The sequence below is a fragment of the Protopterus annectens genome, chromosome 1.part2 (assembly GCF_019279795.1).
Source record: "Protopterus annectens isolate FY-2018-M chromosome 1.part2, PAN1.0, whole genome shotgun sequence".
NCBI classification, from domain to species: Eukaryota; Metazoa; Chordata; order Ceratodontiformes; family Protopteridae; genus Protopterus; species Protopterus annectens.
In genome coordinates, this window is record NC_056727.1 from 435050858 (window position 1) to 435122946 (window position 72089).

Below are 72089 nucleotides of genomic sequence, written 5' to 3' on the forward strand. Positions count from 1 at the left end.
AATACCCCATATATATATATATATATATATATATATATATATATATATATAGAGAGAGAGAGGATATAAAAAGTGTACACACCCCTTTTAAATGCCAGGTTTTTGTGATATAAAAAATGAGACCACAATAAATAATTTCAAAACGTTTCTCATCTTTAATGTGACCTATAACCTATACAATTCAATTGAAAAACAAACAAATCTGTTAGGGGAAAAATATAAAACATAAAAAACATGTAATAAGCTGGTTGCATAAGTGTGCTCACCCTTAAACTAACACTTTGTTGAAGCACCTTTTAATTTTGATTTTCCATCTTGATAGTATTTAGATATATATATAGAAATAGATATAGATAGACATAAATGCACACACACACATATGCTCTGTCTCAGCTTTTTGCTAGCTTTGCCTATATAAAAAGAGCCCAACTAAACTAAATCCATTCACACAATCAGGGGCCACCATACAGTGACATTGTTAGTGGGGTTATCTGTGACACATTCTCGTTTGTAGGCTTTACTATTGTCAATAAATGGCATGGTTTTAGAGTAATCTATTTGGGTTTTTGCAGTTTATGGCACCAGTTCTAAGAAAGAATGTAACAGTCTGAAAGTCAAACTTCACAAAGGAGGCTGCGATGTTCGGTGAAATACAAGAAGAGGATATTTGAGTAAGGACAAAGGCAAGAAGATTAACACCTATGGTGGGAAGGATGGCAATTTGCTCTAGACAAGTAGCATTTACACAGTTAAGAGATAGGAAGAGATCTATCTCCAGTCTAAAAACATATTTCCATCTTATGGAAGGAGCTAGAACAAATTGTGATCCCATTCTGGGAGTTTTAGGACTTGATATACTAGTTATGTGTTACTGGAAAACATGTACTTTAGATTATAATTAAGGAAGTAAGCAGAACCAGGATTGACAGTAAACTCATACAGCAGGTAAACACATTACAAGAACATTAAATGACATAACATGATAGCATAAGATGTTGATGAAAACGGCAATCACACTTTTCTTACTTTAATAAGCAGATACTATGTAGATATAAATGCAGATATGCCACCTTCCAGAAACTCTGAAATGTTTCAATGCATAATGATTATTCAATACTTCACACAACAGATTTTAAAAGATCACTTTCCTTAGAATATGTAAGAGATAACGTAAAAGAGACAGGCTTAGCTTAATTAAACAGAAGGTCACCCTACAAAATTAGGTAACACTTGGTATGCTTTATACCCATATAACCTGCAAGGGGAATATCATGGGCTATGGCTAGAAGTGCCAGATAGTAGGCTCTGGGCACTACCAACAGTTGCATTATCTTACCCTGTAGCCCTCCCTCAGGGGTCCACTCTCTGTACAGTAACCCTTTGTCCCAGTATACAGATCCCCCTTCCCTTGAGAATCAGGTGCCTCACTAGCTACATCCCTAAGGGCTTGTAATGTAGGGTCTAAGAGCTGAGCCTGTCTCATCTTTTTCTTTGTAACCCTTCCCAGCTCCCCTTCTACAGGAAGTTTCTTATTCTCTGTCAGCAGTGCCTCACTCACCTCTACTCAACTCTGCCCTTGCAATCACTCTGTCCAAAGGAACATCAGTACCAGGAATGCCCACAAGCAGCTGTGGCTCACCTTCAGTCTCACTGCTACAGGGTAGCTCCTTCTCTGAAGTAACCACCCTACCAGTCCTGGCTTCAAGTCTGCAGTCTGTGTGGGTTCCCCCAGGCTACCAGACCCACATGCTTGTCTCCAAGTCAGACTGCATGTAACTGCATGCACACAAGGTACTGTATTATCAAAACTGTCAGTGAAATATGTCTTTATGTATATGTCTAATGCTTATTAGAAGCTAAAATAATTAACACGTTTTCATTCTATTTTATATGCAGCTTAATTCTGTGTGAAATTATAAGATGCTTTTTGAAACTGCAGTATGCTTTCTGAAAACTGCAAGATGCCCCCTGACCTAATAATTGCTAGCACAGCAAAATTCATGTTTATGCCTTTTGGAAATGTACTGAGAAGCAGGTGATTATCTGCTAGGTCAGGAAGTAATAAAATGAAACAATGCTATATTCTATCTATAATGTTATGATTTTGAACAATCAGCTCTGTTTGTGTTATGAGAACATGCACAGCTGTGGAAGAATAAGAGATACAAGACAAAGGACTGCTTGAAGAATCTGTACTTGCTTTGTGCTCGAATTAGCTGTAGTACCTTGAATAGAAACATAACATAGGGGGAAACTGTATCTAACCGGTGGTCACCAAGGCCACGTTGTTTTTCTTAGGAACTTTTTCATAAAATTGATAGTGCAAGCAGAAAATTATGGATAAACAACTACTATGTAATGATGATGTAAAAACTTGTGATCTGCTACGTCAGCTTGGTAGGCAATGTCTTGTTAGAAAGTGTATAAAGATGAATTCACTTCCTGATTTTAGTTAGACAAACTCTGTATCAGCACGTTTTTGTCTCCTTGCTGCAAGATTAAAGTGCCTTAACCTGAACCTACCGTGTATTGATCATTTTTAAAGTATATTTTTCCTTTGACAGATTGGTCCTTCGGACCGGAAACATCTCTTGCTCTAGCTCAGGTCAGATGGGCCCGGTGGCATGAAACCGTACAGGGAAGAAGCCACATTGGTTCTTCTGCTTTGAAAAGACCTCCGACTGAATTATCGTTCAAAAGAGGCCAGCCACTGTTTCTGATCTGCGATTGGAGGACGAGTCAACAGTTCCGGTGAGATCAATCACGGAGGCTCAGGTAAGGAGGAATTTACCTTTTTTCTGTTTTAGATCGGGGACTTGTTACAGTATTTTGTTTTTGTCAGGGAGATCTGTAAAGTGCAGATCAAGGACAAAAAAGATTGCTGTCTTGTCATAGATCAAGGAAACAGAATAGGTAGACAGTTATTCTAGATAAACTGTGAAGAAGTGTAAATCGTGGTACCACATGATAAAAAAGGTTACATAACAATTTCTAACTTAGCTAAGACAACATGGGAAATAAGTGCACAAAAAGTTCCCGAGATCCGCCCTTAACTGAAGACGCGAAATATATGCAATTACAGCGTGCCGACAATGTTAGGTACTATACAAAATGGGTTAATAAATACAAATTTGATGGTCATTTAGATAAACCTTCACTTATCAAACTTGTCAAACAACTTAAAACAGACGCAAAAGGTCAGATAAAAAAGCAACGTCAATTAGGAGTTCCTCAGGCACACAGGTGGCTTGAGGAAGCAAACCGTAGGGAACAAAAGAATAAAAATTCAAAAGCAATGTTTTTAGATAAAGAAGACAATAACTTGGTAATAGCAACAGCCCCTCCAGCCCCTCCGCTTCCCTTACCAGAATATGAAGCGAGTGCACAAGCTGATCCACCTCCGCTATATCCAGCTGTTCCTGCAAAACCAAAACCGTTTGTCAGAGATCCTATCGAGACTAGGTCTCGAACACAGTCTCAAACACACAACTTAAGAAGGGATATTGAATTGTATGAAATAAATAAACATTCACAAGCTATGAGTGAAGAAGAGATATGTCCACTCATAGAAGTACCAAATCCACAGGCATGACAGGCAGGACAGGACCCAACTCTTCTAGTATATAGACCGTGGACACCGGAAGACATCCGGAAAGCCACAGAGGGAATTCCCCATCTGAAAGTTAATTTTAGAAAATTCTTAGAAGACTTACAGGGCATGAGGTTAAGTTACCATTTAAATGGAGAGGAAGTAGAGAAAGTAGTCAGACAAATTGTGGGTCCAGATTGGCACATGATCAGTGGCAACTGGAATCCCCGTGACGCAGAACATAGGCCACTCCCACATAGTAACGCAGAACTGGATAACAGAGTGAAAGGTCTGACAGACCGAATCTCTGAGAAATGGAAGCCTAGGGCTGACTGGACTAGCATTAATCAATGCATACAACAAGAAGGTGAAACTGCTGATAGATATTATGCCAGATTATTAGTGTGTTTTAATAACCATTGTGGAATGCAGGTACCTGAAGACCAAACACATGATTCCCCATATGAGCAGCAGCTAAAGAATGCATTTTTGAAAGGCAGTATTGCACCCATTAGCAGCTTTATTACAAAGCACATGGTAGATCATCGTACAAGTAGATTACAGTCATTACTTGAATATGCAAGACATGCCGAAAGGCATTTTAATAGCAAAAAGAAAAGAAAACTCAAGTATTTGTAGTAGAAGACGGATCAGAATTCTTTGTAGTACAGACCGGGAAGAAGGGTAAGAAAAATGCCCAGGGAAACAAACAATCTGATAAACGATCAGAGGACTTTGAAGAGAGAAAGAAAAGGGGTGAATGTTTTAAATGCAGGAAAAAGGGACATTTAACAAGGGATTGCAGGCAAAATAAAAAGGTAAGCACAGAAGACAAGGAGGGTGAGGACTGACTATATGATAGTCAAGAATCACTGGAAAGGAATAAACAAGAAAAGACAAGTGCAAATGTGATAGAAGGGGTAGAGGATGTGATAGAAGAAATAGAGGATGTGCATGAAATCACAGATAATGAAGAAAATGAAATTTTAGACTTGGCATTATTGAGCCTAGAGCTCTACTTAGCAGACACAAAACTGAAAGTTACACTTCTGGTAGAGGGGAGGGAAGTTAAATTCCTGTGTGACTCAGGGGCTTCACGGACCCTGATACATCCTTCCAAACTACCAGAAAATTCAGAATCACTTGACTACATATTAGTGAAAGCAGCTAATGGACAGCTGTATCGGGAGCCACTCTCCCACAATATAGCAATAACTGACCCTGTTTCAGGGATAACCCAGAAAAGCAAAATTGTTGTTTCTGCAAAATGCCCAGTAAATCTTTTGGGCAGAGACCTAATGCAGATATTTGGCATAGCAGTAGTTCCAACTATGCAGGGTATGGAAGCACAGCGACAAATGGATACTTTTGTAGTGCGACCGGAGGGCGAAACATTTTATTGGTACAGCCAGGACTTGGTTACGACTGGTCCAGGGGCAGCAACCGAAGAACTGATGAACGTAGCCATCAGTAAATCCCCCTCCCTTGACACAGATAAACAGCATTTGTTGTATTGCACTCTATATTACTGTAGCAAACCAGGACCTGATAAAGGATATGAGCAAGAACTGTTTAGAAACCATGCTAACAGAATAGTATTACGAAATCTGTACTGGGACACAGAAGGAAACAGTGAAGTAAGCTGTTCATTGCCCCAGGAATTCCCAGCACTTTACAAATCTAATCGATTAGCACATGTGAGTTTGAGTAAAGATAGAAACGTGAAGTGGGCAGACCTAGGAGAAAATGTCACAAGGTGGGAAAAACAGAGATAGAACTTTCAGAACAGGGAGTACAAAATCAGAAGTTGAATTGGATAACACAGACACATCCAGCTGTACACTTGCAGGCAAGTGAGGACAGCTGAGTAGCACTCTTACTAGAAGAAGAGGAAAAAGCCTTACGAGATATACCAGAGACTCTCTGGTCAACAGGGAAATCAGATGTAGGACTTATTCGTACAGCAGGACCAGTCACTATCACGCCAAAGTCAGCATTTAGACCTCAAAAGAGACAGTATCCCTTGAGAAAGGATGCAGAAGTAGGAATCAAACCTATAATAGCAGCCTTACTTAAGGAAGGAGTATTGATAGAATCCCCCGATTCACCATGTAATACACCTTTATTTCCTGTTAGGAAAGCAAATGGAGAATGGCATATGGTCCAAGATTTACAAGCTGTAAATGATGCAGTTATACCCAGGGCACCTACGGTGCCAGATCCACACACCTTATTAAATTATTTAAAACCGCAACAAAAGTATTTTTCTGTGGTAGATATTAGTAATGCATTTTTCTCAATACCGATACACCCTGACAGCCAACATTGGTTTGCATTTACATTTCAGGGAAAAAGGTATACATATACGCGACTACCACAAGGATATTGTGAGAGTCCAACAATATTCGCACAGGAAATGGCAAGTAACCTGATGGGATTTATCCCACCAAAAGACAGCCAGATTTTACTTTATGTAGACGACATTCTGCTGGCAGCCCCCACCCAGCAAGAATGCAGAGAAGATACCATAGCATTACTACAATTTTTAGCTACTCAAGGACACAAGGTAAACAAAAACAAACTGCAACTTTGGAAAAAACAGGTCAAATACCTGGGATATGTAATATCCAAAGAGGGCAGAATATTAGATGAAGACAGAAAAACAGCAATATTACAAGCACCTAAACCAACTACCAAGAAGGAAATGATGTCCTTCCTAGGTACTACTAATTTTTGTCGGAGTTGGATTCCAAACTATGCCTTGGAATCTGCTCCACTGGCCAACTTGATATTCAAAAAGCCCATGGCAGCACAAGATTTATTACAGTGGACACCAGAAGCAGAATCAGCTTTCTGCAAATTGAAACAACTGATAGCATCCTCATTAGTTTTAGGATTACCGAACTATCATAAACGATTTTTCCAAACTGTAGATTGTAAGCAGGGTTATATGACATCAGTATTAACACAGCAGCATGGGGACAAACAACGCCCCATAGCTTACTATTCATCACAGCTAGACCCAGTGGCGCGATCCCTGCCCCACTGTGTACAAGCAGTAGTCGCAGCTGCAATGGCAGTGCAGGCTTCAGCCTCAGTAGTGTTATTCCACCCTCTCACATTGAGAGTGCCTCATGCAGTCATGATTATTTTACTACAAGAAAAAGTAGAATATCTTTCTCCTGCTAGACATCTTTCCTGTATGACTATACTGTTGAGCCAACCTCACATGACAATTGAATGATGCACAACTTTGAATCCGTCAACCTTGCTCCCAACCCCTGCAGATGGCAAACCACACTGCTGCCTGCAGGAGATTGAGCAAAAGACACTACCTAGAAAAGATCTCACAGATGTTCCCTTGGATGATGCCGAGGTGACATACTATGTGGACGGCTCGTGTAGGAGGGGTCCTACAAGACAGAATCTAGTGGGGTATGCAGTAGTTTATTATACTTAGATTTTAGAAGCAAAGTCTTTACCACACAACTTATCTGCACAAGCAGCAGAATTGATTGCTTTAACAAGGGCATGTACCTTGGCAAAGGGTAAACGAGTGAACATTTTTACTGACAGCCAGTATGCTTTTTTTACTGTACATGTTTTTGCGCAGCAGTGGAAAAATAGAGGAATGATAACATCTACTGGTAAACCAATTAATCATGCGCCATTTATTTTAGATTTGTTAGACTCTATTCAGTTACCTCAGAAAGTAGCTATTTGCAAATGCGTAGCTCATACCAAACAACAGGATAGGATTTCGAAAGGTAATGCGAGGGCTGATATAGCTGCAAAGCAAGCAGCTTCAGCTTCAGAAGTATTGCTTTTGAGTGAGGAATTACAACCATCTGAGATTTTAGACTTAGAAATGTTAAAAACAATGCAGACACTTACTACAAATGTAGAAAAACAAAAATGGATAAAATGAGGAGCAATTCTTGAAAAAGGGCTGTACATCTCCAAAGAGAGGAAACCGATTTTAATATCTAACTTGTTTAGATATGCAGCTTTGTTGAGCCATGGGCAGTGCCATGTCTCAACAGGGGGGATGGTACAGTTAGTGAATCAAGTGTTTACAATGTATGGATTTACAAACTACGCAAAAAATTTTTGTGCAGCATGCCATGTTTGTAACAAGCATCATGCACAAGGGGCATTGAAGCCTAAGCAAGGGAGTTTCCCTACACCACCATATCCGTTCCATACTATCTGTATGGATTTTATAGAGTTGAACAAATTTGAAAATAAGAAGTACTGCCTTGTCATTATAGATATGTTTTCCAAATGGGTGGAAGCTTTTCCAACTAAAAATCCAGATGCAGCTACTGTTGCAAAAGTCCTCGTTAAAGAAATTATTTCTAGAGTTGGCATACCGGAAAAGATTTATAGTGAGAATGGCACACACTTTGTAAATCAAACTATACAACAATTGAGCCGTTACTTTGGGATTTCTCTGAAAAACCATTGTGCATACCACCCCCAATCTGCAGGATTAGTAGAGAGGCAAAATGGAGTTTTGAAAAATAAGCTTAGGAAATCGATTAGTGAGACACAAAAGAACTGGGTGCACTGTCTACCTCTGACACTGTTGAGAGTGAGAACTGTTCCAAATGTAAAAGGGTTAACTCCTTTTGAAATTTTGTTTGGGAGGGCATATTATACACCTCAGTGGAAACCTCTCATGCCTGCAGACCAGGAGGCTGACAGTTCACTTGCAGAGTATATGAGGCGATTTTTGAATAACAAACTTTTACAGTTAAATTCTGTTTCAGATAAAGAACAAACCAGACCATCAGAACCAGCAATAGTTCCAGGCACGTGGGTCTGGGTGAAAGTCGTGAAGAAAAAGAATTGGAGTTCTCCGAAGTGGGAAGGACTGTACCAGCCAGGTAATACTGTCAACACCCACTGCAGTCAAGATCGCAGAGCGAGCATCCTGGATTCATCTGACACACCGTAAATTGGTTAAGAACTTTGAACTTGACAAAAACCTTGTTACTGTTGTACAACGAGAACAAAATGACCAGGTATAGAGTAAACAGGGATGCAGAACAACCTCAGAAGATTTGCATGATTATTCTGATAGCTATACTGATAACAATGATCTTTTTGCTGTGGCCTTTCCTTTTCCCAGCCACATGAGTTGAACTGAACAAACGTGATGCATTACTCATAGACTGGCATCCAAACTTTAACACTTACCAAGCAATTAAATATGTGTATGCTGAGACTTTTAATGTTTCGAACTGCTGGATTTGCACAGCTATACCAACAGCATACGGGGGACTATTGATGACTGCTGTCCCCCTAGGGGTCAATGAGACCTGAAAAAACTTGATTTTTGATACTACACCTGTGAAATCACAAGACAAAATAGCATTGTACCTACCTGTTACACAAAAAGGGATTGTATGTTTTTATAAAAATGACACTATTCAGGTGGGTTGGAGCAATTGCAATGTGACTGTTGCTTATAAATGTTCTATTAAGGCTAATAAGGCAGAGACTATCTGTGATACAAACTATGATTCATATTTTGAAAAAATGAAGAGAACGGTTAGTGAAATACAGCATAATCCTGTTCTTTTGAAGCAACTTTTTATTATTGACAAAAAAATGTTTCATGCAGGGCGAGCATATATCAATACTAAAATAGAGAATTGTTATTTTATTTGTGGGAAAAAAGCATATAAATGGCTACCTGAGAATTGGTCCGGCAGTTGTTTTTTGGGTTACCTGGTTCCGGCCATATGACACACTGCAGCTTTGCCTCAGGGAAAAATTCGAAACATCAGAGAGGTTAGCAGTAAACCTAGAAGTCCAATTAAGAGACCCAAGAATCCAGTGGGACGAATCGAAGCAGGGTGGAGAAACCATAACTCCGTGAAAAACAAAGATAAACTGACACATATGGACTTGAGTGATACCATTATATCGTGGGCAGGCATAGCCCCTGCATATGGCACAGTGAAATCGATTTGGGAGCTGAGAAAACTGTCCAAACTTCTCAAAGTTATGAGCAATGCAACTTTTTCCGCTCTCAAATTAGTGACTGATGAACTAAATGCTATGAGAACTGTGGTACTTCAAAACCGCATGGATCTTGACTTCACCCTAGCGGCGAGAGGTGGTACGTGCACTTTAATCAAAGAAGAATGCTGTTTGTATATTCCTGACAACCAGCACGAGATAAACGACCATCTTGAGGTGATCCAGCAAGTGTCGACCATGACCAAACCAGGCCCAAACCCACTGATGGACTTTTTCCAGAATTTGTTTGGGGGGTGGGGTTCCATCCTAATGAACATCCTGATTGCCATTTGTGTGGGATTACTCCTATTAGGAGCATGCATTTGTTGTGGTATTCCCTGCATGAAAAAGTTCATCAAAGATTTTATAGATATGTCGGTTTCTGAGACTTTGTATCAAAGTACTGAAATTGAAGAGTTGTTGAAAACTGAAATGCTTCCATAAGTCTAAACTACATGACTCTCTTAACTGCAAATCCAGAATGGAAGAGGTTAGGAGAAGAAGTAAACTGTTTATGCTTTTGAAATTAGAATAAAAAGTATTAACAGGGGGGAAATGTCAGAGAAATATGTATTTATGTATATGTCTAATGCTTATTAGAAGCTAAAAGAATTAACATGTTTTCATTCTATTTTATATGCAGCTTAATTTCGTGTGAAATTATAAGATGCTTTTTGAAACTGCAGTATGCTTTCTGAAAACTGCAAGATGCCCCCTGACCTAGTAATTGCTAGCACAGCAAAATTCATGTTTATGCCTTTTGGAAATGTACTGAGAAGCAGGTGAGTATCTGCTAGGTCAGGAAGTAATAAAATGAAACAATGCTATATTCTATAATGTTATGATTTTGAACAATCAGCTCTGTTCTTGTTATGAGAACATGCACAGCTGCGGAAGAATAAGAGATACATAAGACGAAGGACTGCTTGAAGAATCTGTACTTGCTTTGTGCTCGAATTAGCTGTAGTACCTTGAATAGAAACATAACATAGGGGGAAACTGTATCTAACCGGTGGTCACCAAGGCCACGTTGTTTTTCATAGGAACTTTTTCATAAAATTGATAGTGCAAGCAGAAGATTATGGATAAACAACTACTATGTAATGATGATGTAAAAACTTGTGATCTGCTACGTCAGCTTGGTAGGCAATGTCTTGTTAGAAAGTGTATAAAGATGAATTCACTTCCTGATTTTAGTTAGACAAACTCTGTATTAGCACGTTTTTGTCTCCTTGCTGTAAGATTAAAGTGCCTTAACCTGAACCTACCGTGTATTGATCATTTTTAAAGTATATTTTTCCTTTGACAAAAAACATTCCCTATCAGGACATCTGCAGGGATATCCTCAAACACACCCACTTGTTTGCTTCCTTTTCCATCCTCCCAGTCAAGGTGAACCCCAGCCAAAGGTATTTGGAATGGGGTCCCTCCTAGAGTTCTGACTGCAGTAGACTGCCTAAGCAACTAGTGCTCCTCTTTAACTATTGCAGGCTTCACAATGGTTAGGTCAGAGGTTCTGTCTCTCTTAGCAGTGGCCTGTTTCCCCTCTACTAAGATAGGATATAACCTCTTGTGGTCATTTGGTACCCTTGTTTTGTCTAGACAACGTACTGCTAGCATTCTGTCATTTTCACTTACTGGCATTCTATCATTCTCACTTACTGGCTGCGCCATCTTTTGTTACCCACATTGCCTCCATGGACATCTATATGCTACATGGCCTTGCTGGTTGCATTTATAACATTTAAGCCTTGGTCCTGGCCATGTACCTGAACTAGTGACTTTAAGGACCTTAACAGATGGGGGACTCTGGTGAGGCAGTCTAGGCAGTCTACAATGGGTTCCCTTAGACCAATGATCAGCACTGTGTATCCCTTTCCTGTGCAGTGATGGCCTGCTTGCTAGGTATACCTTTTTCCCCAACTCATCTGCTGTGTTATATACTCCATCCACTAACCAGATTCTCAGGTCTTCAGGCAAAGTGATAAGGGCTTATTCTCTCACCAAAAGGTCTGCCAGCCCTTCAAAAGTGGTGACCTCACACCCACTCACCCATCTATGAAAATAAGTGCTTAACTCAGCAATATATTTACACGCACTTTCATCTGCCTTGCATCTATGCTCATGAAACTTTTTTCTGTAAGCTTCAGTTGTTAACTTAAAACACTCTAACAAACAATTTTTAACTTTATTATAATTTAAGCAACCAGTATCAGAACATTTAGATATAGCAGTTACAGCTCTACCATGTTGTAAGGTGGTCAGGAACTGTACCCAGAGCCCTTGGTCAACATTATAAAGTTTACATACCCTTTAAAACATATGAATAAAACTGTCAAAAGTATCACCCTCTGTAAATTGTGGAAGACGTTTACTGACCTTTGTTGCTTCTGGGATTTGGTTATTCCCTTACTCATTACCTCCACGACCCTAGTGAAAAGTCAGCATCTCCTTTTCATGTTGCCACTACCTCTCATCTTCATCAGCTTCCAGACATATTAGTCTCTCTGCTGATTCTATTTCCAAATGTTGGGCCTCCAGTTCAAGTCTCTTTAACTCCAGACAAATTTTTAAATCCTCTGTGGAAAAATTGAACTGTCCATTTTCTGAGAACTGTACATCCCCAAGGCCAGTCTATTGTCCTCCTGTTTACTGCTCTGTGATACAGCTGTGACTAATGCTGCAATCATCTATGCTTTAGTTAGGCTGGGATGCCCTAGTCCTTTGGCTTGGCACATCTCAACCAACTGGCTCCTTCTCACCTTGCCATTTTCCTCTGTTGACATCTTTGCCTGCTCTCCCTAACTAACTAAGTTAACAAAAAAATAAAACTATTGTGATATGAAACTCTGAATGTTCACTTTGTGGCTGATTGAGAGTACAAATATCTTCTTTAGTGACCACTGTTTACAGGCTACAAGAATTCATTATCCACATAGGGGAAAACAGCCCTTTCAAAAGCCAAAAACACAGCATCACTGGGAACAGATGGTGTCCCAGGTTGCGTCTTGCATGAACTACAGAACAAACTAACCCCCCACCTAAACATGCTATTCAACCTCAGCCTCTCCACAAGTTACGTGCCCATAGAATGGCACACAGCAACGGTTATTCCTCTCCACAAAGGAGGGACCACAACTGACCCTGGCAACTATTGCCCCATAAGCCTAACTAGCTTGGTCTGCAAGGCTATAGAGCGCATCATCATGGAACTCATTAACAAAGACATTGGGAACCTCCAAACACTTGACCCAACCCAGTTCGGCTTTGTTAAGGGCAGATCATGCCTACTAAACCTGGTTGACTTCTTCGGGACAGTCACCAAGGCCATAGATGAGGGAAAGGTGGTTCACACAGCCTACCTTGACCTTGCCAAGGCTTTAAACACCATTCCCCACTCTGGTATTACAGAAAAACTCACTAGCCTGAACATAAACCCCTACGTCACAAGATGGGTTGCCAACTGGCTTAGACAAAACTCACATGGTAAGAATAGGGGGCTTCAAGTCTGTCTCTAAACCAATCACAAGTGGTGTCCCACAAGGCTCTGTCCTGGGACCCCTACTGTTTGGCATATACTTCTCAAAAGTACAGGCAAACACAGGAGGACTATGGCTAACCATGTTTGCTGATGACTGCAAACTGGGAGCCATAACTGACTCTCCGGCTGACATGGACATCCTCCAAAAGGGCCTTACTGAGACGGACACCTGGTGCCAAAGTCATGGCCTCAAGCTAAATGCCAAAAAATGCATAGTCATCCCTTTTGAGAAAAACAAAACACCCATGAATTACCACATAGGTGGCAGCCCCCTTAATACAGAAGAGGTAATAAGAGATCTGGGGACCCAGGTAGATAGTAATCTCTCCTTTGACAATCATATTGCCAAAGTAGTTAGGAAATCCTTCTATGTGGCCCATCTAATTACTAAAGGGTTTGCATCTAGAAATAAAGAGGTTATAGTGCCCCTCTACTCGTCACTCATTAGACGCATCATAGAGTACAATGCCCCATTTGGGATGTACCTCACAAGACATTTCCAACAGCTGGACAGACCACAAAAGTACTTCACCAAGAGGATTACTGGTCTCAAACATATGACCTATGCAGCCCGACTGAAAAAACTCCGACTGTACTCAGTGGCATATCGCTTACTCAGAGGTGATCTCTGCCTGACTTACAAAGCCATGTCCAACTCAGAATTGATGGACATGCTCCACCTAAAGAAATCCAAGTCACTGCGAGCCACACACTCTAGTGAGCTAAACCTCACCACAACAATAAATAGAGCATACTGGAGGGATAGATTCCTGTCAAAGTGACTCCCCATGCTTTGGAACAAAATTCCAAATTACATCAGGCAAAGCCCCTCACTAACACTCTTCAAGAGAAACCTTGACGAGTGGATGGGTAACAGAAAATACACCCCTGGGATCACCTCATTGGCTCTGCTTGACAGAGGATCAGTCAATTAATCAATGAGGCAGCGAAAGCCAACACACTCTGGCGAGGCTTATAAATACCCTCTGACAGATAGTCTAGTACCTACCTATGAACACTACTAAATCCTAATATGTGGATATCCCACCACTGCCAGCCAATATATGTAACATCTCACCACTGGCAACAGTAATCAAGGACCCTCAATCCGCACCACTTGCACCAGTGTAGGATGTACTTTGGGAGGATGACAAGTTACACACTCAGTATTTCAAAATGCAGCTCTCTGCATCAAGTGCAATTTCCCTTAAGAGCACATAGAGACCACAGTCAATACGGGATTGATTTCTCCCTCTTTCTCCAGATCACCAGTAAGACTCCCCACAGCCACTGGCACAGCTATACAGCTGAGATCTCAGCTGAGTGGGCAAGCCAAGACCTCCAGCACCCTCTCTGTCCAACCAGTGCTTTGTGTCCCTGCCCAAGTAGCTGACACACACACACACACACACACACACACACACACACACACACACACACACACACACACACACACACACACACTTTAAGGTTTGATTTATAAACATACACACACACCTGGGAAAGGCTGGCACAAGTTTTGTAGCTATGCCCTGTCTGTTCAGACTACAAGGTAGTTATCACTGCCACCAGCCAATTCTTTATCAACTACTTTAAAGATCTTAACAAATGGTATCCAATCTTACTGTGTAATGTTACTGTTGATACAAATGGTAGTTTTACCAAGAGCAAGGCTGTTAGGAGTGTCATACACAGTCTCAGCAAATAAAGATACCAGTGCTCTCAGAACCTAAATATGTCTCACAAATATTAGTCACAATGAAAGGTTTGAATACATGTAATAATAATAAAAGAACAAGAAAATGCTCAATATATAATCACAGTTACATCAGAGTTCAAAATCACAGGAAATATTTAAAAGAACATTGCAGGACAGTCTCAAAAAAATAAAGAAAACATCTAAACTATACTGCATTATATTCCTGACTGAATTTAAGAGAATTACTATACCCTAGTAACTTACTTCAGAGCAATAAGGCAGATGTGGTGAATGGGTCTTCCAGCTGATATTGCCAGGTCAAACACAACATACAGAACACTCAGTCTCTCTCAGAGAGTTCTTAAATTAATATCTCAAATATTACTGCTGGGATAGCTTACAGAATGACATCACTTCTTGTCATCTGACTCTATCCCAGGTGAAAAACAACTATTGGTTCAGCTGGTAGCATTTAGCATCTACCTGTGAAAATAAATACACAAGGCTCTTTCTCAGCTCTTTGCAGATCCTGTACGTTATAAAACAATAAATCACTTCCTAGACAATAGTGAAAGCCTCTAGTTGTAGACATTGTGTTTGTTACTGCACTGAAACTGAAAGATAACATCCTTTTATTACATGGCCATAAAGTAATCCAATTTCAGTTATTTTTCTGAAGTTAACCTCTTGTGTTCCAGTTTCCATTGTTAAAATATATACATTTAAACAGTTACAATAGTGTATGTAAATGTCTGTCCTTTTCCAGTAAGGTACACTGTGGTTACATTTTTAAGCTCAGTACTATTACAAACCCTTTTCAACACACACTTCTGTACCAGCAGTTTGATATACACATAACATACAGTTCTAATACATTTGTTACACAAGCATATGAATCATGTTGATATTCACAAATGACATATAATTATTTACAAAATTCCAGATAGCTGGGCTGGCAGTATCCTTTTGTGACAATACCTGCCAGGTACCTATTATTCTGTTGTGCCTCTTTTCTGTGTGTGTGTGTGTGTGTGTGTGTGTGTGTGTGTGTGCGCACTTGTGTGTTTGTGTGTGCGTGCATGTGTTTGCCCATGTACATGTATGAGTCTCATAGCATTTATTTATTGAAAGGAAAAATACTTTAATTATATATTCATAAAATGTATAGTAATCCAACTGAAACCAAATACTAAAGAGCAGGTTAGTCAGCAAATGATAAACTGGGTGATGACATGTAATAAACATAGTCTACTATTTTTCCAAATATAGCTTGCCCATTTGCATTTGCTAATTTATTCACTAGGTAAGGCCACTCTGGTTACAGTTGTCCCATTCAAAGGCAACCTAGGAACGCAATCTCTTTGTGACATGCTCAGATTCATGTAACAGGCAAGCAAAGGTAGAAATCTATACCCTGGGCACAGGAAGAAACTCATTAACAGCACAGAACTTTAGTCCCCTGCACCGACTGCCAGACCAAGTGATATGCTTTCCATGGTTACTTTTCCACAACACCCTTGAACTTAATGTGAATTGTAATGATCATATTCCAATTACCTTTATGACATAGACTATTTGTAGCAGAGTATTCATGGTTCAGTTATAGTACTGCATTAAAAGCAGTTACAAATGTACACTTGGACAACCACAGACTTTAATATTACCTAAATATTTACAGTGGAGGTCACAGAAGAGTTAACACATATTTTTTTCTGGACATATACTTGAGCCCTACAGAAGAGTATGAAGAGAGCTGTAGACAGTGTGGCAAACTGCTGAAGCAGCATCTGCTAGTAGATGACAAGCTATTAACCAGATTTTAACATAAATGCTATTTAATTTGTTCCCAGAATATAAAGCCTGAAATTGTCTTTCATTTAAATATCCATATTTGTCAGTGTTGTGTACATGACTGTTTAGGATCTACAAAGGATGCAGTCTGGCTAGAAACAAATCAGAGTACTGTGGTATTAAACCCTAGTTCTATTCTTACTTCCCATTTCTCCTTGCACATCACTTTGTTGTGTATGCCTGGTCTTAGTTCAACAGGGAAGATCCGACAGATACAAATTCTGGCTTTAAATGCAAACCACAAGCATTGACATGATTAAAGGGATTCCACAGAGTCCTTCAGCATGAAAGCTTTGCCTGCTGGCAGAATGACCAGGTCACACAAGTCATCTAAATCTGATTTCTGATTACAACTCAGTGATTTATTTTATCATAACAGAACAACATCCAGATGTAATATTTGTGTGCACTACTTCATGAAGGGGATGCATCCTATGCGTTTTAACCATTTTAATGAATGCAGTTTGAGCAGAGATGACATCCTCTCCAGGGATTCCCCTGAAAGCAATCAATGAACTGATACTTTTTAAATTTACTAAAGCAAAGAAAATGTTTGACCACACCTAGAACAGAAAGCAAACCTTTTTTAAACAAAGTCATTTGTTTTTAAACTATATTACTACTCTGTTTATGGCTCATTTCTGTTGTCTTCCCCCTTCTTATTGTCATGCAGTTAGAATTTAGCAATAACTCACATTTGAATGTGAAAGAGATAGGATTTACCCATGATTGGCATTGTTCAGTTATTTGGGATAGTAAAACCAAATGTTGGTAAACTTGCATTACTCAATCCCAGAGGTGAATTATTGGTGTTTAGTAAGGACATTCCTTATTTTTTTAAATAATCACATTGTATAAAATAACTTCCTTTCTGTTCTTCATCCCCTTGCACAATGTACTGTCCAGAGACTCCTTGCAGATACTCATACACTAACCTTTGTAGAAGATGGCAATTGCCTAGTACTTCTGCATTAGTGCAGTTGGTATCATTTAGATTTCCATAAGTAACATTACAAATGACTTGTGCAAACATTTAAGTGTTTGTGTGAGGATGCTCACAGATTATCCACAGTTTGTGATTCACCTGACTTTTTTATATTTATTTTATTAAGATTTCAATTTTTACTTTAGGAAAATTGGTTATACAGTGAAACATTGAGTTTTAGAATACTGTTAAGCTGTAAGGCCGAAACTAATGCAAACATTGAAGGGTTAAAAAAATCTCACATCAACCATCTGCAGATGAGCCAAGAAATCATTGTGTGTGTTAGAAGGGGAGAATTTAGCTGCTAGATGGTTGCTATTTTATTTTTTCATTAATTGATGATGACACTATAGTGAATGTATTTTTTTTTTTACTTACAGTTGCAGTTTTGTAACTGGGCTTGTTCCTTTGCACAATAGTTTGTTTACAGCAAGCAGGTAGAAGGGAATAAACAATCACTATTTATATTTCTGAATGCAAATTAGTTTCTGTTGTGTAATATAGAACATCCTACATAGTGTTACAGTTATATTGCAAATAAAGAAAAGGAAAATACTTATAAAAATGTTGAATGTGATCTAGCAACCCAGAGGCATGAACATGGACTCTAGATGATCGTTACTGTTGATGTGACACCTCAGCCCCATATGCAGAAATGGGAAAAAGGGGTAGGGATGGATGGATGATTCTTATTTCATAGCTGTCACCATTTACAGAAATGTTGTAGTCCCTTTCTGCAACAACAGAGTTCTAAACATCTGTAATAATGAGAGCTCATTTTCAGCAGGTAGTACTAACACAGACAGATGTATCTTTGCCGGTCACTTCCCTTGCTTGCTGCATTAGTCTTTAAGCTGACCTTGTGATTGGTCATTGTATCTACCCCCCCCCCCGACTGATTGCTATAAAGTCTTCATACACAAGCATTAGATGATGACAGTGCATTTTTAGCAATAAGGAAAGTCTATGCAGCAGAACCTTTCTTAGGGTAGTGATTGCATTATGAAAATTGTGAAAACCCTTATTTCCAGAATTAGTAGGGTTCTTCTTGGTAGAGCTCATGTGCTTATAGGAAAATATAGGTTCATAGGTGTGTACTAGGCTAATGGCCCTGGATCCTTTACAAGCCTAGCCCATAGAAGTGCCCTGGCATCGTGCCACCCAACATTAGTTCCCAGTGCCTCTATCAAACAGAGCCAATGGAGTGATCCCCAAGGTGAACTTTCTATTTCCCATCTACTCATCAAGATTTCTCTTAAAGAGGGCCAGTGAGGTGCTCTGCTTGACATGTATGGGAAGTCTATTCCATAGCATGGGCAGTCTCTGGGTTATGAATCTGTCCCTCCAGCATGTTCTGTTGATTGTGGTAATGAGGTTGAGGTCTCTGGAGTGTGTGGTGCAGAGGGATTGGGATTTCTTTAGATATAGAATTTCTAACTGAGCTGGGTCAGACATGGCTTTGTAAGTCAAGCAGAGATCGCCTTTTAGTAGATGATATGAGATAGAAAATAGCTGGAGTTTTTTGAGTCTGTCTATGTAGGACATGTGTTTAAGGCCTAGCATCCTCTTCTTGAGGTACTTTTGTGGCCTTTCCAGTTATTGCATGTGTCCAGTGAGGTACATGCCAAATGGGGCATTATACTCGATGATTTGCCTAATGAGAGAAGAGTAGATAGAGATGATGACCTCTTCCTTCCTGGATACAAAACCCTGAGATGTGCCACATAGAAGAACCACAGTGGCAATGTGGTGGTCAAAGGAGGTTCCTGTCAGCCTGTGTCCCCAGATATCTTATGACACCTACAATGTTCAGTGGGCTCCCATCGATGTGGTAATTAGTGGGAACTGAGTTTTTCCCAAAGGGGATGATGCCACATTTTTGGCATTAAGCTTAAGGCCATGGTTTCAATACCAGTCACTGGTCTGAGTGAGGCCTTTCAGTAGGATGTCTACATCATTTGGGGAGTTAATAATGACTCCCAGTTTGCAGTCATCTGCAAACTTGGTCAGCCAGGGTCCCTCCATGTTGACCTGGACTTCTGAGAAGTAGATGACAAACAGGAGTGGACTCAGGACCAATCTCTGTGAGGCTCTACTCATGACTGTTCAGCAGTCTGACTTGGAGTCCACTACTTTCCCACTGTGGGTTTTATCTGTGAGCCAGTTTGCAATGCACCTAGTGATATAGGGGTTGATGCCTTGTTTGGTGAGTTTATCAATAATTCCTGAGTGGAGAATGGTATCAAAGGCTTTGACTAGATTGAGGTAGGCTGTATGAACTGCCTTGCCCTCATCCACAGCTCTGGTGACTGACTCAGAGAAGTCAACCAGGTTGAGCAGGCATGATCTACTTTTCACAAAACCAAATTGTGTGGGATCTAGAGTTTGGAGATTCCCTATATCCTTGTTAATTAGGTCCATGATGATGTGCTCCATAGCCTTACATATCAGACTCATCAGGCTAATGGGGTGATAATTCTCAGGGTATGTAGTCGTTCCACCTTTATGGAGAGAGATGACTGTAGCAGTGCACCACTCAGTAGGGACAAAGCCTGAGGTGAGGCTGTGATTGAACAGGGCACACAGATGTGGTACCAGTTCACTTTGTAGTTCATGTAGAACACATCCAGGGAAATTGTTGGGTCCCATGGAAGCTGTATTCTTGGCCTTGGACAATGCAGCTTTAACCTGTGCTGCAGTAATGCTGGGTGACTGGCATTCCTCCGGTATTGTGATTGGTCCTTTAGGGAGGGAGAGGGGGTAAAGTTGGCACTGAATCTGCTGGCCAGTATGTTGACAATATCTGTTGGCTCGGTGTAGCAGTACCACTGTGCAGTAACTCAGAGCAAACCTGGGTATTGCCATGGAGATTCTTGATATAACTATAGAAGGCTTTGTGGTTGTTTTTAGTGTCTGCCACAATTCTGCCTCCATAGCTGGCTTTGGAGGTTTTGATGGGGGGTCTCAACTTTTTTCTGAGGCTAATAAGGGAGTTTTTCCAGTCTTGGGACTACACCTTTTTCTGCAACAGTTTCTTCCTTCTGTTGTAGAGTTTATTAATGGCAGGGGATGACCAGATTGGCTTCCTTTTTTTGGAGGAGAGCATCTTGGTTCTGTTGGGTATGGCTAGTTCCATGCATTTATGTATGTGTTCGTACAGTGCATTGGTGTATGATTCAACAGTAATGCATCTATTTTCCATTGACATGGGTACTGTGAAGTTAGCCACCTCTGTTTTTAGGAGCCCAAAGTCAGCTTTGGAGAAGTTTTTCATGGTGGTCACCTTTGCAGGGGAAGGGGGTCTGAAGATGATTCAAGGGAGCACCAGTATCTATCCTAGATATGGACAACTCCATTCATCTATGAAGCTGTCTTGACTCATATACGTATTTCGTTGCACTGTTGAGTTATTAGGTTCAGAACTAAAGGTTATTTTCATGTGTACTGGACAATATAAGGCAAGTCTAGAGTGAAATTTCACAATATGCTCTTCAAAGAGTTGCTTGAGAAAGCATGGAAACAGCATATTGGCTACATTTGCCACCTGGCCCTCTTTATATATGACAGTCCTTACTTGGACACTTGTGCCCTGCAAAAAGCAAGAAAAATGTCCTGAAATTTTATTTTAAAAATATTTCATAAGTTTCCACTAACAGATGCATAAAATACTTAGTTTGTTTTTGAAGCTCCCTAATAGTATTTGAAACAACAGAAATAACTCGAATTCTGCATGACTTTGTTTTCATTTTGGCTGAAAATTGAAGCCCAGTCCTTTGCAGTAATCCTGCATATTGTTTGCCTTGCAAAACATAATTTTTTCCAAAGAAATATCCCATTTGTGAGCATTATAAAAGGTGGCCATGTACTCACAGGTGTGAATTAGAATGTGAGATGTCTGCAATGGGTTGACAGAACCTTGTTAATTAAATACACTCCCCTAAGCGATTGAGCAGAGGTGGTGTACATTTTTTCCCCAGATTAAAGCCTTACTACATTTGTGCATGAGTCACCTAAGTAGGGCTATTATAGAACTACCTGACCTTACAAAAACTTGGACTAGTAAAATTTCTTAATTAACTGCTTAGGACAATGCAGGATTACTTACCTTGCCACACTACATTAGTGAATATAAATAACAAGCAAACCGCCTTCATAAATTCGTTCTTTGAGTTACTTTTCTATCAAAGAAAAATCATGTGAAAACTTTGGATGCTTGAACCCACTTCAAAGATTTCCCAACCAAATGTATCAGTTAGTTAATTATTCATGAAATTATATTGACAGTATCTCTAGCTTCCTTCAGCCAAACACATACATGTTTGATGAATGACTTTTTATTTGTTTTAACTAGAAGACACACCCATATAAAAGGATATAAAAAAGCAGAGACCCAAGTGTTTTCTTTAACTTTTATTTCTGTTTCCAGCAGAGATGGTTATTGTTTGTAAGGTTATTGTTTTGTCGGTTCTGTTCTTCTCAACAGCTGATTTGTTTCCAATAGATGAGTGGTCTTACTCTAACAATGATGGAAATCAGTTTGAGCCTGACTCAGCAGTGACAGTGATACCTCAGACAACGTTAATTTTCTATGACACCTATGAAGACATATATGGAGACATATTTATTTTTGGTGAACCAGCTGATATGACAAGTGAAGATGTTAAAGAAAAGGCAGACTTTGCTGTACATGAATATGGTGCAGTTTCTTCTGACTCCTGCACATATACACTGGCTAAGATAAACTCTGCAGTAAAACAGGTAATAACCACTGCCTTCAATTTTCACTATAAAACAAGTAATCATGTCTAGGTCATGACTAACATTTCAAAAGGGAAAGACAGCAGATTATCCACGTTATTAAGATACATGGATATAGGTAATACACTTGTTATGGTAAATCCGCCATATTAGTAACTCTGTTTCTGAAATAGAGAAATAAGCATGTGTGATAATAATTTTTTGGAACAATTTCCATAAATAAAACTATAGTTCATGAAGCTTCCTTACCAGTTTTGTAGAAAGCCAACACTAAAAAGAAACAATTTCACAAAAATACTGCAAAGCTTGCAAACTGCTTATAGTTACTTTATATTACCTAGATTTTGTTTGTATTAAAATTATACTTCATTTAATAATACTAAGCTTTTTCACTAGACATTCATTTCTAAACAATGTGCAGACTAAATAATGATTATTTTCAATGTTTACACTATGTCCAGTTATAGCTAATAATTTCTCTTCTGTTTATTCTGTTTTTCAAATCTTGTTTATGATGTTGCTTGTTGCTTACTTAATGGGATAGTGTTCACAGTTCACAACATCCAGTGATAGTAAATCCATGGCCAACTATACTGTTGGCACTGTTTACAAATATCAAGAAAAACAGAATTATTATTCATTGATTCCTTCTTATTATCTAAATCATTAGTTCTTTTGAATGTGAATAAACTTTACTTCTTGAATAAGAATAATTCATATTTACTATGGTCAGTACTTGCTATCGCCAGAAAATGCATCACTAGAAGATGGAAAACTGTTGAGGATTTCTTGTCTTCAGTGAAAGACCTGGCAGTCAAAGAAGCTAAGCCCAAAGAACTCAGAATCTATCCAAAGACATTTGTTAATAATCCTTCGACATAAGTTTTAGCACTTATTAAGACTTTACAAATTGACCACAACTCTTTCTGAATGAATGCTTGTGTATTTCAACTGTGATCTGCAGTTTTGCTTCAGGCCTATGTATATATTGTAAATAGTTTTTACTTTGTTTGTTAATAATTTGTCTTAGAATGAGAATACTGTTTGTCATTTGTTGTCTTTTACTTTCATGGAAAATTTAATAAAATACTTTGAAAAAAAAAGAAAAATGGAATTAGCCGCAAATACAAAACAAACTGATATTAAAGAAACTGCTGTCTCAGCACACTAAATTCAGGTTGCACAGAATAAGTTTTAATAATAAATAAAATATACAAGTGCTTTTGTCCTACCACAATGCAGGACTTTTTCAAAGTGAATAAACACATCTTTCATTAGTTTAAATATCCTGGCAATCACAAAACGGCGCCAAAATTCCATAAAGTTAGTTGCTAAGCAACCATTAATACAACATTATTCTACCGAAAGACACAGTTCTTGTTCCATAAAGTCTTGGAAAGCAGAGATTTTCACTGTTAAAATTGAATCTACTGCACAAAAAGTATATATATATATATATATATATATATATATATATATATATATAATCGTATATAAAAACAACTACATATTATAAAATAAACATAGCAAAAGTTATTTAATGTTTTAATATTAAAACTTGGAAGCCCTTTCCTTTAAATAATTGTGTATTTTATTTATTATTAAAAAATTATTCTGTGCAGCCTGAATTTACTGTTTACAAATATCATCACTATAGTGATATGTACAGTACTTGCCTAAAGTGTTTAAAAGTCAAAACCACAGTTTATAGTTGAATTGTTACATAGTACAAAAATAATTACTAAAGATTATTATAAAGTGCACAGAGAAACTATATTTTTTTACATAGTGCACAAACATTCTGCATTGCAGAAGTGAGTTGCTGCAGGTGATTCTTAAAGATAAAATGGTTTGCACAAGTAGTAATACTAAAAAATGAGCAATCAAAGAAAGCACTATTACTGTATTAAGAGACACAGCTGTAAAGCATTGCAAGTCATGCACTTGTATTTTGAGGAGATATCCGCAGTGTTTGCAAATATGGGCCTAGATACTGGAACTGTCTGTAAAGGCTAGACAGTGTTTCTAGCTTACCTGAATAAAGAACAGCTGAAATATATATATATATATATATATATATATATATATATATATATATATATATATATATATAATGTGCAGAGCTGGCATCAGTGCCCTATCTTGAGTGAAGAGTTGGCTGTAGCATCATCATCGTCATCGTCATCATCATCATCATCATCATCATCATCTTCTTTCATCTGTTCCCGTTAGGGGTCGCCACAGCAGATCACCCGTTTCCATTTCTTCCTGTCCTCTGCATCTTGCCCTGTCACACCAACCACCTGCGTGTCCTCTCTCACCACATCCATAAACCTTATAGTTGGCCTTCCTCTTTTCCTGTTACCTGGTAGCTTCATCCTTAGCATCTTTTCCCCAATATACTCAGCATCCCTCCTCAGCACATGTCCAAACCAACATAATCATGCCTCTCTGGCTTTGTCTCCAAACCTTCCAACCTGGGCTGACCCTCTAATATACTTATTCCTAATCCTGTCCACCCTCGTCACATCCAGTGCAAATCTTAACATCTTTAATTCTGCCACATCTAGCTCAAACTCCTGCCTTTTTGTCAATGCCACTGCCTCCAACCCATATAACATAGCTGGTCTCACTACCCTCTTGTAGACCTTCCCTTTCACTCTTACAGGTACAAATCACTCCTGACACTCTTCTCCACGCATTCCATCCTGCCTGTACTCTCTTCTTCACCTCTCTTCCACACTCACCGTTACTCTGAACTACTGACCCCAAGTATTTAAATTCAGCCACCTTCGCCACCTCTACTCCTTGCATTCTCACCATTCCTCCATCCTCCCTCTCATTCACATAATATTAGTACACCTTGCTTTACTTGTAACATACTGATCTCAGTATTATAGCTTGCTAATGATGTACATTTGTAATAAAATCATGCACTACAGACAATTTCAGAAAATTATCACTGCATATTAAAATAGCTGTAGCAGAGCTGTTGGACTAACACTAAGTTCCTCAGAAAAAGAGTTGCAAATGGAGAAGTCATAAATATTTAGTTAGGGACCTGATGCTGTACATTTCAGAGGGAGACTAGAAATGCTGCACATGGTTACACATTCATACCTGGCTGGGAAAAATCCTAATTATCTATGGCCTCAGAATGCTACTGCTATTTCAAGGGAGAGTGAAAAGGGCTTTACCAACCCCCCCCCCCCCCGCCAAAGCTGCAACATTTTTTCATTTGGTCCTCCAAGTTATTGTACCTGAGTCTCTTATCTCTTGGAAATTTAAATGTAGAAGTTGGTGTTTTGGCAATGGGAAGGCTGTTTCAGGCTTGGCCAATACCACTTTGCCATTATCTGAATGTGTAAAATGGAGTGCATATTTTGTCTTTTCATTATTAAAATCTTTGGATTTAGCCAATATGCCTTCTGAAGTGAAAAAAGAAAATGTTATGTTTGTTGTCTCTAAAAACACTCTTGCCATTGGCTTCATAACAGAAGGGATAAAGCCACTGACTGATGAAAGCTGCCCTGATTTGATTAATGGTGGTTATACCGCAGCATCTGACAATGTTTAGGGAAGAATCACCAGAATTCTAACGCCTGTGTGCTTCTCTTAGAGCAAATATTTTGGAACCTGCTAAGTGTGCAGGTTTCCTGACAACATACTGAAACTTGGGGCAGGTGAATGACAGAAGTGACATTTTGTGCAGGGTGGTAGGACTCTGACCACAATATTATCATGATAGCTTATCATGATAGCAGTGCTGTAACTTCTGTGTATACCTATACACATGCTCAGTGTGCTTATATCAAGCCAATACAAACATCAAGCCAGTCTGCTAAGAGGGAACACAGAACGAACAGAATCACCTTGTATAGATGCACTCTGATGGCTCCTGACTTCCCTGTTACACTGCTGATGTATGGTCTCTGCAAGCTTCCATTCAGACAGCATACTTCCTCCTCAAGGAAGATATCACTGGTGAAGGGTCCCACTCAGGTATCACCATGTTTGTGAAACCATAGATGATGAAACATTGACAACCTGGCAAGAAGCCGGAAACTACCATTAAACAAGGGAAGACACTGTAGTCAGAAACTTAAGAAAGTTTTCATTTTGAATAACTTGGCCCTTGTAGTTCAAAGGTGCAAGTACTATAACACTGCAATTATCTTACATCTGGCAGGAGTAAAGGTGGTACGCCTGTAAGGCATGAGTATGCACATTTAGAGTTTTTGACATTTACTAATAAGCTGTTGTGTATGCTTTTTGTAGTTTTAAAAGGGTCTATGTCATAAAACTGAAAACACAAATTCTCGAACACTCACATTACCGAATAATCAAACACTTGAAATTGGCATTGTGGGGGGCTGCACCCCCCCCCCGTTAAATATATATTCCTACTCCAAGATCACACTACAGTGAGGAAAGGGCAAATATTCCGATCTTAACTGTACTGCGATCCCAAAATACCAATTTCGAGTTTCTGATTATTCGCTCATGTGAGCATTCGAGAGTTTGCGTTTTCATCTTTCTGAAGTAGACCCTTTTAAAAAGTTTCACCTGGTCTGTACCTGTAAATGTTTTTTTATGATAGTGTACTACAACAATAAATAAATAAATATAAATAAATAAATAAATAAGGCGTACCTGTTTCACGTCAGTTGTCTTCAAATTATAGCTGGTCTCTCTTTAATGAACTTCAGTACAGAATGCAAGAAGCATACCTGTGACTGATCTATACTTGGTAATTAAGCTTATAAGACAAGATTCCAAAAGATTTGGTAGTAGAGTAACATACCTAATTTCTATGTGGCTCCATGCCCGAGTCCAAAAGATAGGACTCTGACATTCCTCATTCAATATAAACTAATGGGGACTGCTAGAACTCTACCTTTTTTACTCAGGTATAGACTACAGCTGAATTTTTCACACCTCTTATGGCTCCAATCAGTGTTACTTTTTTATAACTGTGATGGTTTCTAACTGGAATAGGAAGAACCATGTAAAACAGTTAAGTTTCACAACAGGGCTAATGAAACAGAGTGTATGGAATTTGGCATTAATCCTTAGTTAAAACTGTATTGCTGTACTTCTAACACATTTTTTTTTACAATTAACCCTGTTTCTTATTATATTCCTGATGTTTTAACTGCAAGTGATTTTAAGTAAAAATAAAGATTATGCCATGTTTTTTTGATGTTTCAGTTCTGATGTCCTTGCAGTTTTTTTTCTTTATGACCCCCACCACAAACTGATGTTGATAGTCATTGGCAACAGTTTGCATACACAAGAGAAGCATTGTGGATAATTAACTAAAATATTGTCCTTTAAAAAGCAGCTATGTACATTATGACTTTATTAATGGATCATCACATATGTTAATTTTAAATGTGGGGTGCTCCAACCTATAAGATATAACTGACAACTTGTCTTTCCGGGGAAAATACTCTTTATACTGCAATTAACATTCTTGCAAACTTTTACACTAATTTGGGCAGTAAGATATATATATATATATATATATATATATTTTTTTTTTTTTTGGGGGGGTCAACCTTTCATGATGTCATAGATGGAGTTTTCATCTTCCAGAAAATGTAAAATGGATAATGTTATCAACAAAATTAAACACAAAAATAACACACTTTTTGGTTATCAATAAAATGCGAAAAAATGCACTTTTTAAATGAAAAATGTATAATTTGGCATGCTATATGATAAGGAGGTTAAACATATCTCTAAGAGTTTACATATTGTTATGGATATGTTAAAGTGTATTGGCCACTATCTAAGTAAGAAACATTTGGAGCTAGACGTAACATCTGTACTATATATAATACCAGATTATATAGTTTATAATGAAAAAGTGTGTTGTTTTTCCCATTTTATTTAGTTGCTAAGGATGGCCCCCAAAATTTTTTTCAGAGGCAAAAAGCCTTCCCATGACATCATGGAGGACTAAACCTACAGGGTCTCACAACAGAAATGAATGTATAAGCTATTGAATTTCCATGCCAAATGCATCAGTAGTAGTTTCTTACTTCTTAGAAAGACAAGTTGTCAAAATAGTTCCTACAGGTAACACCTTACTTTGAAAAGTAACACATGTATTCATGTAATAGCGAAAGTGCAAGGTAAGTAAGGAATTTATCTTCCAAAGAAGCTTTTTTTTGCTGTTTGTCAACCCAGAATGCTTTGCAGCTCTGTTTAAATCACAATGCCTTCTACGACATCATTTTGTGGGTGCTGTTATCCAAAAAAAAAAAAAAAGAGTAAACAGTGAAATAAAAATATCAAACAACATGCTATAATCTTATTTTTTTTTTTCAAACTTGCTTGCAGATTTAACATGAGTATACATGGAAATGAAATTAATTATAAAATAGCAATGCTTCAGAAGATGGCCAATAGACTTTAATTTTTGGCTTCATCATCATCATCATCATCATCATCATCATCATCAGAATGCAGAAGGTCTTCCATTCATTTGGACAATTTCTATAACAACTGAAACTAAAGTTTGATAACTTCCATTGCAGTATATCCAGGTAATGCCAGTAATGGTCAAAAGTGCCCCTTTTCAGTGGTACTTCGGGGGCACTGGTTAAGTGACTTGCTCATGTCAAACAAGTCGGACAGTAAGCTTGGACTGCAATATGAAGCTTATTAGTATTTCATAGTCCTAACACTAAGCTAAACTTCCAAACTGCAGTTAAATTTTAGGTTGCACCCTCTTAGCAAGATAACTCACATAAATGTCAATTTGATGGCATTAAGTTACCATCAAATAAAATGGAAGGTTCTTCAAAAATAAAAGCATATTGTAATATATTTTCTCATTGTGTTTTCTTTGCCTAGGAGGTAGAAGCTGTAAGATATGGTTTGGATGTCGATGTTAAACAGATCTGCAAGGAAGATGAGCAGGTAAATCTGTTGCAACATATAATTTAAGCATAATATTTAGAAAATATTGTTTGTGAAGGAAATTTGATGATATATGTGAACAGGGCAGTGGATCCATGGTATATCTGTGTGTGTGTGTGTGTGTGTGTGTGTGTGTGTGTGTGTGTGTGTGTGTGTGTGCGCGCGTGCATGTGAAAGTGAAGGGTAAAAAGTTATACAGACAAACCATTCAGTTAGAACTACAAGAAAGAGTCAGCCAAACTAGAATCTTCACTGTGTAAATACTTTAAACCTCTTGTAGTAGAGATCCATGGGATATATATAGGTTCATAGGAGGTTACTAGGCTAGCAGCCCTAGATCCTTTACAAGCTTAGCCATGTTAATCCCCATTTGTTCTTTCTGGGTAGTTTGCAGAATGAATTTATGAACAGAGCAGGTCTGTGATCAACATCGGCTAGCCCTGTCAATGAAGGACATGAGTGCCACACCAGGGACGAATTTGCATTCTCCCATCCAGTTATCTAGGTTATGTTTAAATAGGGTTAGTGAGGAGCTCTGTAGAAAGTGAATAGGAAGTCTATTCCAGAGAAGTGGCAGTCTCTGGGAGACATATCTGTCTCTCCAGCATGTTCTGTTAATGACACAGGCTAGATTAAGACCCCCTAGAGTGAGTGACTCTTGTCCCATTTGACGTGTGGATTTGCAGCACTTCCATTAGGACAGGGTTGGAGATTGTCCTATAGGCCAGGCACAAGTCAACTCTAAGTGACAGGGCTTTCAGCCTGTCCATGTAGATCATGGTTTGGAGTCCCTGTATTTTCTTAGTGAGAAACCTCTGAGGTGTCTCCAGCTGCTGCAGGTGTATGGTGAGGTACATGCAAATGGGTGCATTATACTCTATTAGTGGTTTGATGAGGGTCGAGTACAGTGGAGTTATAATATCACTTGATCTGGATACTATGCCCTTGCATGTGCAAATGACCCCCTAAGGACACACCAGTGTTTCCTCTACATGGCTTCAGAATGCCTGTAAATTTCTACTTTTTAAGTCTTTATATTTAGGTCAATAAATCTGAGCCCCACTAGCTGTAGACATGTCATGTTTAACTTTTTGTAACATCATCAGTACAACATACGTGGATTGTCTGGATATACTTTTGAAGCACAGGGTTTAAAACCTAGCTGATGTCCATGAACATTAAGGTGCCCTACAAAATACCCCAACAAACAACCAAGCAATATACATATATTTGATTTGCTGACAAGTTGTAAAGCGTTTGTTTTCTCAACCAGCAAAAGCCAGTATACCTGATTGGAAATCAGCCAGTGGGGACTGGAAAATTTTCTTTTCCCCCCACTATAATGCAATCTTGGCATTGGTATATATATATATATATATATATATATATATATATATATATATATATATATATATATATATATATATATATATATATATATATATATATCTATATCTATATATATATATATATATATATATATATCTGTGTGTGTGTGTATATATATAAAATTAGCAGTGGCTGGGGGTGCAGGGATGCTTGCTCTCCTACAAAAGAAAAACATGTTTTACAGTATTTTTGTCTTTTTTTTTTAGACCACTTGTGTTTGATCACTTGCCATTCCATATTTTAAGTTTTTGCTACATGGACATACATCTGTGTATGCATGTGTATATTTACGTTTATATATATATATAGGGTTAGTGAGGAGCTCTGTAGAAAGTGAATAGGAAGTCTATTCCAGAGAAGTGGCAGTCTCTGGGAGACATATCTGTCTCTCCAGCATGTTCTGTTATATATATATGTGTGTGTGTGTGTGTGTGTGTGTGTGTGTGTGTGTGTGTGTGTGTATATATATATATATATGTATATATATATATATATATATATATATATATATATATATATATGCATTTATGTATATTTTTTAAAATTCTCAGATCAAACCCATAGAAGATTTTATGTATTTATTTATTTGTTTGTTTATTTATTTATTTGATATTTGTTTACTGGAAAGTTCAGCTGGGTAGAACTCTCATTTTCAGTGGAGGCCCAGGAAGAAAAACTCCATCATAGCACAATACATGATTAAAATAATTAGTGCAGTTGATTATACAGAAAAGCTCCAAATATAGTACAATACAAGATTAGTACAATTAGTGTAGTTGATTATACAGTATAAGATATGAGAAAAATAAATAATATTTACATTATTATCAGGATTATATAATAATAGATGGATGGTATATGGGAGAGATCAGAGAACAACATTCGTACAATTGTTTCAAGAAGAACTGGTCAAAAATGTTGGCACTCTACAGGGAAGAAAGTATTATTGAAGATGCATAGAGAAGGCAAACAGTTTAAGATATATAATGAAAAGTTCTTTGTAGGTAAAGTTACGTTTTATGATAAGCTTCAGTAGGGTCAGGTTTAGTCAGTAACAAAGGCTAAAATGATTTTAGAGGTTACCTGAGAATTTTGCAGGGGTACTTAAGGTAATAGGCTGCTTTAAGTAAAAAGAATGTGCATGGAAGGTTGATAGCTGAGGCAGTAAAGGGAAGACAAAGAGCTAAGAATGATAGTTGATAGAGGATGATTGATAGTTGAGAGGGTATATAGAAAGGGTTATGGTGTTAGCCAGGTTTAGAGCAGGGGCAGATTTGAGCCATGAGAAGGTATTCTGTTAATATGAGCTTAACAATTTTTGGGAGTTGATGTAGCTGTAATATCTAGGAGTAGTGTGTGCCAATATTTAGTCACAGAATAGGAGTATATACATTTTCCTGCATTTCTGTGGGGTCTATATAGAGTTAGTCGTTGCTTATCTTCAAAACAAAGAGCTTTAGTAGGTAAGTACATTTGAAGAATTGATTTTTAAAGCTGGGCAGTTGTTAGATTTATAGATAATTTTATGAGCAAAGGTCAGTTGGAGGTAATTTATTAATGAGGAGCGTTTGAGACAGTTAAGGCAATGCAGTGATGTTTGGAATAAGAAGCATTTATTGTGAGTTTTACTATTTTGTTATTACAGGTTTCAAGCTTATTTTGTAGTGAAACCTGGAGACTATTTAAGATAAGGGTGCCATATAATATGGAGGGAAGTATTTAGGCTGTGGCCAGTGTTATTTTAGTTGGTATATCCATGAAGCTTTCATGATGGTAGAGCATCCCTAACTTGTGGTGTGTTTTCTTTACAGTATTGTGAATATGTAGATCAAAGGAAAGTTTGATCAAAGATCAAACAAAAAAAAAGCAACCTGGCAAAAGAGAATATCATTGGTAGAAAAAAAACAAATAATGCAGTTACATACCCCTCTTCATAAAAGCATCATGGCAGATGGGCAAATTGCCAAATAATGATATGAAAATATTTCAGCATACCAACTTTTGAATGCATGATGCCCCACGTCTTTTTTTATACATTCAGACAAGTAGGCCTGAATTCATTAGTTGTAGACATATGTTCTATCCTCTTTTTGGCTCATCATGAGCATTAATGGAAAATCTACCTATTCTCTGAACCATTCAGATTATGAAAAGTCTGATATCCATTAGGTTATGGGTAAGTCCCTAATAAGGTCAAAAATCAAAAATATCGGACAGCCAGGAAAGTCTTAGTCAAAGCCTAGTCAAAACAGAGCACTGTTTGTGAAATATAACAGTTGCAGCCCTCCTTGTCATGCACACACACACACACACACACACACACACATACACACTCTCTCTCACACACACACACACACACACACACACACATATAAAAATCCATGATTCCATCTACAACTCCCTTTTTCCTATTTTTTCATATGGGGTGTCACATCAACAATGACTATCATCTAGAGTTAATGTAGTCCACTTCAAGGTGGCAGGCCCATAAAGGTTGATTTACCCTTGGAGGTTTTATTTCTCATTGTTTGTATATAACTTATTATACAGTTGTTTTGATCCATACCATAAAATCTTGATGCAAAATTATGTAGAAAATGACCTGCTGCAGTGCTGGAGTCCATATCATCTTTTTATAAATGCACTGTTTTCTACTTAATCTTAGAATCTACTGGTGTACTTACCAGATCGACTATTTATCTATATTAAATGGTTATCTTTGACATTCAGCTGATCAAGGTTGTTTCTGTAAATATACTTTTCTCTAGTGTGTGTGACCACAGGAGCAGGATATTTATAGGTCAAGCATATGGGGGCGAGTATGTGGGGGGGGGGGGGGACTTTCCTTCCTGCAAAAGATGCCTTTTTTAAACTCTATGCTAACCAATAGTATAGCATGAGACAGGTAATCCCGAGTGAGCAGGTAAAACTCCATATTAAACATTTAAAAAATATTTCCAGAGATTAAATTATGATATGTAGCAGAGAACATAGCGCCAAATGTAGTAAAAACAAAGCCCCATAACACATAAGAGTCATTGGGTCAGATTTTAAGATGACTTGGGCATGGACTAACACACTACACCAGGCAGTAACTGCACACCAGAGTTTAAACCCAAGGTCTCCAACATTCATCACTCATCATATTGTCATGGAGACCAGTGAAGCCTTTTGGGATTGCAGTACCAAAATACTTCAGAGTGGAACATTGGAGAAAGGCACAAATATACAATCCTGAAGTAATGGAGCAGCCCACTGAACTCAATTGGCTGTTACAGCAAAGCAACATCTTCAACTCTATGTAGGACTTGTTACTGCAGAAAATGCATAATGGGAAGCCAGGCTGCCAGCAGAAGCAAGTCCACATACAGATGCAGCCATATTATAATACAAAGGCTGCAATACAGATGGAGTTATGGAACTGGACATCATCAGCCAGACATGGCAGTTGTGCCAAAGTAAGGTATCACTTATGTGGGCATAAGCAATGAAATATATGAGTATGTCTTGTTTTTACTCATTATGGTCCACTGAGATGAATTAATGGAATTCCATCCATTCATCTCATTGGAATAATATTTAGGGGAAGCTTATTCCTTAGATGATTAGGAAGCTTTGTGATGAATTTATCCCTGAATTGGAGCTTGTTGTATTTTGGTGTAAAAGTAGAACTTTGGAATGGGAATTAATTGAGGAAACTGTTATTTTTGAGAAAAGGGAGGCTTCAGAGTACAGCACTTGACATAACTCAGATGGCAAGACACATATCATATCACAAAAAATCTACAGGCCACAGGAAAAAAGACAAGGTTTTTAATATATCTGTATAACAGTGGCTCTTTAAACATTGGATTCTTTTGGTAATAAAATGTTGAGACAATTGCAATTAAGAGGGTTGCTTTACCTTCCAGCTATGGGGCATGTTATGTTTTTCCTTATGTTCCTTTGTGTCTTTGAGAGAGAGCTCTGTAATTATGTAATTACCAAAAAGCAAAAATTAGTTTTGTTCAGATTAATTTGGATTTGTACTAAATTAAACCAAGGTCATTTGGGATGATAAAAGCAGGTATGTGAACTCTAATGAATATGGACATGCACCCACTTCTCCTAGTGGTTCTGAATAGGTGCTAGGTGGTGCGTTCCCAAACAGGAGGGTTATCAGTAGACTGGAATCACATTTTAACAGCTACACATATGTGTATGTTCCAAAGGAGAAGGATGATTTACATGCCAGACATTTTGCATCAGAAGCTTTTTTTGTTAACAGAGCCAGCCTGAAGTGACTGGAATTTATGAGATTAGCATGTCCATAATTATACTTTGCCTAAAAAGGGCAACACGAGAATAGAGAACAATTGCCAGTATAAGAAAGCACACAAAGGATATGTGCAGCTGACCCCTAGTAAAGCAGGCAGGTTTATATACCATATTCTCCCATGTTAGCATGAACTAAATCCACCCCAGAATGATGTATTTTATGTAATGTGCCATAATATGGTGTTTCCCACATGTAGGGCTGTTTTAGAATGTGAAAGACTGTTCTAATGCATTGCATTAATGGTGTGGTTATCATTTATAGTTAGATTTAGTACTTACTCCCATAAGGAAAGCAGTAAAAATGCCATGAATTAAGCTCAAATGTGTATTTAAAGAGATTTCTGCACAACCCTAATGAGAATGAGAGCTTGGAACCATGAAGATGCAGAGGAGACTGGACTTAGAGGAGAAAACCATGTGCCGGAGGTATCCACTCCGGAAGAGAGCTGCTTTCTTCAAGGAGTACATAGTAGTGGAAAAGCCATTGCTTTAATGACTAGAATCAGATGCTTTTGTTGGGCTTTATTTTAATCAGGACCCGAGTTGTTAAGCTAGTGTGAAACCATGTTTTTTTTTTTTTTTTAAGACCACAGACATTGTTTATGTTGGTGAAGTCATGTAGATTGCTGTACACAAAAGATCTTACTAACTTTCTCCATTGAATTCTTTCCATAAAATAAACTGTTTTTATAAAATGAGTCAAGATTTAGCTGCCTATTCTTTCACATTGCTGGGTGTGTCAGGTATAAAGCCTCAGCTTAAACTTTTTCCCTGAATTTCAACTCAACCAGTCACATCCAAATAAAAGGGATTCCCAAACAGACTTTATCATCAAACTGTGGCCATCATGCTGAAGTAACATTCTTTTCAGTGTTATGTGCTATCTTGAAGAAAGCCATAACTGTTATAAACTTAATACACTTGTTTTTTTCACTTGCTGTCTGGAAAACTGTTCTGCTGTGAGAGACTGAGTGTACCTGTTTCTTGATCCTGTGCTGTTTGTGAGGTTTACCTGACAGTAGTCCTTGTTCTGTGTCTCTGAGTGAGTATTTCTGTTTTCTAAAGTTTGTGAGAAAAACCTGCATGCCCCTGCATCTCTGATGAGATGATAACTTTTCCACAACTGCTACTGACTATCATGTCCACTGCACAAAGAATGGTAGCGGTCACCAAGTCCATCACAACACCATGACACATGCATCCAATGAAGCCATTACTCTAGGACAAAAACTGTAAGGGTTACATTGTAACATCTGAGTGGATTGCCAGGTAGTAAGGATGGGACTGAGCTGACAAGGCTTCTAATAATCTCAGTACAGTTGACGTGGAATCTCCTCTGAACGTTAAGATCTCAGTTATGTACATTAAAACACATAGCATTTTAATGTTTAGACCTTGAGTGTTACAATAGTAAGGAAACGGTGATTGAGGTATAAGTGATTGATATGTTTAAAAAGGCATTACAAACTATAATAAAATGCAGTGTATCAATCAAGCCAGAAAGATTCTGAAAGTTGCTACTTTATAAGAAAGCAACTCATACCTCTCAACCGTCCAGATTTTCACAAGATGTCCAGATTTTTGCTGCATATGCTCGGTTTGTTCCTCATAAAATTTGACACTTTATGGCTAATCACTGAAGATTGAAGTCACTAAATAATGACATATATTTGAGTTTTAGACTTAATATCCTTCAGAAAATGCATGCTAATACAAATCCTGTTATTCTAGCAACTTTTTAAATTTCTAAATGCAGTATTTAAAATCTGTCCCTATTTTGGGGCCTTTGTCCCCCAATTATTTTAGGCTTTATCCAGATTTCTTGCACTAAGAGGTTGAGAGATGTGGAGCAACTTGTATTGTGAAAAATTGATGTAAAGGGGCATCATTGAGAATAACAGTGAAGTCTCTTGTTAAAACAAAAATGTCAGAAATATACTGTCCTTCAAATGTAAGAAAATGCTAAATTCTGTAATTGGGGAACTAATTCTGATTTAAATGTTAAAAATGCTAAGAAACTTGTGAATGCTCTAGGATCGATGAACTTTAATAAGACTCTGATAGGCTACTTGAAATTGTATTTTGTTACTGCTAATTTAATTAAATGTGCAATGTTACTGGGTGACAGTGAACTACATGCAATGCTGGTAGCATGGTTATCCTTGTAAAGGTATGTTTGTATGCGGAATTCTTTATGGTTAACATTTATAGAACTGTGAACAATTTCTGGACAACAGTGGTGATTCTTTGTAGGCAAAGAGTCACATTATAATAGGCATCAGTCTTGGTAGCCAAAATAATAAATAAGGCTAAAGTGTTGTCAGAAATACTAAGAATGCCTAGCTGAAGCAGAAAGATAGATAGACAGACAAATTGGTAGATAGATAGTTAAATAGATATATTGATAGATAAAAAGAGAGAAACAGAGAAAGAATGAATAAATATAAGTCTTTTAGATTTGATTCAAATTTCATTGGACAAAAAAATCATCTGTCTGTGTTTGCACATTTATTACTTACTTCATTTTCTTAAACAAGTAGATGCATCTTAGCCAATACTTAGTATTCGGAGAGAACCAGAGTGGCATTTATGCTTATTAGATGACATTAGCAAGGATACTTAGGAATCCTTCCTTCTCATTCAAGAAACCCCTTGTAAATAATCTATGGAGGAGGGTATATATGTTGGGCACTATACCATACCATAGGCTCATTTCTACAGGAACTGCTTGCTAAGTCTCATTCAAAGAAAAACTTGCACATTAAAGAAAAAGGTACATGAAGAACTCTACAGAAAATTAAACCATATGGAAATGTAACACAAAATAAAAACAACAACAAAATACTCCACAAGTTTTTTTTTTTTTAGGGGTCTAACCCTCCATAACACTCCATATGAGGGGAAATACAGCCTCATCCCCCCATCAATTACGTATGTGTCCAAGCTCAATATAACTACACAGAGAAACAGAAAGATTCATAGTCTTATGAAACTAGGCAATCCTCAGTGCTGCCATTCATTCCAGGGGACGCTTTTGGTCTGACGAGGGAGATGATTTTTCTGAGCTATGATACAGAATCGGAATTGCCTACATATGGTAAGGTCTTGCTGTATCCAATAATGGTGGCTGCCAAAAAAAGCAATTACTAGAAAATGGAAATCAAAATCTAAACCACCTATACTGGAGTAGTGAATATAGTAACAGAGATAAAACAACTGGAACTGACATCTTTAGAAAAGGGTAGGAACAAACTACATAGGAAAAAAATGGGAATTGTGCAAACAATACATACAAAGGAGGAATAAGATCTAAAAAGCGGCAAGACTTAAATGAGTTATGTAATGTCTGAGCGAGAAAGATTGGGTAGATTATAAGTGATGTATAAGGTTTGCAACTTGGAGTGTGTCGGTATGGTTTGTGATGTAAAATGCTTGCGACTAGGATTGTGTCAGTGTGATTTGTTTTCATTATTATAAATATATGATTGCCTATGTAGTAAGTGATGGTTTAATAAAGAAGTTTCTTGTTTAAAAGAAGGCAGGAATTTAATAATTTATGTAATATTGTGTAGGTTATATGATATATATCAATAAATGTGAAGTATAATGTTTGTTATGTTAATATAGTTTGATTACTTTTATATGAATGTAAATTTGCCTATGTCACAAGTGATAATTCAATAAAGGTGTTTGAAAAAAAAAAGAAGAAAAAACATAACCTCCAGTAAGGTCAGTATAGAATTTATAACCTATAACCAGATTTATAAACATTATCAAATTATAAGTCAAATTTAATTTTAAAACTTAGTAAATTCGATTTTCTAATACACAATGATTAAGAATTTCATATCTTATGAATCCTTTAAAGAAAAACAATGTATTTAGTAAAGTGGTATATGTTCCTTCTTTTATCAGCTTTTCCCGGTTAGGGGTTGCCACAGCGGAACTCCAGTCTGCTAATTATTGGCAGTGGATTTTTCCAGTGCCGAGTTGCCAGCCCGATGCCCAAAATTCAAAGAAGGCACACCCATTCACGCACACACCTACCTGCATGTCTTTAGACATCACTCGACCTCGGGGAGGACATGCAGACTCCACACAGAAGGTGCTCCAGCTGAGAATCGAATGGGAGAACGTTTTGCTGTGAGGCGAAAATGCTAACCGCTGCACCACTGCGGCCTAAAGTGGTATATATTTCATTAAAAGTGAATACATATAAAGTGGTATATGTATTCACTTTTAATGAAATATTATTATGAGTTGCTACACACATATCTCTAACTAACAAACTAATAGTTAAACTCAACTGTTCACCTTATACACCCAAGTACCAGTAGCAGATACCTCAAAACAATTTGTAGTTTACAGCAAACAGATAGAGCTTTTCAAATCTCTCTTTCTAAGATAAGTATCTTACCATGGTAAATATCCTTGTAAATTATATTTCAAATCTCTCTGTAAATGCACACTGAACCACAGTATGCAATATGAGGTCTAATCAAACCTCTGCACAAAGGTAATAGGATGTCATGAAGTCTTGATACTATTTTCTGGAAAAATAATCCTCTTGATGACAAAATATTCTACTATCATGACACTAACATTCAAATCAAACTTTACAGCACACTCAGTCACAATTCCCAGATCCTTGATTAACAACTGGCAATAATTCATTGTTAACAGAATGAGGGTAACTGACATTACGTGCACAGTAATGTTAGTTAAACTTATTTTTGCTAGATGTATACCTCAGCCTTAGTCTTTGACCAGTAGGGTGGCCACGGTGGTGCAGCGGTTAGCATTGTTGCCTCACAGCAAGGGGTTCTCCGGTTTGATCCTCATATGGGGTGCCTTCTCTGTGGCATCTGCATGTCCTCCCTGTGGTTGTGTGTGTTTCCTCTGGGTGCTCCAGTTTCCTCTCACATCCCAAAGACACGCTGTAGGTGGATTGGACACTCTAAATTTGCCCTAGGTGTGAGTCTGTGCATGTGTGTGCCTTCTGTGGAAGGCTGGGTGCCAGGCTGGCAACTCAACACTGTAAAACTCCACTGCCAATCATGAGTGGGCATGTGATCTGCTGTGATGACCCCTAACCAGGAAAAGAAGATTAGTCTTTGACCAGTAGTTTAAATTAACTAGCTCTTGGAGCCTAGTTTGGTCTTGCAAGTTAGTTAAAATTAAGCCATGCTTCGTATCACTGTTAAATTTTGATAAACATTTTACTTCTGTTTTTTTTTTATTTTTATTTTTATGGAGGGGGGCATGAAAATGCTGCAGCAGAGATCCTTATAAAATTCATTTATTTATACTTTCTAAGAAACAATAACTTCATTACCCTACTCTGTTTCACTAACAAACAGGTTTGATGCACTCATTATTGAAAAGAATTGCTATTTATGTTTTACAGTATAAAAGGCTTTAGTGAGCTCCAAATACATTATACCTGATGATCAAGTGCATCAGTAAGGATGCCATAATTCAGTAAACTGAAAATGAAAGTTTAAGAAAGTAAAAGAAGTAATAACAAGGTGAAGAACTACTTTTAAACATGCACCAGTAATTCAGACTAATCAGTCTACAATATGTCTATCATATTTAGTTACCAGTCCAAGGGATTGCAACAACTGACTTTTTCCTCATGTATGGAGTGAAACCAGTCCATAATGTTAAAAATGCATAGCATGGAATGACTTACCTTAGATACATGGTATATTAAAAAAATAAGGCATCAGGGACGGAGGCAGCATTAAAACTATATGTTCTAAAATGATACAAATATACATTGTAGACGTGACAAAAGACAATTGTTAATAATATAATATTTATAACTAGGACCATAATATTCTTGCAAAAAATGTCAGGCATTATAGTATGACCAGGTACAGGTTTATCATCTACTGTCAATGAAATGTTATCATTCTTGTCACATCTGTGCCATCTTAAAATATTGTACAAGACAGTTTTATTAACTTTGGCATAAATATGAGTTTGCCTTTTGTAGTTTGTTTTAACTTGCCCTAATTTTAATCTTAAAGCATTTTTGATAATTTTGTATCTACTTCAGTGTAATCAAAATGGAAATTGTTGATAAATTCTGAAACAGTGTTTTTTTTCTTAGTTAAATGACTTATAGTTTCTTTCCTGTAATGGAAAGAATTGTTTCCACTTGAGTAAAATGTGGTCATAGGAACACACTGGTCAACAAGAAAATGCTGGGGACAAAATATTTTACAAAAAAAATACTCAGCTACGGTTTACTATTGCAATGTCGATCCTTACATGGGCGACACGACTTGCACGAAGTCGAAAATGCGATCGTCAGCACACCGAATCCCAAATGTGCGAACGGCAAAACCTCGCCCCTGTCTAACCCATGGTAGCATGGGTGTGGAGGTGTTGTGCGGCCGGTAATGTCGAACGTCGAATAGGTTTCGCTAGCGAACAGTTTTCGTGCTTTCGGTCCACGCAAACGAGTCGATGGGGTGGCCGTTCGAACAAAGTGCATTCGCATATTCAATAGTAAACCACTCAGCTACATATAAGAGTATAATCAATTATAGATTTACCATCTACTATCAATTAAATGTTGGCACTCATTGTACATCTATATTATCTTAAATGCTTACAGAAGACTTTTGATTATCTTTGGCAAAAAAAGTTAAAGTATTTCATTATTGTGTCCTTTATTTTAATCTGAAAGCATTCTTGAACATTTTCAATATATTCACAAACTGCATTTTGATTAACTAAAATATTTAGAGCTTTATTCCTGCAATAGCAAGATTTGTTCCCACCTGAACAAACTATCTTCATTACAATAAACTGGTCAAAAAGATAACACAATTCTGAATAAACCTCCTTCCAACAGCCTGAAGTACTAACTTCTTTCCAGTTATGGCTGGTAACTTCAAAGCAAGACTAGGGGACTACAGGAGGCCACTGAATGGGTAGGACTAACTAAAAATGTGTGGGTCTCTATTATGACAGGTATAATCATCGCCTGTAATCAAACAACATATGATTACAGTCACTTTCATCCACAGACAGCCTACGTACGCATCTATTAGAGACCTCTAATGGACTATATACACCTCAGACAGCTTACTGCAATCATAAGCATAGAGAAAGTAATTGAATTAAGCTGGGGATCTGGTGTTCACTAGGGCCACAGAAGTTATAGGTTACTAGATTATTTGAGGTGGACTTTAGTGCTTTTTTTTCTTTCTTTTTAGCACCTTACCATTCAATGCTGGCCTAAACAAAAATCACAAATACAGAAAAAAATTATTTTTTTTTCTCTGTCAGTCTCTCGCCATCTTTCAACAAAAAAGATTGTGTCTAAAACATACTGTTCAAAGCCAACAAAATAGTAAACATTTATCATTGAGATGATAAATCCTGTCTTGGAAAAGTGTCTGCCTGCTTCCCCATCCAAAAAAGATAAACAGTGCCAATGTATTCAAATAAGTTAAAAACACACTAAAACATAAAAATAAAAAAAGAACGCCACCACCAACTATAACAACAATCCCAAACTTTAATGATCAAGTAAACAACTTACAGTGCCAATGTATCACTTTGCTTTAGAGTGGGATGAAACAAAAAGCAGGAATCACCATAGGCATTCATTATACAGCTGAGGATTTGGGGGAAGGAAACCAAAGTACCTGAATAAAACCCATACAGAGACACCGAGTACATACAAACTACACACAAAAAAAATTACAATCAAAAACTGAACCAGAGAACCAAGTAATTGGAGAAGTCAATGCTACTCACTGCACCACTATATCAATGATAAGTTGCTATATCATCCTGCCCTGACCACCACAGACATTCACTCATTTATCACATATACTGCTGATGTTAGTGGTCTAAAGTTAAAAAAAATGTCCAATGTGCTACTTTTATATAAACTGCAAGGTCTAAAACATAGCCATTTTCATCACTGACAACCTCTTATCCCATCATTTACAGTGTCCTTAGATGTCTGCCTATGTTAAAAAGTCCACAAAAAAGTATTCCAGCTGGCTTCACATAATTACACATTAGTTATGCAAAGCCAGAATAATGACTACTTAACTTGATGAAATTCAACAGGGTCAGTTGCATTTATTCAACAAAAGTCCCTGTAGCTAGTGAGTAAAGCTAAATTTATTGACTGCATACACATTAGAGATGATTATGTAATAAAATAATGACAAGTAACCACAATAATTTCTTTTAAACTAGCAACATACACAAATACCATATATTTCAGACTGGGATCAAATGAATGAATAAATATTTAAGTATAGCTAACACTTGCATTTCAGTTTGTTGATGTCAAAATCATACAGTGTGCAACACATTACACACCCAGTCCATGCACCCATATGCACACACACATCTCCCAGTCAAATACAGCCACTGTTATGACTGTGGCTGTGCATCTCTGATCTTTGATTACAATGAAAAAAATGAATGAACACATAAATACCTGTCACACAGGAATGTATCTTCTCTGCTTGCTGCTGTTAAAATCCAGTGTGCAACCCACTGCAACACTCCTCATCACCTTACAATCTCTTAGTTCGCAATTTAAGGAGGAAAGCTGAAAAATAATAATGTTATGAAGAATAGAACAAAAAAAATCAGAGATAGCCTGAAAAATCAGGGATAGTTCGGAATATTTATGATCTCAAGCAAACATATTTTATAAACATATACACAGACCTAGACACACACACACACACACACACACACACACACACACACACAAAATTCTCAGTCAATTGCAGTCATTTGTATGAATGTGGCTGTATACCTCAGACATTTGACTGCAGGCTAGAGTCTGCCCTCCCTATCAGGCTTGATATCAGAGTATAGGCAAAGTGAAAGGGACATGGGAATCCTAAGTGAAAGACCTACACTGGTTGAGTTTTTAATCAAATCAAGAACAGAAGGTACTGTTAAAAAGTGATAATTAGTAAGATATATAAAATAGTGTATAAAAGCTAGAGGAATCAATCAGAGGAGGCCAGCAAAGTTTGGGAAGAGAGATTAGATAAGCAATTCACAAAGAAACAAAGGGATAACATATGTATGGCTCCCATTTATACACCAAACTCTAAATGACTTAGGATTTTTGTTTGGAAGTATCTGCACGGGGTACTGTTATATTCCAAGCAGACTCCGAAGACTTTTTTTCCTCGGATAGGTAGGAAATGTTGGAGGCATAATGGAAAAGAAAGAGATAATCTGGGAGCATATATTTTCAGAGCGTAATAAGGTGGCAGACTTTAAAAATTCCCTAGAGAATTATCTGAGTAATGATAGAGCAAATGAATGTAACTAAAGAAATTATTTTTTTTTTTTGCTTGGATACAGGAACCAAATTGCCTAGACAGAATAAGGCCTTGTTACATTTAATTCTGCTGGCTACCAAAAAAAAACAGTTACTAGATAATGAAAACCATATTCTAAATCAACCGTACGTGAAGTACCGAAAACTGCAACAGAGATAAAAGAACAGGAAGTCATAGCTTTACGAAAGGGTAGAAGTAAATTACATATAAAATGTGGGAAATGTGGGAAAATACATGCACAAGAAATGCTTTGGATGAGGAAAGACGCTTAAGTCAATGGAGAAACTGAACAATTTATGTAACATTGGATTGATTGCATCCTATAGATATTACATGTGATATATAATGTTTGTAAATGTGAACTTGTTACTATGGTTTGATTACTTTTATATTGATGTAAGTTTCCTATGTCACAACTGATAATTTAATAAAGGTGTTTTTTAATGAATGAATTCATAACTGCCACATAGGAATTATTGACTCAGCTCACTGCTGTGGGAATACAGTATGCAATCCATTGCAACCCCCCCCCCCCCATCCCTGATTACCTCTGAATCTCCGACCTCTAGAATAAAGCATGAAACCAAAATATAATGTGGTAAAAGGACCAGCATCAGGGACAGATATTCCCTTTATATACATAAAAAAGTTGCTAAGATATCAAGCTTTGCATTAGCATTTTTTTTTTTTTTGCTGGAGGATCTTAAGTCTGAATCTCAAGTGTCTGACATTGCTTTGTGGCAAAAATCCTGAGTGATGTGCTGGAAAAAACGCAAACATTATGCAAGACAGACTAAAACATGAAGCAACATCAGAGATATTCTGAGAAATAGGAAACACTTTAGTATACTTCTCATCACATATGCATATATACACATATTACACACACACTCAAACATGCACATGCGACACACACACACACATACACACAACACACAACACACACACACACACACACACACACACACACACACATACACAACACATCACACACAACACACACACACACACACACATACACAACACATCACACACAACACACAACACACAACACACACACACACACACATACACAACACATCACACACAACACACACACACACACACATACACACACACGTCAATTACAACTACTTGCATGACTGTGATTGTGCATCTCAGAAATTTAATTAGTTCAAATAAATGAATAAAGGCATATATAACTGGTTCACAATAATGCATCTTCTCAGCTCACTGCAGTCAGAAAAGTTAGATCATGGCCAAAACGAGGCCCTAAGCATGATACTGGATCAGGAGTCTCTAAACCATACTAATATCTGCTTACCTGGCCATCTCACCCCAGTTACAATAAAATAATGTTCAAATTTGTCAATGTGTATTCTATTTTTATCTTTACATTTACAGTATCATAGAGATCCGGATTTTTTTTTTTTGTTTAACCATAGAAACACTGAGGACCACTTGTTAAGTAGAACAAGAAAGCCCTCACACTGAAAACATATTCAAAATAAGCAAAAGTAAATTGCTATTCTTTTGAACTCATATTTATTTAAACTGAAACTGACAAGCTGCTAAACTGAAATAGACTTGGTAAGTTCACCATTTAAATTCATGCTTGCCTTAAACTCAACAATTAATAAGTGCACAATAAGCATGAATAAATATCTCTTCTTGGCAGGCATAACCTTTAAAATTATGACCCTTGTGATATTAACAGATCTTTACCTGTCTAGCCATAGCAGAAAATAGATTTTTACTAACCTGTTAAAAAGAAGGCATGCTTGTTTTCTTGGATTGCTATATGTACCGGTCCTAATTAGCTTAATTACTATAAAGGCTGTATTATTTTATTTGGCTACTATGTGGTTGTGGAACTTTATCTAAATACACATTTGTGCTGCAGTTAAATATATTAAAACACAGAAGAAACCTCAGCCTTTAACTGTACCAAATATTTCTAAGTAAGCCACACATACACAGTCTAAAAAATTCTTGCCCATCTTGGAATTTTTAATATGATACCTCCCTTCCCTAGGAAAAAAATGGCTTTGCTCATTCACATTCCATACAGTACATAGATCCAGTTACAGCAACATTCAAAAACTGTGTTGTCACCTAACGAAAATATTGCCTATAACTTTTTCCATTTTTGCACAAAATAAATCTCATTTTTCCACAGTTCTGTGTCCTTACTGTTCATCATAATATTATAGAAGCATTGCAGTGCATAATAAAACACACACACACGTTACCATAAATTACAGCCACTTACATCACTGTGTACACCACAGGTGTTTATGTGTGATCAAATGAATGAATAAATACTTTAATAATGACATAGAAATGCATTTCAGCTCTCTGTTGTAAGAACTGATAAGTTCAACTCAGTGCAACCACCATCCCTTCCAAACCTCTTCAGTTAAGAATCAGGGATAAAGACACAACATCAATGACATATTCTAAATATTGCTCTTATGTGCTTAGAACATTCCTAGTATAACAGATGTTGTGTTACCAAGCATTTTCATATAGATGTGAACTTCAAATCAGACATTATTTAGGGACCTCACTTTTCAATTTTATGAGGAACAAACTAGAAATAAGAAGCAACTTGGACCATACACACACAAGCACACTCATCTAGACACACACACTCACGCACCAATTTGACCATTAATTGCAGCACTAGTTTGATTGTGCATGCCTCGGATGTCTGCCAAGATCAAAAGAATGAAAAAAAATATAGTGGCCCAGAAATGCATCTCAACATGTTATTATCAGAACCATATAATGCAACCCACTGCACCACCCTGCCCTCTACATTTCTTGGCTCAAGACTCAGAGACAAACACCCAAAATCAGGAACAGATAATAAATCGATAAACTTAGAAAATTGCTAGAATAACAAGCTTTACATTGACAAGTATTTTCTGAAGAATCTAACATCTAGACTTTGCTTGTCTGTCAGGATCTATTGACTGTAATTTCCAGAAAACACAAATTCATGATGAACAGACCAAAATACCTCTCAATGTCTTTTTACAAAGCCAAAAATAGTTAGAGAACAATAGCTTCCAAAAGGGACAATCTTTATATTTGTATCTGTTTGCTAACTGAGTAAATCCAATGACAAAAGTATTCCTTTCCCAGGTGACCTACGGGCACTATCTGGTGAAATGACTTGTTACACACTTATACCTTTCCTGAACAATAAGAGCTATGAACGTCTAAAGAATGGTGTTATTGACTGAATTTAATACTCAGTGATTTACCATAAAATCAAAAATGTTATGGAGGGATGGCAAAAATATAAATCAGCTACAGGGATATTCTATAAAAAAATGACAGCTGAGATGCAGACAATTCTATTTCACTTAAAAAAAAACAGATTTTGCATTGACATGCATTTTTTGAACAATAAAATCTATGAAATTAATGTTTGACATCACTGACTGACAGATTGCAATCCTCAAGAATCTACCAGAAAATGAAAAATTTAACGAGGAACAGAACAACACTTTGAGGAAAAAGCAGAGAAGTTCTGCAAAATGGAGGACAGTTAAGAGGCATTACTAAATTATTATTAATGCAATACTCTGTGATTTATTAGAAATTAAAAAATTAATGAGTAACAGAGCAAAAGTATGGGTCAACATCAGGGATGTTCTGCAAAACTGGGGGCAGTTGAGAAGCAGAGCTAAGCTCTTTGCTTGAGCTTTTGAATGCACAGACAGATGCACTTGCGAGAATACACACACACACACACACACACACACACACACACACACACACACACACACACACTATAACTTAATGAAGGCTTGACTATGCAGTACAGTCATTTCAACAGTGGGTGATTCTGAAGTACAATAACTAAGATGAAGTAGGTTCCTTTTTTGTGTTTCTGCCAAAAGTGGCAAGGTCAACTAACAGCAGTGGGGAGAGAGAGTAAGAAATGGGATGGGGTTAATGAAATGGAAAGGATTTCCAAAAAAATGAACACTTTAAAAAAGACAAATTTCTGCATCAATTAAAAAAAAAGCTAAAAATGCTATTTACTGACTGTCCATTTCCCATGGACAGGATCAAATCACGCATGTGTGTGTGTGTGTGTGTATTTATGTAAGTGAGAGAGATTGAGAGAAAGGGAGAGTGAGCAAGATTCTGAGACTGGGAAACTATTAAACTAGCAAAAACAGATGGCAGGTCAACCAGATGCATAGGAAAAGCATCTGTGGTGATGTTGACAGAATGAAGGGGTTTTCAGGATTAATTGGATCCTGAACCAGCACTGAGACCTAGGGAGCCTCATGCTAGATCCAGCAGTGGCTGTCATAATACAATGGGCAACCCACTGCAACCCCCCCCCCCAAATTTGCAAAAAGCCTCTTAGCTCAAGAATCAAGCAGAAAGCTAAAAATAATAGCAGACAAGTAAAACAAAATCAGGGACAGATATTATCCTTATATACTTAGAAACTTGCTAGAATGGCAGGCTTGTCAAGTATTTTTTTCTGAAGGTTAAGTCTGAAAATCAAATGTCTGAAATTATTTAGTGACTATATCCTTCATACAAGGTATGGCTAAGAGCAATTATGCTCTTCCCACAAACAAATTGCATACACACACACACACACACACGCACACGCACACGCACACACGCACACACGCACACATACAATTAGAGACACTCTTATGACTGTGAATGCACACAGTGGAAGTTTGAGTGCAATCAAATGAATAAATAAATACATAAATTATCTGGCAGAAAGGAATGCATCTCCTCAGCTCACTGCTCTCAGAATACAGTGTACAATCCACTGCAGCCTCCCTCCCCACCCACATAACTCTGGACATGTTATATCAAGAATTAAGCAGAAAGTTAAATAATAATGGATGACAAAGGACAAAAATCAGGGGATATATTGCTCTTATCTATATAGGTTCATAGGTAGGTTCTAGATTATCGGCCCAAGGGCCTAAGTAATCCTAGCCAACAAGGCTCCCTGGCTTATGCCACCCAAGAAAGTTAATTTCCTGTGCCCCTGTTGAGCAGTGCCACAAAAGTGATCCCTGGGGTGTATTTCCTATTTCCCATCCACTCATCAAGATTTTTAGAGTGCTAATGAAGAACTTTGCTTGACATAGATGAGTAGTTTGTTCCAGAGTATAGGGTGTCTCCAGGACAGGAATCTATCCCAACAGAGTCATAGATTAATACTATACTAACTGCCCTCATGGACCATTTTGAGCCTAGCCAATTACTCCTATGAGAATCAAACCCTGCTCCTTGTGCTGCTAAGGTAAACACCTTAACCATTACACCACCCTCCCACCTTAAAATATGTACCTTCAATCTGTAAAGCTCTTTCCAGTAGTGAGAATCAAACCTTGCACCTTGTGATTGAAAGGAATACACCTTTATCACTGTACCACTTGGCTTTGCAGGTCCAGTTTATTGTGGTAACAAGGTTTAGGTTCCTAGAGCATGTAGCTGAGAGGGATTGGGATTTCTTTAGGTGCAGCATGTCCAAGAACTCTGGGTTTAACATAGCTTTATATGTTAGGCAGAGATCTCCTCAGAGTAGGCGATATGCTACAGAGAAAAGCTGGAGTTTTTTGAGACGGTCAGTGTTAAAGCATCTGTTTGAGGTCAGTAATCCTCTTTGTGAGGTACTTCTGTGGCCTTTCCAGCTGCTGCAAATGTCTTGTGAGGTACATTCCAAAAGGGTCTTTGTACTCTATAATGGGTCTAATGAGTGCCGAACAGAGGGGAACAATGACCTCTTTTTTCCTGGATGAGAACCCTTTTGTAATGAGGTGTGCCACATAGAAGGATTTCCTGACTACTGTAGTGATGTGATTGTCAAAGGAGAGACTACTGTCCACCTGGGTCCCAAGGTCTCTTATCACACATTAGGCATTAAGTAAACTGCCATTTATGTGGTAGTTCATGGGTACAGAGTTTTTACTAAAGGGGATGACAATGCACTTTTTGGCATTGAGCTTGAGGCCATGCCTCTGACACCAGGCATCTGTCTCAGTGAGGCCCTCCTGTAGGATGTCCACATCATTTGGGGACTCAACTATGGCTCCTAGTTTGCAGTCATCTGTGAAATTCATTAGCCAGAGGCCTTCTGTGTTAGCCTATACTTCAGAGAAGTAGATACCAAACAGGAGAGGTCTCAGGACTGAACCCTGTGGCACTCCACTTGTCACTGGTTTGAAGTCAGATTTGGGGTCTGCATCTTTTAGTGTGGGTTCTGTCAGTGAGCCAGTTGGCAACCCATCTTGTGATGTAGGGATTTATACCTAGTTTAGTGAGTTTAGCTATAATTCCAGAATGGGGGATGATGTTGAAAGCCTTGGCGAGGTCAAGATAGACTCTGTGAACCACCTTACCCTCATCTACAGCTTTGGTGACTGCCTCAAAGAAGTCGATCAGGTTCAGAAGACATGATCTGCCTTTCACAAACCTGAACTGGGTGTGGTCTAGAATTTGAAGGTTACCAATGTCTTTGTTTATGAGATCCATGATGATACATTCCATGGCCTTGCAGACCAGGCTCTTCAGGCTAATAGGGCGATACTTCCCAGGATCAGTGGTGGCTCCCCCTTTGTGGAGTGGGATAACTGTTGCTGTGCGCCATTCAGTAGGCACAAAGCTTGTCATGAGACTATGATTGAACATGGTGCTTAGGTGAGGAGCCACTTATTTCTGAAGTTTGTGTAAAATGCAGCCTGGGATGTTGTCCGGTCCCATGGATGCTGCGTTTTTGGCTTTAAAAAGTGCAGCTTTTACCTGTGTAGTTGTGATTACAGGGACACTGCATTCTTCCTCTATAGATATGGGCCCTTTAGGGGGTGAGAGGGGGATAAAGTTAGCACTGAACCTATCTGCCAGGATGTTGGCAATATCAGTTGGTTCTGTAATTTTCATGCCGTTGTGCTGTAACTCAGAGCAGATCTGGGTGCTGCCATTGAGATTCTTGACATAGCTATAGAATGCTTTGTGGTTGTCTTTAGAATCAGTGGCAATTTTGTTTTCATAGCTAGCATTGGAGGATCTTATTAAGTTGCAAGAAAAACAGATTTTGCATTAGCATGTCTTCTCTCAAGGTCTGAAGTTCAAATGTTTGTCATTAGTTAAGGTTTGAAATCATCCCTTATTTGCCATAAAAAAGCATAATTTGGCAAGGAAAAGACCAAAATATCTGACAAAATCAGAAACCATGTGTAAAATTTGGGACAGTTCAGAGCTTTGATTCACACACACATACACACACAATGGCACCCACACTCTCACTCACTCATTCATTCACTTACTCCCTCAGTTAAAATAGTTATCTTCCTACATACCTGACATATGGCTTGCATAGGGCAAGGGAGAAAAGTTAGAAACACAATTGTATTTTCTGCAGTACCCTATTACTTTTGTGTTTTCCTTTCAGGATGGTTCTCTTTAAGTCATTTACCTGAGGCAGCCTGAGCTAATAAATATTGCTTCTCACTGTTTCCAACAGTAGCCCAATGAGACGTTTTGTTATGATGTTTTTTCCATTTGCAGAAGGCAGGGTGACCTGTAATAAAGTACCTTGCTCTGAGTTTGGAGCAGACATAGTGCTGGGCTGTTTAGAAAGCAGCCTGTCAAGCAGAGTAACCTGATTCATTAGTTTTTTTTTCTTCAGGGGACCCCTAGAAGGTCTCAGAACTCTGTTCAAGCACATCTGTTGAGTTCCAAGTTCAGTAATGGTAACGACATTGGTAAAGACAGCATTTTATGCATTTTATAAAAGAAGGGGGACAAAGAAAACAAACAATAATACATTTTTTAAATATCCTCTTCCATTACATAGTACTAATGAGGCAGCTAATGTAAATGCATTTTCATCATCTCTTTCTTACAACTCCAAGATTTTACTATGTCAACAACTCTAGTGGGAGGGTTTCATCATATGAAATATATACATTTCTGAGTTGTGTCACCATATTGTTTACCATCATTTGCATCCGATATTACTCTCATTTTAATTATTTGGTAATTTCCATGTCATTATACTGGTATTTGAATATTATGCAGACCAAAGCATTACTCCTCTGGCTGTGATTGCTCTGTGTGTCCCTGAATCACACCCACCTTGTTCTTTGCTGCTGTTTGTGCAAAATTGGGTACTGCAACACGCAAACATGTTTCTGAACCACAGTTGATGACTTATCCACATATAAAATTTTATTTGTGATGCAGGCCAGGAGTTCAGAAGACTCAGTTGTGAATACACTAAATAGGAGTTGCACTTGTAATTCTGATGGTGTAAAATGAAACCTATATCTTAATAATGATGAAAACTGCCTTATTGGTTCTTACATACTTTGTTTGTACATTTTAATTTCTTTAGTTATTTTTATTGTATGCTAAAAGGATAAGTATGCTGGTCCATAGACCATTTTAAGCCACAAACCAGGTCACTAGAGTAAAGGTAAATGCAATGTATATGTATAGAGGCAACTTTGTACACTTTCACTTGATCTACTAATATGCTTTTAAATTATGGGAGGAAACCAAAGTACTGCAAGAAAACCAATTCAGATAAAGAGAGAACATGCAAACTTCATATATATCTATACAGATATAGATACATAGATATAGATACATAGATACATATATATATATATATATATATATATATATATATATATATATATATATATATACATCATAGACTTAGTCCATAATGCTCATATTTTTCCCCAGGGTTAAAATGAGTTAACTTCTTTCTTTCTTTGGTTTACAGGTAGTCACATGTAAATTTGAAGTGATAGCTGACAATTATTATTACAATGATTCATTGGCAAAACATAGCTGCGCTAAGTCAAACTGAAAAAAAATGATCTACTACTGAAAACTCTCCATACATCCGAAACAGAAATCTTCTTTTGGAGACAGCATTTCACAAAACAAGGCATCAAGTTTCCTATCTTCAGATTTTGTGATTTTGAAATTTATTATTGTAATTTTCTACTTTTTTAACACTTATCTAAAAATCACTGACTGTGCTACAAATGCTTGCTGTTTCTTTTAGGCCAAAGATTCTTCTATGAAAAATGAATGTCCTCAATTAAAAGCCTTATATCATTCTTAAATGTGATTGTTTCTTTAAATATTCCTGAGAATAAAGATCACATCATAATAACACCTACCTTGAGACTGAAGTAAATGAGCCATGATTTTGATTTGAGTTCTAGAAAATATACATATGTTTTAATTTAGTGTTCTGTAATCTTTTATTTGAAAAAAATTACCATAAAGATAAGTTCAGAAAATAGAATTTATGGAAGTAACAATGACATGGAGGATTATGATTGGTTATCTGATCATAACCCAATTGTTATATATTTGAAAAATGGAAGTAAAGAAATTAAAATTTAGAGCAGAGTGGTCATGTTGCCTTTGATGAGGACATGGCAGCCGTGGAGAGTGACAGGACCCATATTAGGGAGTGACAAGCTCATCTTGACACTCCTACTAAATTACAACCCCCAAGGTTTGCACAGGAAATGCTAGTTGAGTCAAGGACTTATGAATAAAGTCATGATAGACCCAAGACCAGCACTCACCCTAAAGAAATGAAGTGATCCATTAGCAGCTCCTGCCAAATAGGGAATAAATGTTGCAAGAGGGCTGATGGTTCGCAGGCATCAGGGCCCAAAATAAATAAAAAATGAAACTATTACAAGACAGTGAAAGAAAAGGAATATCAAAGAAGCTCTAGGACTGCAAAAGGTTTTGCAGCTTTGAAAGCTGTAACAAACTTTGTGCTGTCTAACAGATAGCCTCCATAAGTGGAATGTATCTGATCCAGTGGTAGCTTTAAAAAGTGCAATATATTTTGCTCCTGTCACATACAAAAAAAGAAGTGCTGGAGTCTGAAGTGCTTACCTGTTTTGAATTTGTTTTAGCTTCTTAAAACTGTGTTGTGATGTCTGCTGGCTGTACTTAACAGTACAGAAAGTTGCTTAACAAAGGTGCCTCTTTCCTGATTTAAGAGTGCAGTCAAGGCAGTCCATGCACTAAACAGAGGATTATGATCAGGTCTCTGATCTTAACCACTTTGTCACGTGTTTGAGACTTGGACATCAAGATTCGCCTCAACAGCAAATGCTTTGTAAATGTTTTCCTTACAGTTAAGTACAAAATGTCAATCAACTGGTATATATCCATGAATCAACCAACCTGGACTTTTGGAAATCCACCTATTATAGCACAAGAGTAGGGCATGTGGTATATCTGTCATGCAGGACACTTTAGATAATGTACAACATTGTCCTGTAACAGCACATGGTATGCACAAATGACATTGCAGCGCATAACATTGCCCCTTTTAAAGTATATTGCATATGTATAATGCAGCAATACATGATATCTGCCCTCCACCTGCCTGCAGTTGGTACATTTATGTTTTATAGGAATCACTGCAGCATTCCATATACTTCCCCCACCTCAGTGTTGCTATTTCATAAAAATTATTTTTTCTTTCATACAGTCACCAAGCAGGGTGTTGCTGTTTCCTAGGAAGCACTCCACTATTCCACATATCTACCCCAGCACAGTGCTTTGCTTTAAGCACACCTACTTTGACCATAACATAGTAAACATCCAACAAATAACAAGAAAATGAACAGAGGTAAACATTCCCAACAATGTCACAATTAACTATATTCAACTAGTAAACAGTCCAGAACAGAGCCTATAAACATACTGTTAAAATAATAAGTGCATTTACGTAACACTATGCATTAATGTTAATGAACAAATTTATGCATACATCCTAAGTCAAAATGCAGTTGAACAGCAGAAAAAATACATTCCAATATTCAAAAAAAGATGGAAAAGCAGAGTCCTTATAACATAACCTCTGCTTGTTCTTAGAACATTGAAAGTGTGCTTCATAATGTTGTAAACTACATTGCACAAGTAAATAAGATCCCCTCCACCTACAACAACACCTAACTAACAAACACACTTTCTACTGCATTACGTTATGTTGCACTACAGTGGAAAAAAGTTAATTTCCTAACCTCAGTGTATAGTGATTGTGATACAGTGAGGTTAAGAAATTAACTTGTTTCCACTGTAGTGCGATCTTGGAGTTGGTCTATTTAATTTATGGGTGGTGTGGGGAACAGAACCCCCCGCATAGGGGGTGCAGGAGGGCTTGCCCCCCTACAGAAATGTAGTAGAAAGTGTGTTTGATAGTTAGGTGTTGTTATAGGTGGAGAGGATGTTATTTACATATGCATTGTAGTTTTCGATGTTATGAATCACACTTTCAATTTTCTGAGTTTTCAATGTTTTAGGTTTTCATTGCCTAAAAAATGTTGTAAAGAGCAGAATAATAAATCAAAACCACGTCTGCTATACTGATTCAAAAGGGAACCGATGGTCTTGCATAATAAGAAGCCAAAATTCAACCAGGCTTTGGGGGGAGGGGTGGAGAGCTTCAGCAACACTAGCCCAAATGCGGCGTGACCTAGGACAGAATGATAATAGGTGGGTGTAACTGTTGTCCGCTAACTCACACCACCAACAGCCTGTACCTTGTGTCCCACTGTTTTTAAATAGTCCCACTGGGGGCAGATGCCACATCTGCACTAATTTATAATGCACAAAGGCTACCAATGGGTATGTTATAATATCTGCCCTGCTGCAAACATGTTTTCTCAGTGATCTCTGTCTAGTGCTATACCATACATATGTTCCCACTTCAAATTTAAAGAAAGAAAATAGAACTATCCTGTGATATTAGGATATTGTATCAGGAGGCTAAACACCTGTGTGGCATGTGGAGCACTTTGAAAAACAATTGCAGCCATCTAATGGAGTTAAACCATAAATGCAGTATTAGGAGAAATCTTCAATATCCAAAAACAGAAGATAATTGAAGGTATTAACACCTTTGTAGATCTAAACAGGAGAACCAGTTCACACACCACTGGAAAGGTAATACAGACCTACATTTATCCTCCAAAACATTCCTCCAGAAAATAAAAATTTTAACCATGCAAAGGTGCCAGTATATCAGAGTAGAATTAATGAAAGTTTGAGAAGAACACTAAATTCTTTCCCATAACCAGAGAAAATCCCTAGGGAGGTCCAGACTGCTTAACAGAGACCAGGATTTCTCCTCAGTCCACTCTGGGTCACAATTTCTGTTCTTATCATGACAGTGCAACAAATGATTCACAAACTGCATAACTTCCACGTCAGGTAAAACCCAAATAGGCTGGGGGAAGGATTTTGCTTGCCAAAATGCTATCAGCTGTATTGCTGTAGCATTAGAGCTGAAGTTTGGAAGACCCACATGCCTTCTATTAGGCAGAGGAAATAGTCACTTTCAAGAGACTCTGGGGTGTTGGCCCTCCCAGAAAAAGGGGTTACCAGTTTTTGCTAAAACTAGTGTTTTAGCTAGCAGAGAAGAGTAAGCTAACTTACTAGAAAAATAAATTTGGGTAAGCCACTCATCTTAATCACTGCAATGTCAGAGAGGAAAGGAAACATCATGCTAACAAATCATTACAATATCTTTCTGGTACTTCCAAGAAGAGGAAAATATTCAAATCCTCCCACCATGACAAGTAGTATAAACGGATACTTAACTGCTAATACCATGGGTAAAGGAGATGTCTTCCATCCCAGTAAGTGAGCTTTGATTTCATTATTCAAGGGAAATAAAACCAACTATTTTAAGTTCATTCCCACCATGAAATATCCCCATACTGTTGCAGGATAGCTAGAACATAAGGAAAGTTAGTCTTGAGATTCACCAGCCAGAGGACTCCATGATCCACAAACCAGGTCAGCAAATTATGCTCATAAGGATTTATCCTGATACTCAAATGGAGGAACTTTTGCCTCAAGCAACAGGCCAATGACTCAATGGTCAAAATGAAAAGTAATGGGGAAAGAGGACACCCCTGCCATGGTCCTCTCTGCAGCTAAAAGTGGAGGAGGAGATCTTTCCATGCATAACAACTTGAAACAGAGATTCTGCATACAACAAATGACAATACATGAGAAAAGTTCCTTTCAAACCATATATCTGGAGGACCTGCCGCAAAAGAGGCTACTGCAATGAGTTGAATGCCACCCAGTGCACAGCTTGGTTGTTTCATAGGAATCACTTCACCCTTCCACATATCCACCCTAGCAGAGTGTTACTGTTTTGAAGAAATCAATCCACACTTCCGTATTCCAACCCCACCACTGTTCCTCTTTCACAGGAATCACCCCATCATGCCATATTCCCACCCAGCACAATGCTGCTTTCTATAAAGTATTACTTCACTCTTCCATATACCAATCCCTGCACAGTCTTGTTGTTTCATAGGAATCCCTCCTCCATTTCATATACTCACCCAGCAGAGTTTTGCTTTTTGATGGGGGATCAGCCCACCATTGGTTCTGGCTAGAAGGCCTTTGTGAAACTCAGACTCCATAAAACATGAATGATTGACATTTTGTCATACACAGTTATCCACATAACTTTTAAGATTTGAAAGATTTCTAGAGCTGCAAATAAACAGAGGTAATTTATTCAATATAGCTAGTATATAATATAAGATGAATAACCCTCAGCCTTGTTTTATTATAAAGTGCTCAAAACTTCAAATTATTATGCCTGTGAAGTTTGGTATTATAGATTTGCAGCTGTAGTGCTACATTCATTGTCTCATTCTGCAAAGTTTTATATAACAGTATTAATTTGCCCAGAAAATAATGATAATATAAAGTATGCTTGTGTCTTTCGGCTTTTCCCGGTTAGGGGTCACCACAGCGGAACTCCTGTTCACTAATGATTGTAAAGATGCAAATATGACATCTTTCATCATAATGCAGGTTTAACAAAGATATCATTATTTTTTGCAAATTTTATCTGCACTGATATGAGGAGTTTCAGCTGACCTGATATATAAAATCAAAATGAGCTGTTATTTTCAAATGTTGATCTAATATAGATATTGAATAACTTTATCATACAACTCACATCTCTAGTGGTTATATTCTTTAATAAAATACCTATTTGGCTAGCAGTCTTAATTGTTATTGTAGCTAAATGTTTAGCAATTGAGAAATTATTCATAATAGCTATCCCTAATCCATATATACAGACCCATTTCCTAATACGTATCTTTGCAAAACCAATGGTTCCTTGATTATTAATTTACCAAAATAGATAATTGTTCATTTCTCTGTACTAAATCTAATTCCTGAGTCAGGGGTCTATATTTTCTTCCACATAATTATGCCCATCATGAAGATCCCTCCTGCCTATAAATATAAAATCAACTTTACAATTGTTGACATACTTGCTTATCCAACAAGATTCATGTTTTGGAATAGTTGTCAAAACTAGGATAAAAAGCACTGGTCCCAAAACAGATACCTGTGTGTCTCCTGTTTCAGTTTATAATTCATCTGAAGAACAGCTACTGATTGGATCCTTCAAGTAAGCCATTACATTATCCAGTGAATCAAACAGTAATTATATCCTGCACTCACCAGAGATCTATATTTGTATCATGAGACATGAATTCAAATATTTTGACTAAACCTATAAATATCATTCCACATGGTAGATGAAATACTAATTCCACCAGATTAGTGAGCATTGATCTCCCTTTCACAAATCATGTTGATATATATCAATGAGTTAAATTTTATTTTCTTGCATCAGTTCTTTCATACACCTTTCATAATATTGACCCAAGATTTGTGTTTGAATAGTCTGTAGTTAATAACTTCAGTTAAACTGCCATTTTTTGAAGCAGTGTAACACATAAACTCCACTGCCAATCATAAGCGGACAGGTGATCCGCTGTGACGACCCCTAACCGGGAAAAGCCGAAAGAAGAAGAAGTAACACATAAACTTTACTACATTTTGGACACCATACCTTTCCTATTTATTAAAAATAATGTATAACAAGGAACTCATGTCAGTTGTTGCTAGTTTGTTGAGGGCCATTAATGTGTTTCTATTTATTTTCGTCAAAGCTTTGCTAATAATTGCATGCGTTATAACCAGATGAACATCTCCTTTAGTTTCTAGCTTTACTCAATATGTTTAAATTTATAGAGGTGCAGTTGTTAATAGACAAAAATTCCATTCTCTGCGAATCTTTTCACCTTACCATGCAACACTGTTTAGCACAATGTTACTTTTTGCTTTCATAGGGTATTATCTTGCTCTCCTGAGCAATGCATTAATACTTTACATTATACAGCATGGTTTAATCTGACAATAATAGGAAACACTGTAGGAAATAGCACAAAGTTGTGTGACTACTCTTACACTATTTTTATCATGGACATAAAAAGGCCCGGTAGGACACCATTCTGCCTTATCCAGGCCACATAAATCAGCTCATTCCAAATCACTGTTACTGTACTGCAGAGCTAACCCTACCTTTTGTATGTCAATATTTTGTGAAGTGAAGCTAGTCCCTGCCCTATACTCTGTTATACTCATTTATTTGTTTAGTTGTGTAATGTATTTATTAATGTTTGTTTGCAAGGTAAGGTGTGGGTCTGTCAACTGTTTAAGTCATGACTAGGGATGAAGGCAAAATGAATATGCAAAGCACGGTATAATAGAAAAGAACATAGTACATAGTAAAGTAACAGGATTCAGCCTGTGCTAATAACAAAGCAATAAATGGAGGCAATGGGACAAATCACATAAAAATTAAACCCAATTAGTAAGAATTTTTTGTTATGTATTTACATTACATCAGTTAAGGCATTTTCAAGAATCCGTACCCGCTCTCTGAATCAAACTATTCTGGTCAAATATTTTTAACATGTTGTTTAGTCATTATATCATAAACATGAGCAGATAACTTCTTCTTTCAAATGAAACCAAAGTTCTTCCTTGAAAATGTGTCCACTTGTTTTATAGTGTTCTTAATGGAGCATATTTTAAGAATTAGTATTTAGTCACGTGTGCATTCTTTCCTTTCTATACCCACAAAAACCTTTCCAGCAAATGTGCATTTTACCATTTGAGTTACACCCATATATGACTATATATATATATATATATATATATATATATATATATATATATATGTGTGTGTGTGTGTGTGTGTGTGTGTGTGTATAATGTCCAAACAAATCCAGGGAATACTGCCTTTACTAATATCATCATTTGAAACAGGAATGAAATAGGGATATATGAAGATGCATACTCTCCAGACCCTCCTGGTAAAAGAGTTTAGCTTATTTTATTTATTATTTTTTATTGTCTTTGTTTACTGGAAGGGCCTAGCTGTGCACTCAGGATTATTTTCAGCAGAGGCACAGGCAGAGAAGGTCCATTAAAGTAATAAAAGTTACAAAAAAGTTACAGAGAAAAACAAATTTCAGTTTCTTAACAGTAGAAATGGGCAATTATGCAAAATAACACTTAGCTCACAATGGCAGACCCTCTTCGAATCACTAACATTGCACTGCCCATAGTAATATAATTCAATTTATTTCTTGCCATAACACCTAAAGACTGTGTATGATAGTAGAAATCCTCCACCCCATCAAATAACCACATTGACATATGCACATGTTGTTAAATATAGTACAAGGCTATAGCAGCAGTTTTTCAATGGCCATACATATTTTGTTTATTTGTGTGTTATTTTTGTGATTTTCCCCTCCCTATGTGCCACCTATTACCCTAAATAGGTCTTGAACTCATTTGTCTCCTTCATTACAAAAACTGTCTTCAGGATGTGAAACCTATCCAGAGGAAACTATCATTCAGGCGGCCATATAGGTTATTTTCTGTTCTTTGCCTGAATTTTCCATTGAGCACGGATCGTAGCACTCTCCGTAATCTGGTAGTCTTGCTTTAACCTCCCAAGACTTTAACCTCCTGCACTTAAAAAAGGAACCTAATTGCCCCAAGGATAGATAACTACCTAGTAGCCTTGTTCCCTCTAAGCTGCTTCACTGAATATGGATACTTTGGTGTGTTTTCCTTCTATTCATCCTAACTCCATCCCCAGTAGTTGGTACATGCAGACTCTGTCATTTCCTTATACAAAATATCAAGAGCTCAAGTACAGCTTTATGGAATGTCTTCCTGCTGATCTGCTCACACTCCTCAACAAGTTTATCATGTATGCTACTGTTTACAGACCTGCAGTTAAAGCATATGTTTCCAGTCCATTGAGAAGCTTGTCACATACCTATTTACTGATAGGTACCATCAGCACAGTGGACTGGACCACCTTCTCCCCCCAGGCAAAGGCAAGTAGATGTTGGCTGCATAATCCCATCCTCCCACATTAGCTTGTCCAGTACCCTGGTCACAATTCGGTCTTGGGTCATATGGCTCTAGTCAATGCTTTATAACTTTATGCCAGAGAATTACCTAGATAAAACAGTTTTTAAATTGCAGACAACAAAAATATTTGTATTTCCCTTGTCCTACTTTTCCTACTAAAGTGGCAACATGTACAGCATCTGGCAACTTTATCTATTCTTACCTGTACATTACCCCATTAGAAATCCTAACCTAATGCCACCATCCTTGCATTTGTTACACTTCCATATTTTTTCTCTGTAGCTTTCCTTATACTTCAATGGTCAGTTGTCATTTGGTATTGTAAGAAGTATGCCCCATAGAAGCTGTATAATCCTCTACAGCCACTGAGCTAACAAGTTCCAAACCTTGATTTGTGGTCAGATATCCCCCAGTAGCTCATACACTTTATGAATCCCTCTGTGGCCACATTTCTAACAAAGTATAGACTTTGAGTAAGCAGTCAGATACCACCAAGTACTGAAGGAAGTTTGGTCCACAGACTCTGTGGAAACTTCCCCAACTATTCTTGTAACAAGGTTTGCACACTGATTCAGAAAGCATTTACTATACAGTACTATAGGCAATACATCCCACAGACTATGTGGACTTTTTTTCAGTCAGTGTTGTAACAATTCTTCCAGTCTGATTTAGCAGTCAGCCATCACTCAGGACTATAAGATGTATGTTCCATAAACTCTGTGGACCCTGCAGCAGCCACTGTGATGACAAGTTAACAATGCACCAGCTCCAAACTGTTGGTTAGTTATCACACAATACTTTTAAGAAATACATTACATAAAATACGTGAGTATCTCCCTGACCACTATAGTCATTAAGTGACAATATCATATGTAATTATCAAACTGAGCCAGTCACATTAAGCAAGTATTTAACTGAAGTACTTAATGCATCAACAGCAGGTCATACAGCTGGTGAATAATTATTCTAATTAAAACTCAAGACTCCACAAAAAGGTGGCTTATTAAGTGCTACCTCTACAATATTAATAAATGCTTTTCACTATGAATATTCTTCCATCGACTACTAAAAAATATGCATTAAACCATAAAAATAGTCAAAAAATCATAGGTTATAATCAGTGGTAGCTGATGACTTCAAGTTAGGGACACTGCAGAAAGAAAATGAATGGGTTGATGTGATTCAAATGTGGTGAGACTATATTATGGTAGGTCAATGACTATTACCTGTCATCAAGAAATGGTTGAGGAAGTCACTTTCATCCACAGACTACCTTATTTTACTAATGAACAGGGCTGATTTTAGGTGAAATAGAGCTGTACAGAAAGGACTTCCTGAAACACCCCATGTGCACACTGGGCCTTCCTACACGGCCAAGTGCCTATCATCTCCTCTCCCATCATGGCCCAACACCATCCATACAGAGTAATTTTGTTTCTTTTTTTCACATTATTTCTTACTTTATGGCATTTTCTTCTACCATATTAACTCACCCCAACTTGCCAAGACTGCAATATAATAAGTGTAGAGGAAGTAACTGAATTAAGACAGGCGTCTCGTGGATACTAAACCCCCAGAAATCATAGGGTTTTAGATAGTCTGAAGTGCTTCTGTTACCTTTTCTAACTTTTCAATCCCATGACAGCCTGAACAAAGTAGCAGATAAAGAAAAAAATCAGTCTTATTTTTGTGTCTAAAACTGTCAAAGCGGACAAAATAGTAGTTTCTTTATTTTATTTATTGACAATTGTTTACAAGGGAAGTCCACCTGGGCAATAAAGAGTCATTTTTAGTGGAGCCCCAGGGAATAAAGCTCTAGAGAGCTAAAATAACATAAAATAAAATACTATTACAGATGTAATATAAAAAGGTATATATACATATAGTTTGGTAGTGGAATGCATAGCATAAATAAAGCATGAAAAAACATCAATGATGTAAAAATAAAAATAAATAAATGATTAAATATGACAGTTGATATATACAAAAGTATTAGAATTATAATGTAATATGCAAGGAAATAAAACTAAAATGATACAAGTCCACCTTAAGAGTGGGAAGAGGGCATGTGTTGAAAGGTATAGGTACATAGTGTGATAACAGGCTAGGTTAGTAAGAATGCAAAATATTTCTTAATATAGATCATACAGGTGAGGTACATTGGTGTAGGCATCAGTTAATGAGAAATTCTTTGAGAGAGGACAGTAGTTCCCAATAAACTGAGAAAATATATGCTTATATGATATATAGATCCTGTCTGGGATTCATGCCTGCCTCACTAGCCCTCCAAACAAGAAAAAAAAGAAGAAGAGAATCACTTTCTGTGTATCAGGGACTGAGATGATAGTAAAAAAAAATGGTGACAGGAATACAGCTGAGGGTCTCTCGAAGGAAATCAGACCACCTGGATAAAACAATGCACAAAGACAGTGAGTGCATGCAGACTTCACACAGATGGAATCCCAGGCAAAAACTCAACCAAGAAACCTTGTACTGTGAAATGGCAATGCTGCTTACTATAAAATTGTGCCAAGGATCCATTCCTGTCACACGTATCCTTCCGAGATTGTCACCAATAGCTACTTATTGTGTATAGTGCCAATGTCTAACTGTGATAAAGAGTGAAAGAAATTATGATCAACTTGCTACTTTTAGACACAGTGCACTTTCTCCACACATGGACATTTTCATCAACAGACAGCCCCCACACCCAACAATTACAGCCATTTCTTTGACCGTCCATACTTCAGATGTATGACTGAAATAGTCACAATACAGGATTTCAGATGGTATCTCACAAATGCACACTAATCATGCAAAGCCAGAATAATAATTTCTTAACTTGCCCAAACAACAGCAGCATCAGTCAATTTCATCTCTAGAAACAACCCATACCCAGTAGTTAAAGCCAAATTTATTATCTGGGGACTTTTCAGTTATCAGGTTATAATAAAGTAAAAAATAATAACTGGTTACAGTAAATTAGCAATTTATCTGAATCCCCCTACATACTCACACTTAGACACACACATAGATCACATATTAACCCACCAATTACAGTGAATTGTACGGCAGTGTACACCTCAGATGTCTGATTGGTATGAAAGAAAATGAATGAATATTTCAGTAATGGCCACATGTATTTCAGCTTGCTGCTGAAAGACCCATACAATGTCTAACCCATTGCAATCACCCCTGCACATGCACACAGAAACACACACACACAAATGCACATGTATATACACACACACACACACACACACACACACACACACACACACACACACAATCATAAATTACAAACTATCGTATAACTGAGTGTGTACCTCAGATATATGACTGCTGTTCAATGAATACATAAATGCATAAATAATTACCATACAGGAATGAATGTCTTCTGCGCACAGCTGTCAGACATTTAATGTGCAGTCCACTGTGAACCTCCTACCAATACATTTCAACCTCTTAGCACACGAATCCGAAATAAAGCTAAAAAAATAATGTGGCAAAGACCAGAAATCAGGGACAGCTATCACCTTATATACTAAGAAAAAGTTGTTAGACTGACAAGTTTTGCATTAGGATTTTTTTCCTGGAGACTGTGAATATGAAACACAAACGTTTCTCACTATTTACCAACTGCAGTCCTCACTGATTTGCCAGAAATATAATATATTTCATTTCATGGGGAACAGACCAAAATATGAGGCAAAATCAGAAATATTTCATGAAATCAAGGACAGTTGAGAGCTTGTATGCCACCCATTATATAATGAATGGTCAACATGATACTTAGTCATCATACAAAAGATATACCACAACATGTTTAACATTCATTATATCGTACCAGCAACACATCCACACTCAGTATATTGAAAAAGGAAAGAAATTTCCTTGTTCCAGTGCACTACCCATAACCCTGCCATATTCAGTTCAAATTTATTTGAATAGCGGTGGTCTTTTTTAATGTTAAGATACACAATTAGGTTAGGGCACATGCAGTATTAGGGTTAGTACACATTATTAAAGTGGACAGGAACTTAACTTTAAAAAAGCCCTTCCCATAACGCTACTCTGGCCCAAGACTAACCCCTAAACTAACCCTAACCCACACACATTTACATAAATACACACACACACACACACACACACACACATGCACACACATGTACACCTACTATACATCTCACTTACTTTTTCAGCAAGGCAAACATATGACAAAATGTACTTTTGCTAAAACATACTTTTGCACAAACAACACTGTACTTCTGCCTGTCAGTGAAAGCAAAAGCCCATCAAACACACAATACTCATAGATAGATAGATAGAGATGTATAGATATACAGATATAGATGGATATAAAAAAATGAAAACTAGTTATACAGGAACCCTAATGGCATATGAATTACTAAAATAGATTGTTGTCATGACAGTCTGCTTTAGTAGTTCTTTTGCCAATACCACTCCTTGTTTTTTTTTTTGGCTTTGTTCTTCCTTAAGGAAAGTGTGCACTAACCTTAAGGCTGGAAAAGTACATTTTCCTCATTAGTAGATTATGTTTTCTCTCTCTCTCTCTCTCTCTCTCTCATATATACATGTATACACATGCACACACATGCATACTAAATGCTAACACACAGTTAATAGTTATATAAAATTAAAAAAAATCATCCCTGCATACTGGCTGACAATATATGTATAGTGCTACTAAAAATATTTATATTCATACATGCACAAACACACACACACACACACACACACATATATATACATATACATATATATATATATATATATATATATATATATATATATATATATATATATATATAAACACACACACACACACACACATATAATTCTACTTAATAAAAGAAATGTCTTACTCCACGTCTGGGGATGTTTTCGAAGCAGCCTTGCATTAACCCCTAATTTATGTGGGGGGCAAGCCCCCTTGCAACTCCCATGTGGGGGGCTGTGCCCCCCATACACACACACACACACACACACACACACACACACACATATATATATATATATATATATATATATATATATATATAAATGGGTCATAGTCTGAACATCGAAAGTACGTTAAATCAAAATGTACTATAGTGGACTCACTTTCGCGAAAATGCATTTTAGCAAAAATGCACTTTCACAAAAAAAAAGCAAAAAAAAAACACACAGTTTACATGTAGATTTAGTTGTACAGCAACATGTACTATTGATTGTACAACTAAGCAAACTTTTGCTTAGATTGCAGTACAGTGGAGATAAGGGAATATTCTCTTTTCCCCAATGTAGTGCATTCTTGGAGTGAGAATTTTAAAGTAGGGGGTGTATGGGGGGCACAGCCCCCCACATGGGAGTTGCAAGGGGGCTTGCCCCCCACATAAATGTGAGTAGTGTTTTATTTTTATAGGTTTTTGGTGTTTCGTTTTTCTTTGTTTTTTTTCTTTTTTTTTTGCAAATGTGCATTTTTGGTAATAAAATGCACTTTTGTGAAAGGGAGTTTGCTGTAGTACATTTCAATTAAACTTAGTTGTGATGTAACTACATATAGTCATATTCATATATATATATATATATATATATATATATATATATATATATATATATATATATATATATATATATCTCATAAAAATACTTGCACATGCACTTCTACTCTCTTACCTCTTCAGCTGTCATTTTGTTTCTTTTTTTTTTTGTTTCAGTCTCATTGCATTTTTGCCTTAGCCACCTGTGGTAGCCTGAGCCAGTAGGAATGGCTCCTTGCTGATTCATACAGTTTCCCAGTGAACTACTTTTTGAGAAATGTTTCTGACATTGTGTAAGTGGAAGAAAGGCCTATAATAAGGCGTAACTCCCTTATTTTCAATTAGGGGTTAATGCAAGGCTGCTTCGAAAACATCCCCAGACGTGGAGTAAGACATTTCTTTTATTAAGTAGAATTATAGAAATGCTGAAAAGCAAACATTTAAGTTAAGCATTATTAAAAGATAAAATATAAACCACTTAAATGAAGTGCCAAAACCACAACAATAACCCCCCTCCCAAAAAAATGCTTCAAGTCAGAAACAAGGATTTGTTTTAAATAAATTTAATAAAAATAAAAACAAGTAGATTGAGTGCATTTGTCCTTATTGACATAGGACTTCATCAGAATCTCCATCAATATGTCTGCAAAGCTTTTTATATGTAGTCTATATTACACCATCAATTAAACACAATCAGTTACTTAAAAAAATAGTACCTTCTTATAGTTAAACAGCTAAAAAAATGCTTCACCATTTTGTCTGCTCTAAAAGAAGCTAAACAGATCATAATATTAAAATCAAACATATAAAAAATGGATTTAAAATTATTTATTACCCATTCATTAAGAATTGACAAAATCAGTAATATAATTTAGCCTTAATAAATATTGGCTCTTTTACTTAATATGGGTTGCAAAGAAATGTGATCATTTAGTCTAGGGGGCTGTGAAGCGTTTAACTTCAGTTGCCATCTAACCGCTCTTTCTTTCAAATACCTACTTGTGCCACCACCCCCAGGATTAATCTTTACTTGATCTAAGATGCCAAACCAAAAATGTTGAAAGCTAGAACATACCTTAGAGTGCTTAAATAATGTGTTATTATCATTCATTTTATTTATTTCATAAAGATGTTCATATATTCTTTTCTGTAATGCCCTTTCCATTTTGCATACATAAAAAGAAGGACAGGTTAAGCATTTAGCAAGATAAACCACTCTACAGGTCTGACAATTTCCCCCTCATGAATGTGATTTTAAACCTTACCATATTTCCGAGGGTAATAGTACAAACCTTAAGAATATAACTACATTAGGCACATGATTCACATTTTTTAGTTCCAATAATTTGATTATTTTATCATGGGTCCATCCATTACCATAGAAACTTCCATTTAAGTTTAAACCATTCCTAAATGTAAAGCAAGGTTCAGATCCAAAAAGTTGAAATAAGTCAGGGTTTGTCTTTAAAATAAATTTGGATGCGAGTTCCAGCCTTCCTGGAAACAGCTAACAGCTAACAAGTGAACCAACTCAAAATGTCTTTTGGATTTGAAAAAAGTTCTCCAGTAGTCAAACGTTCCCAAAATTTACGATTTATTGTTGAAATAAAACCAAATCAGGAACTGCCAAAAAACAGCTTCAAACACAAACTGCACAATCTACCTAGGTTTCGTCCGTAGACTTCTTCAGAATAAAACACTCCCTCATCTTGCCACTTAAATATCCCCAGTGAAACCAATTAATCAATAAAACAATAATCTCTTAAATAAATCATTCTTACAAAATACACATTTATAAAATACTAATAGAATAAAAGAATAAATGAATAAGTAGAATGACAATGTCTATGTGTTTGTTAACCTTAAATATAGATAAAATATATATATATATATAATGAAAAAAAAAATATATAGATATATATATATATATATATACATGTACATGAATGTGTATAAATATTAGAATAAATGTTGAAATTCTATAATTAAGTAAATGATGAACATCAAATAATGAACATTAAATAATAATGAATATTGAATATTCTATAATAATAAATAATTAATGTATATAATTAATGTTCTATATGTAACACCTGTACAAAATAATTGATTTTGTTTTATTGTGTTTTATTTAGTTTTATTTTATTTTATTTTATTTTATCTGGAGGTGAACCAACTTATGCTTGTATTGAATATTGTTGATATCCATATGTGTATTAAATATTTCTAAAATTGAAAATTAAAAAATTGTCAACATTATAAAACTAATGTATGAAATTCATATAAATATACATCATATTACAGTACATAGATCAACGCCCCTTGATGTTCTTGAGTTTTAAAAGGGGCTTAATACTACAACATTCATTCAGTCCAGGAAAATTATAGGCATTTAAACATATTTGCCATTTTAGTTCACTTATGTCCAAATCTACATCAGTTATTCTCCCTTGTATGTCCTTCACAACTTGGTTAATCACACAAAATTTAAATTCATGATCGCTATTGTCTATTTTGTGCCTTGCCAAAGCATTAGTGGGCTTTAGGTGTTTGATGTCCAACAGATGTTCTTTAATTCTCTCCCTAAAATGTCTGTTGGTTTTGCCCACGTAATATGCTTTACAATTTTGGCACAAAGCCAGGTAAACCACATTGGTTGTATAACAATTATAATGTCCAAAAATCCTAATGTGTGTTCCATTAATAATAATCTTCTCCCCTGTTGTCTTTATGTACTGACAAGTCGAACATCTACCACATTTGTAATTTCCTTTGGGCCTATTTGTGTACATGTTTCTTTCACTATATTCAAATATATTCTTTAAAGATGCATCCTTCCTGTACACATATTGGATTCTACCTGGAAATAGTTGAGCCATATCATAATTCAATTTGAATATCTCCCAATTATTGTTTAGTATATTTTTAATTTTATGTACATTATCATTATAGGTAATAATATATGACAATTTAATCTTAACTTGATTTTGATTGTCATTTCTAATTCTTTGAATTGCATCGTTCGTTAAACCTTCCGTATTCAAAATGGCCCTATATGTACCCAATAATCTTTTACACTTCACTTCCTCATATACATGAGAACATAACTCAGTAGGATAACCTCTGTTAATAAATAGTGTTACTATAAACGACAATTCATCCTGAAAATCCCCATAATCACTAACCATTCTGGCAGCCCTGACCATCTGTCCTTTTATAATGGCTTTCTTCTGATGGTCAGGGTGCCAGCTGTTAAACTGTAAATAGGAATTTGAAAAGGTGGGTTTTCTGTGTATATTAGAAACCAACAACCCATCGTTCATATTTAAAGTTAATTTTACATCCAAATAAGTAATTGATTCAGAATTGATTTCATGTGTAAAATTAAAAAAACAGATAGTATTGTTTATATATTCCAAAAATCTCTTTAAACCACTATCATCACCTTTCCATATAAAGAAAATATCGTCCAAAAAACGACAATATGAATTTATATATGTGTAATGTTCACTATTAAAAACTTTTTTGTGTGATTAACCAAGTTGTGAAGGACATACAAGGGAGAATAACTGATGTAGATTTGGACATAAGTGAACTAAAATGGCAAATATGTTTAAATGCCTATAATTTTCCTGGACTGAATGAATGTTGTAGTATTAAGCCCCTTTTAAAACTCAAGAACATCAAGGGGCGTTGATCTATGTACTGTAATATGATGTATATTTATATGAATTTCATACATTAGTTTTATAATGTTGACAATTTTTTAATTTTCAATTTTAGAAATATTTTAATACATATATGGATATCAACAATATTCAATACAAGCATAAGTTGGTTTACCTCCAGATAAAATAAAATAAAAATAAAATCAAACTAAATAAAACAAAATAAAACAAAATCAATTATTTTGCACAGGTGTTACATATAGAACATTAATTATATATATTAATTATTCAATATTATAGAATATTCAATATTCATTATTATTTAATGTTCATTATTTGATGTTCATCATTTACTTAATTATAGAATTTCAACATTTATTCTAATATTTATACACATTCATGTACATGTATATATATATATATATATTTTTTTTTTTTCATTATATATATATATTTTTTATTCATATTTAAGGTTAACAAATACATAGACATTGTCATTCTATTTATTCATTTTTTTACTCCATTAGTATTTTATAAATGTGCATTTTGTAAGAATGACTTATTCAAGAGATTATTGTTTTATTGTTTTATTGATTAATTGGATTCACTGGGGATATTTAAGTGGCAAAATGAGGGAGTGTATTATTCTGAAGAAGTCTACGGACGAAACCTAGGTAGATCGTGCAGTTTGTGTTTGAAGCTGTTTTTTGGCAGTTCCTGATTTGGTTTTATTTCAACAATAAATCGTAAATTTTGGGAACGTTTGACTACTGGAGAACTTTTTTCAAATCCAAAAGACATTTTGAGTTGGTTCGCTTGTTAGCTGTTAGCTGTTTCCAGGAAGGCTGGAACTCGCATCCAAATTTATTTGGTTTGGAGTATTCCCCTTGGTTCTTTGTCTTTAAAATGTTCTAATTTTTTTCTTACAATAGACTTACCACTAGGTTTAATAAAATCCATGTAGGAATAGTGTACAGCCTACATGGAATGGTACTGTGTCCATATACATGGTTCCCTCTCGGCAGCGCACCATACATATTAATCATGGCCCATTGCTGAGGGAGAGCCATAGGACACAGTTATTGAGTCAGTGTAGGGGGTGTGG

The 72089-nt window shown here is 36.8% G+C and overlaps 1 protein-coding gene across 1 annotated transcript; it reads left to right on the top strand.

The window, feature by feature from the left end:
- The first annotated feature begins 22126 nt into the window (after nucleotides 1-22126).
- Nucleotides 22127-53621, top strand: LOC122792363 (cystatin-like). Its single transcript, XM_044060154.1, has 3 exons — nucleotides 22127-22453; nucleotides 29318-29383; nucleotides 53228-53621. Exons 1-3 carry the CDS (start codon nucleotides 22127-22129, stop codon nucleotides 53312-53314), a joined length of 480 nt encoding a protein of 159 aa, XP_043916089.1. The 3' UTR covers nucleotides 53315-53621.
- The last annotated feature ends 18468 nt before the right edge of the window (nucleotides 53622-72089 follow it).

Bases quoted from the DNA above. Each gene is read 5' to 3' on its own strand.
- LOC122792363 (XM_044060154.1), top strand. From the start codon at position 22,127: ATGGTTATTGTTTGTAAGGTTATTGTTTTGTCGGTTCTGTTCTTCTCA. The intron at 22,454-29,317 runs GTAATAACCACT...TTCTTTGCCTAG, and splicing joins TAAACTCTGCAGTAAAACAG to GAGGTAGAAGCTGTAAGATA. The intron at 29,384-53,227 runs GTAAATCTGTTG...TTTGGTTTACAG, and splicing joins TCTGCAAGGAAGATGAGCAG to GTAGTCACATGTAAATTTGA.